General features: G+C 40.6%; 1 protein-coding gene and 2 pseudogenes across 1 annotated transcript; all 3 read right to left on the bottom strand.

Annotated features, from left to right (window-relative positions):
* Positions 1–11,727: 11,727 nt before the first annotated feature.
* Positions 11,728–12,669, bottom strand: LOC114219399 (olfactory receptor 56A4-like). The gene is given in 3 exon segments (XM_028116969.1): positions 11,728–12,003; positions 12,005–12,579; positions 12,582–12,669. Coding segments are annotated over 3 exon segments (939 nt in total).
* Positions 12,670–32,437: 19,768 nt separating this feature from the next.
* Positions 32,438–33,414, bottom strand: LOC114219294 (olfactory receptor 56A1-like; annotated as a pseudogene).
* Positions 33,415–43,794: 10,380 nt separating this feature from the next.
* On the bottom strand, positions 43,795–44,742 carry LOC114203861 (olfactory receptor 56A1-like; annotated as a pseudogene).
* Between the last annotated feature and the right edge of the window lie 27,347 nt (positions 44,743–72,089).

Raw genomic sequence — 72,089 nt, 5'->3', positions numbered from 1 at the left:
GCTCAGCGGGAAGACTGCTTCTCCCTCTCCCACTCCCCCACTTGTGTTCCTGCTCTCGCTGTCCCTCTCTGTCAAATAAATAAATAAAATCTTAAAAAAAAAAACTAAAATCTAACCAAGTAGAAATCAAAAAGGCTATTAATGAGGTGCAATAAAAAAAATGGGGGCTCTAACTGCTAGGATAAATGAGGCAGAAGAGAGAATTAGGAATATAGAAGACCAAATGATGGGAAATAAAGAAACTGAAAAAAAGGACATAAACAAATACTGGATCACAAGGGCAGAATTCGAGAGACAAGCGATACCATAAGATGAAACACAATTAGAGTAATTGGGATCCCAGAAGAGAAGAAAGAGAGGGGCAAAAGGTATATTGGAGCAAATTATAGCAGAGAACTTCTCTAATGTAGGGAAGGAAACAGACATCAAAATCCATGAGGCACAGAGAACCACTCTCAAAATCAATAAATATAGGTCAACACCCAACATCTAATAGTAAAACTTACGAGTCTCAGAGACAAAGAGAAAATCCTGAAAGCAGCTCAGGAGAAGAGATATGTAATGTACAATGGTAGAAACATTAGAATGGCAACAGACCTATCCACAGAGACCTGGCAGGCCAGAAAGGACAGGCATGATATATTCAGAGCACTAAATGAGAAAAATATGCAGCCAAGAATACTATATCCATCTAGGCTGTCATTGAAACTAGAAGGGGAGATAAAAAGCTTCCAGGACAAACAAAAACTAAAGGAATTTGCAAACACGAAACCAGCCCTACAAGAATATTGAAAGGGGTCCTCTAAGCGAAGAGAGAGCATAAAAGCAACATAGACCAGAAAGGAACACAGACAATACATAGTAACATTCACTTCACAAGCAATACAATGTCACTAAATTCATATCTTTCAATAGTTACCGTGAATGTAAATGGGCTAAATGCCCCAATCAAAAGACACAGGCTATCAGATTGGATAAAAAAACAAGACCCATCGATATGCTGTCTGCAAGAGACTCAGTTTAGACCCAAAGACACCCCCAGATTGAAAGTGAGGGTGTGGAAAACCATTTACCATGCTAATGGACACGAAAAGAAACCTGGGGTGACAATCCTTATATCAGACAAATTAGATTTTAAACCAAAGACTATAATAAGAGATGAGAAAGGACCCTATATCATACTTAAAGGGTCTATCAAATAAGAAGTTCTAACAATTGTAAATATCTATGCCCCTAACATGGGAGAGGCCAATTATATAAGGCAATTAATAACAAAAGCAAAGAAACACATCGAGGGGTGGAGCAAGATGGCGGAGGAGTAGGAGACCTAGATTTCGTCTGGTCTCAGGAATTCAGCTGAATAGGGATCAAACCATTCTGAACACCTACGAACTCAACAGGAGATCGAACAGGAGAGTAGCAACAACTCTCTGAACAGAGAAGCGACCACTTACTGGAGGGTAGGGCGTGCGGAGAAGTGAATCCGAGGCGATATTCGGGAGGATAGACGGCGGGGGAGGGGCCTCCGCCGGCCGCTTCTGGCAAGTGCTAGAGCCACGGAGCACAAAATCGGACCTTTTAAAAGTTGGCTCGGCAGAGGGACGTCGCTGCAGTGGCTAAGCGGGGGGTGGAATCCTCCCGGGACAGTGTGGTCTCAGGACCCTTGGGGTCACAGAGAGACCGGGGGTGCCTGAGTGCGCCAGAGCCCCCAGGTATCAGAGCGGGGAAGCCGGCTGCAGAGACGGAGCAGACTCGCGGGCTCTCAGCTCGGGGTTGCCATAAACTGTGATCTGCGGCCCAGTTGGGGCACGGCTCCCCCAGCAGGGACCCAACAAGCAGCAGATCCGGGGAGACTCCCCTTCCTTCCCGGGGAGGAGCGGTGCGGGAACACACTGCAGGGATCTGCTGGGTTTGGAGACTCCACACGGGGTCGGGTGCCAGAGATACAAACGCTCGGTCACAGGCCGGGTGAGCACGGAGTGCGGCCGGAGACCGGGGACACGGAAGTGACTGCTTTTCTCTGGGGGCACACTGAGGAGCGGGGCCCTGAGTTCTCAGCTTCTCCGAGTGGAGATTGGGAGGCCACCGTTTCTGCCCTGGTCCTCCAAAGCTGTAGCGAGAGCTTGCAGGGAACAAAAGCTCCTGAGAGCAAACTGGAGCAGCTTCCTTAGCCCGGACCGACAAGGGCGGGGCAATTCCGCCTCCGGCAAAGACATTTGGAAACCACAGCAACAGGCCCCTCCCCCAGAAGATCAGCACAAACAGCCAGCAAGCCAAGACCAAGTTGATCGATCACGGAGAATAGGAGAACTCCAGCGCTAGGGGATTACTGCACATAGATTCATGGCTTTTTTTTTTCTTTTACCATGATTCATTATTTCATCAAAGTTAATTTTTGTTGACTGTTTTTTTTTATTTTTCTTTTTCCCTTTTTCAACCAACATCTTATAAATCCCTTTTTTTTAAAAAAAAATTTTATTTTTCATTTTTAGAGTCATATTTTATCCCTTCATAGTAGTTACCCTTGTTTTTGGCATATATATATAAGTTGTTCTCTCTTTAAAATTTTGAGGTACAGTTTCTTCTAACAGATCAAAACATACCCTAAATCACTAGTGTATGGCTTTGTTCTAGTCTCCTGCCTGATCACATTCTCTCCCTTTTTCCTTTTTTTTTTCTTAAATCTTCTTTCTTTTTTCAAACAACTTATCTTACCAAGTCCTTTTATAAAATCTTTTATAATTTTCATCTTTACAGTCATCTTCCATCCCTTCATTGTATCAACCCTTATTTTGTATATATATGTCTTTCTTCCTTTAAAATTTTAGGAGGCACTTTTTTCTAACAGACCAAAATACGCCCAAAATCTAGTGTGTGGCACTAATCTATGCACTAGCCTGATCATATTTGATCATATTCTGCCTTTTTTGAATTGTTTTGTTTTTGTTTTTATCTTTGTTTTCTTTTTTTTTTCTTTTTCTCTTTCTTTTTTCTTTCTTTCCCTTTCTTTTCCCCTGGTTTCAGGTCTTTTCTGATTTGTATACAGTATATTTGCTGGGGATGTTGTAAACCTGTTAGCATTTTGTTCTCTCATTCATCTATTCTCCTCTGGACAAAATGACAAGACGAAAGAAATCACCTCAGCAAAAAGAACAAGAGGTAGTACCGTCAGCCAGGGACCTACTCAATATGGACATTAGTACGATGTCGGACCTAGAGTTCAGAATCATGACTTTAAAGATACTAGCTGGGCTTGAAAAAAGCGTGGAAGTTATTAGAGAAACCCTTTCTGGAGAAATAAAAGAACTAAAATCTAACCAAATCGAAATCAAAAAGGCTATTGATGAGGTGCAATCAAAAATGGGGGCACTAAATCCTAGGATAAATGAGGCAGAAGAGAGAATCAGCGATATAGAAGACCAAATGATGGAAAATAAAGAGGCTGAGAAAAAGAGAGAGAAACAACTACAGGATCACGAGGGCAGAATTCGAGAGATAAGTGATATGATAAGACGAAACAACATTAGAATAATTGGGATCCCAGAAGAAGAAGAGAGAGAGAGAGGGGCAGAAGGTATATTGGAGCAAATTATAGCAGAGAACTTCCCTAATGTGAGGAAGGAAACAGGCATTAAAATCCACGAGGCACAGAGAACCCCTCTCAAAATCAATAATAATAGGTCAACACCCCGACATCTAATAGTAAAACTTACGAGTCTCAGAGACAAAGAGAAAATCCTGAAGGCAGCTCGGGAGAAGAGATATGTAACCTACAATGGTAGAAACATTAGATTGGCAACAGACCTATCCACAGAGACCTGGCAGGCCAGAAAGGACTGGCAAGATATCTTCAGAGCACTAAACGAGAAAAATATGCAGCCAAGAATACTATATCCAGCTAGGCTATCATTGAAAATAGAAGGAGAGATAAAAAGCTTCCAGAACAAACAAAAACTAAAGGAATTTGCAAACATAAAACCAGCCCTCCAAGAAATATTGAGAGGGGTCCTCTAAGCAAAGAGAGAACCTAAAAGCAGCAAAGAGCAGAAACGAACACAGACAACAGACAGTTAACAGTCACCTTACAGGTAATACAATGGCACTAAATTCATACCTTTCAATAGTTACCCTGAATGTAAATGGGCTAAATGCCCCAATCAAAAGACACAGGCTATCAGATTGGATAAAAAAACAAGACCCATCGATATGCTGTCTGCAAGAGACTCATTTTACACCCAAAGACACCACCAGATTGAAAGTGAGGGTGTGGAAAACCATTTACCATGCTAATGGACACCAAAAGAAAGCTGGGGTGGCAATCCTTATATCAGACAAACTAGATTTTAAAACAAAGACTGTAATAAGAGATGAGGAAGGACACTATATCCTACTTAAAGGGTCTATCCAACAAGAAGATCTAACCATTGTAAATATCTATGCCCCGAACATGGGAGCAGCCAATTATATAAGGCAATTAATAACAAAAGCAAAGAAACACATTGACAACAATACCATAATAGTGGGGGACTTTAACACCCCCCTGACTGAAATGGACAGATCATCTAAGCAAAAGATCAACAAGGAAATAAAGACTTTAAATGACACACTGGACCAAATGGCCTTCACAGACATATTCAGAACATTCCATCCCAAAGCAACGGAATGCACATTCTTCTCTAGTGCCCATGGAACATTCTCCAGAAGTGATCACATCCTAGGTCACAAATCAGGTCTCAATCGGTACCAAAATATTGGGATCATTCCCTGCATATTTTCAGACCACAATGCTTTGAAACTAGAACTCAACCACAAGAGGAAAGTCGGAAGGAACTCAAATACATGGAGGCTAAAGAGCATCCTACTAAAGAATGAATGGGTCAACCAGGAAATTAAAGAAGAATTTAAAAAATTCATGGAAACCAATGAAAATGAAAACACAACTGTTCAAAATCTTTGGGACACAGCAAAGGCAGTCCTGAGAGGAAAGTATATAGCAATACAAGCCTTTCTCAAGAAACAAGAAAGGTCTCAAATACACAACCTAACCCTACACCTAAAGGAGCTAGAGAAAGAACAGCAAATAAAGCCTAAACCCAGCAGGAGAAGAGAAATAATAAAGATCAGAGCAGAAATCAATGAACTAGAAACCAAAAGAACAGTAGAACAGATCAACGAAACTAGGAGCTGGTTCTTTGAAAGAATTAACAAGATTGATAAACCCCTGACCAGACGTATCAAAAAGAAAAGAGAAATGACCCAAATCAACAAAATCATGAATGAAAGAGGAGAGATCACAACCAACACCAAAGAAATACAAACAATTATAAGAACATATTATGAGCAACTCTATGCCAGCAAATTAGATAACCTGGAAGAAATGGGTGCATTCCTAGAGATGTATCAACTACCAAAATTGAACCAGGAAGAAATAGAAAACCTGAACAGACCTATAACCACTAAGGAAATTGAAACAGTCATCAAAAATCTCCCAAGAAACAAAAGCCCAGGGCCAGATGGCTTCCCAGGGGAATTCTATCAGACATTTAAAGAAGAATTAATACCTATTCTCCTGAAACTGTTCCAAAAAATAGAAATGGAAGGGAAACTTCCAAACTCATTTTACGAGGCCAGCATTACCTTGATCCCAAAACCAGACAAAGATCCCATCAAAACAGAGAATTACAGACCAATATCCTTGACGAACATGGATGCAAAAATTCTCACCAAAATACTAGCCAATAGGATCCAACAGTACATTAAAAGGATTATTCACCAGGACCAAGTGGGATTTATTCCTGGGCTGCAAGGCTGGTTCAACATCCGCAAATCAATCAACGTGATACAATACATTAACAAAAGAAAAAGCAAGAATCATGTGATCCTCTCAATAGATGCAGAAAAAGCATTTGACAAAGTACAACATCCTTTCTTGATCAAAACTCTTCAGAGTATAGGGATAGAGGGTACATACCTCAATATCATAAAAGCCATCTATGAAAAACCTACAGCGAATATCATTCTCAATGGGGAAAGGCTGAGAGCTTTTCCCCTAAGGTCAGGAACGTGGCAGGGATGTCCACTCTCACCACTGCTATTCAACATAGTATTAGAAGTCCTAGCCACAGCAATCAGACAACAAAAAGAAATCAAAGGCATCCAAATCGTCAAAGAAGAAGTCAAACTCTCACTCTTTGCAGATGATATGATACTGTATGTGGAAAACCCAAAAGACTCCACCCCAAAACTGCTAGAACTCATCCAGGAATTCAATAAAGTAGCAGGATATAAAATCAATGCACAGAAATCAGTGGCATTCCTATACACCAACAGCAAGACAGAAGAGAAACAAATCAAGGAGTCGATCCCATTTACAATTGCACCCAAAACCATTAGATACCTAGGAATAAATTTAACCAAAGAGGCAAAGGATCTGTACTCAGAAAACTATAAAATACTCATGAAAGAAATTGAAGAAGACACAAAGAAATGGAAAAACGTTCCATGCTCATGGATTGGGAGAACCAACATTGTGAAGATGTCAATGCTACCTAGAGCAATCTACACATTCAATGCAATCCCCATCAAAATACCATCCACTTTTTTCAAAGAAATGGAACAAATAATCCTAAAATTTGTATGGAACCAGGAGAGACCCCGAATAGCCAGAGGAACATTGAAAAAGAAAAGCAAAGCTGGTGGCATCACAATTCCGGACTTCCAGCTCTATTACAAAGCTGTCATCATCAAGACAGTATGGTACTGGCACAAAAACAGACACATAGATCAATGGAACAGATTCGAGAGCCCAGAAATGGACCCTCAACTCTATGGTCAACTTATATTTGACAAAGCGGGAAAGAATGTCCAATGGAAAAAAGACAGTCTCTTCAACAAATGGTGTTGGGAAAATTGGACAGCCACATGGAGAAGAATGAAACTGGACCATTTCCTTACACCACACACAAAAATAGACTCCAAATGGTTGAAAGACCTAAACGTGAGACAGGAGTCCATCAAAATCCTAAAGGAGAACACAGGTAGCAACCTCTTCGACCTCAGCCACAGCAACATCTTCTTAGAAACATCGCCAAAGGCACGGGAAGCCAGGGCAAAAATGAACTATTGGGATTTCAACAAGATAAAAAGCTTTTGCACAGTAAAAGAAACAGTCCACAAAACCGACAGAATGGGAGAAAATATTTGCAAATGACATATCAGATAAAGGGCTAGTATCCAAAATCTATAAAGAACTTATCAAACTCAACACCCAAAGAACAAATAATCCAATCAAGAAATGGGCAGAAGACATGAGCAGACATTTTTCCAAAGAAGACATCCAAATGGCCAGCAGGCACATGAAAAAGTGCTCAACATCGCTCGGCATCAGGGAAATCCAAATCAAAACCTCAATGAGATACCACCTCACACCCGTCAGAATGGCTAAAATGAACAAGTCAGGGAACGACAGATGTTGGCGGGGATGTGGAGAAAGGGGAACCCTCCTACACTGTTGGTGGGAATGCAAGCTGGTGCAACCCCTCTGGAAAACAGTATGGAGGTTCCTCAAACAGATGAAATTAGAGCTACCATTCGATCCAGCAATTGCACTTCTGGGTATTTACCACAAAGATACAAATGTAGGGACCCGAAGGGGTACGTGCATCCTAATGTTTATAGCAGCAATGTCCACAATAGCCAAACTGTGGAAAGAGCCAAGATGTCCATCGACAGATGAATGGATAAAGAAGAAGTGGTATATATACACAATGGAATATTATGCAGCCATCAAAAGGAATGAGATCTTGCCATTTGCAACGACGTGGATGGAACTGGAGGGTGTTATGCTTAGTGAAATAAGTCAATCAGAGAAAGACATGTATCATATGACCTCACTGATATGAGGAATTCTTAATCTCAGGAAACAAACTGAGTGTTACTGGAGTGGTTGGGGGTGGGAGGGATGGGGTGGCTGGGTGATAGACACTGGGGAGGGTATGTGCTACGGTGAGCGCTGTGAATTGTGCAATACTGTTGAATCACAGATCTGTACTTCTGAAACAAATAACACAACATATTTTAAGAAAAAAGAAAAAGAAGAAGATAACAGGAGAGGAAGAATGAAGGGGAGTAAGTCAGAGGGGGAGACAAACCATGAGAGATGATGGACTCTGAAAAACAAACTGAGGGTTCTAGAGGGGAGGAGGGTAGGGGGATGGGTTAACCTGGTGATGGGTATTAAAGAGGGCACATTCTGCATGGAGCACTGGGTGTTATGAACAAACAATGAATCATGGAACACTACATCAAAAAATAATGATGTAATATAAAAATGTAAAAAAATGTAAAATTGTAATGTAAAAAAAAACCTCCTAAAACTCCCAAAAAACAAGAGTCCAGGGCCTGATGGATTCCCTGGAGAATTCTACCAAACATTCAAAGAAGAAATAACACCTATTCTCCTGAAGCTGTTTCAAAAATAGAAACAGAAAGAAAGCTTCCAGACTCATTCTGTGAGGCCAGCATTACCTTGATCCCCAAACCAGGCAAAGACCCAATCAAAAAAGAATTTCAGACCAATATCACTGACGAATATGAATTCCAAAATCCTCAACAAAATCTTAGCTAATAGGATCCAACAATACATTAAAAGGATCCTCCACCACGACCAAGTGGGATTTATGCCCGGGATGCAAGGGTAGTTCAACATTCGCAAATCAATCAATGTGACAGAACACATTAATAAGAGGAGAGAGAAGAACCATATGGTCCTCTCAATGGATGCAGAAAAAGCATTTGACAAAATACAGCATCCTTTCCTGATTAAAACTCTTCAGGGTATAGGGATAGAGGGAACATTCCTTAAGTTCATAAAATCCATCTATGAAAAACCCACAGTGAATATCATCCTCAATGGGGAAAAGCTGAGAGCCTTTCCCTTAAGATCAGGAACACGTCAAGGATGCCCACTCTCGCCACTATTGTTCAACATAGTACTAGAAGTCCTAGCAACAGCAATCAGACAACAAAAAGAAATAAAAGGTATTCACGTTGGCAAAAAAGAAGTCAAACTCTCTCTTTTCACAGATGACATGATACTTTATGTGGAAAATCCAAAAGACTCCACCCCCAAATTACTAGAACTCATATAGCAATTCAGTAACGTGGCAGGATACAAAATCAATGCACAGAAATCAGTTGCTTTCTTATACACTAACAATGCAACTGTAGAAAGAGAAATTAGAGAAACGATTCCATTTACAATAGCACCAAAAACCAAAAGATATCTCAGAATAAACCTAACCAAAGAGGCAAAGGATCTATACACTAGGAACTACAGAACACTCATGAAAGAAATTGAAAAAGACACAAAAATATGGAAAACCATTCCATGCTCATGGATCAGAAGAATAAACATTGTTAAAATGTCTATGCTACCCAGAGCAATCTATACCTTCAATGCCATCCCAATCAAAATTCCAATGACATTTTTCTAAGTGCTGGAACAAATAATCCTAAAATTTGTTTGGAATCAGAAAAGACCCCAAAACGCCAAGGAAATGTTGAAAAAGAAAAACAAAGCTGGGGGCATCACGTTGCCCGATTTCAAGCTATATTACAAAGCAGTGATCAACAAGAGAGCATGATACTGGCACAAAAACAGACATATAGAGCAATGGACCAGAATAGAGAGCCCAGATATGGACCCTCAACTCTATGGTCAAATAATCTTCGACAAAGCAGGGAAAAATATGCAATGGAAAAAAGTCTCTTCAATAAATGGTCCTGGGAAAATTGGACAGCCACATGCAGAAGAATGAAACTCGACCATTCTCTAACACCGTACACAAAGATAAACTCAAAATGGATGAAAGACCTCAATGTGAGACAGGAATCCATCAAAATCCTAGAGGAGAACATAGGCAGTAACCTCTTTGACATTGGCCACAGCAACTTCTTTCAATATACATCTCCAAAGGCTAGTGAAATAAAAGCAAAAATGAACTTTTGGGACTTCATCAAGATAAAAAGCTTCTGCACAGCAAAGGAAACAGTCAACAAAACAAAGAGGCAACCCACGGAATGGGAGAAGATATTTGCAAATGACACTACAGATAAAGGGCTGATATCCAAGATCTATAAAGAACTTCTCAAACTCAACACCCAAAAAACAAATAATCAAGTCAAAAAATGGGCAGAAGACATGAACAAACACTTCTCAAAGAAGACATACAGATAGCTAACAGACACATAAAAAAATGTTCATCATCATTAGCCATCAGGGAAATTCAAATCAAACCCACACTGAGATAGCACCTTACACCAGTTAGAATGGCAAAAATTGACAAGGCAAGAAACAACAAATGTTGGAGAGGTTGTGGAGAAAGGGGAACCCTCTCACACTGTTGGTGGGAATGCAAGTTGGTACAGCCACTTTGGAAAACAGTGTGGAGGTGCCTCAAAAAATTAAAAATAGAGCTACCCTATGACCCAGCAATTGCACTCCTGAGTATTTACCCCAAAGACACAGATGTAGTGAAAAGAAGGGCCATATGCACCCCAATGTTCATAGCAGCAACGTCCGCAATAACCAAACTGTGGAAAGAGCCGAGATGCCCTTCCGCAGATGAATGGATAAAGAAGATGTGGTCCGTATATACAGTGGAATATTACTCAGCCATCAGAAAGGATGAATACCCAACTTTTACATCAACATGGATGGGACTGGAGGAGATTATGCTAAGTGAGATAAGTCAGGCAGAGAAATTCAATTATCATATGGTTTCACTTATTTGTGGAACATAAGGAATAGCATGGAGGACATGAGGGGAAGGAAGGGAATAACCCTGTAATATGGATGCCTGGATCCCATAGAATGCTATGCAGGCGCCAGCACAGACTATGAGGATTGACACAACAGAGCTGAAAGTAGAATCAATAAGTCAATTTAACTGGGTATCTAAGATAAGCAGGAAAAAGTGGGAATGTAGATAGTGCCGGAAATCTGATGGAAAAGTGAGATAGGAGAGGATGAAGACACAAGTTAGTAAATCACATCTGAAAACAGGACACACACTTTCACTTAAAGTGTGCACACGCACACAAATGAGTCATTTTAATATTTTTTAATTCATTAAAAATAAGTAAAGAACTCCAGGAAATTCATACTCCAGAGAAGTGGCATTAGATAAATATATTAACAATATCTGGCAGGGCTTAGAGGAGGCAGTGGGTGACACGTGTCATTTCCTCACTGTAAGAATCAAAGTTCTAGAGCCGACTTCTGTATCTCCACAGGAGATCCATTCATGACACAAAACCAGTTTGAACTGTGTCAGGTAGAACCAAGTGGTCTAATAGGTATCTAAGTATTAAGCAATTGAGGAAACTGTGAGGCACCGAAAGTGACTAGAATACCATTTTTTCTTTATTTTGAAAACAGTTTCACTCTAATTAAGTTCCTGTAATTATGACTTGACAAGTCTCTTTCACACAGATGGGGTCAAAGTAAACTTCCAGATAACTCCAGAATGCAAAAAACTAAGGTTCCAGTCAGTGCAGGGAGAACAGGAGTCGGGATATGAATATCCCCATAATCAACTGAAAATTTAGAGAACGCAAAATCCAAACTTATCCCTGCAGTAACTATTTAAACTTCCTATGTATCATGAAAACTCTTCCCCATTATCAATTTAAATTCCCCAGCTTAGTTCTCACCCATTTTACCTCTTACAACGTTCTCAGCAGCTTCTGGATCCCCTGCTTGATCTCCTTGGTTCTCACACCATAAACAATGGGGTTCAGGGCTGGGGGGATGAGGTGGTGCAGGATGTTGAGCAGGATGGGGACATCTGGGGGAATCTTCTTCCTGGCCAGGTTAGTGATGACCAGAACCAGCAGGACGGTGCTAAAAAAGAGGATGAGGATGAAGTGGGAACCACAAGTGCCCAAGGCCTTGGCCATAGCACCCTCAGCCTTGATCCTTAGCACAGCTTTCAGGATGAAGGATGAAGGAGAGAACAATTAGGATGAGGTCAGAGCCCAGTAGGGTCCAGCCTGCCACAAACTGGTAGAGCCGGTTGAAGGTGATGTCATCACAGGAGAGTTTGGACACAGACAGATTAGTGCAGATACAGTTCTTGATGATGTTCTCTGCACAGTATCTGAGTCGGGAAGAAAGAATTGGAACAGGAAGAGAAAGGAGGCCATTCCGGGCCACAAGAAATATGGCAGCTTTAACCACAAACTGGTCAGTGATGATGGATGGGTACCTCAGTGGGTGGCAGATGGCCACATAGCGGTCATAGGCCATGACCATGAATGTACAGGACTCCATGGTCAAGAAACTGTTCATGATGAACATCTGGAGGAAGCAGGCTGAGAAGCTGATGAACCTGAGATCAAACCAGAAGATGGCAAGGACCTTGGGGTTGATGGTCAGGCAGAGCACCATGTCCAGCTGGGAGAGGAGGCTGAGCAGGTAGTACATGGGCTCATGAAGAGAGGCCTCCAGCCTGATGGTGATCAGCAGGGTGGCATTGGCCCCCATGGCCAGGAGGAAGAGGAGGCTGAGGGGCAGGACAGCCAGTGCTGCCAACTCTGGTAGTTAGGGAAGCAGATGAGGAGGAATTCAGAAACTGGAGCAGTAGAGTAGTTGTTGGGTGAGGCCATATAAAGTATCTAACGAGCTAAAACTCCACAGTCCCTTAAAAAGTAGGACAAAATACATCAACATAGAAAGTATGTGGGTTTTTTTCCTTTTTTTTCCTTATGTTCATTTAGCCAACATATAGTACATCATTAGTTTTTGATGTAGTGTTCAACGATTCATTAGTTGCATATAACACCCAGTGCTCATCACATATGTGTTCTATATGTAGTAAAACTCAGGTTTTCATTGGGGCTTTTAACCTGTCTCAAGTTTTCAAATCATCATCATCATCCCATCTCAATCATTGCTGACCTTTAACTGAGCAGTTATCGTGTGCTACAGATTATGCTGAATGTTTATATTCATCATCATATTGCCTTTTGAAAAACACTTAAGAGTAAATAATATTATCCTAATTTTCCAGATAATTAAAAGGAACAGGCAAAGAGGAGCAAAGTAGTTTGGTCAAAATTAGACAGCCAGTAAGTGTGAAGCCAGGACTATGACAAAAGAGTCTGACTAAAGTCTCTGCTTTCAACCACTTTATATTATTTAGCCTCAACCAGCACAATTGCTTAACTAAGACCTACCTTCCTTTGGAGTTTAGAAGGAATAGCTTATGGAGAGTTCTGTTTAGCAGAATACATGAAGGTCCCAGAAAAGCCCACACCCCTACTCCATTGACTCAGAAAGGGCCTGAATTAGGGTTTCTAATTTTCATTCTTTAAGAATATTGGATTAAAGGTAGAGCATCCCTTGACCCCACAAGAGCAGTAATATCTTCTAATCCCAAACAGGATTTCACTCTTAAAAGCAAAGGGTTTATCACTCCTACTGGGTTATTTGCTGTGTTTCCTCTGAGTATTTCTTTGGTTTGGATTCTTTAGAAAAGCCTATAAATTTCATATTCTGGTGACAGAGATAGTCAGTACTGAAGGGTACACCAGTAGGTTCACCAAAGGTAGATTAGGAGCTAGCTAATGTTTCAGGTGTATAAACCTACACAGGATCCATTTCTCTGGTAAGCAACATTATCTGTGATTCCTTGTGGCCAAAATCCAATTATTCTATCCATATGGAAACTATGCTCTATAAACTCATCTGCTTTATTTAGTTATTTCTTTTGTTGCGTACCATCTTATTTCCCTCACTACTAAACAAAGAACAGAGTGGCCAAGTACAAAGAAGAATGACAGTAAGGGCTGTCCCAGCAAAGAACCAGAAAAGAGCCAGGGAGTCAGGGCAGACAGAGAGGGAGCCCCAGCAGCAACTAATCAGTATAGGTGGGATTACTGATCCTGCTCACCTGTCCGATCTGACAAATCTCTTCAAAAAGAATAAATTGTGTAAAAGAAGGTATCAGACTATCTGTCACAGAAGATAAGATCCGATCGATTGGATAAGATTTTCATTTGGATATTTGAATATTCCAGACTTCCCAAGTATAGATTATAGAACACACACACACACACACACACTTCACACACTTTCTACTCATTATAGGGCTTTAAAACAAACCAAAGATTCAAGGGCTAAAATAAAGTAGGGAAAATTATGTATCAGCTCTGTCTTGTATTTTCACATGTGATTAGGAAATGACCCTCAGTGTGAATCAGAAACATAAAAAGGTTAGAAAACATAACCACCTTTTCAGAAAAGTCTTGTCCTTTCCATAAACCTCAAGTTCTGTATCCTCAGCATGACCTGCTCTACTTGAATAAGCAAGAAAATAGTCAGTGCCTTCCTTATACCTGGTCTAAATGTTAGTCATACAAACGTAGAGCATGCATTAAGCAAAAACTGGTATCCTCATAATAGAGGAAAATTGACTTACAAACACTTATAAGACAGTATAGTTGTGGTGATAAAGATGATCTTACAAACAGTGGGAAAGAGACAAATACACAGATGAATGAAGCAATGTGATATGGTTGAAAAGTTGGCTTCAGACAGAAATGAAGCCTGACTCTTATACCCATTAAAGGACCCTGAGAGCCATTTAAACTCTATGATACATACGTTCCTCATTTGTGAAATCAATAAATGATATTTAACTTCAGATGTTGCTGTGGGGAGAAAAAAGGGCTATGATTTCCTGAGGTCCTGTTAGGCCAAGAGACACTATGAGCTGAGAGCATCAGAGAAGGGTACATAAATGAGGCCACATTCACCTGGGAGAGGACGACCCTCTTTGTAGGCAATGGCAAGAGAAGAAACATCTATGTGGATGTTCAGCACGATTGGTAAAAAGGTGCTAGGGGCTGGTAGATCCTAAGTTCTTTGGAAGAAGCAGGCAGGAGAGCAGAGTGTCAGGAGACATGGATAAGGTGTGAAGGCATGGCCATGTGAGGTCTACCCGAGAGTAGGCATGACCATGTACACTGTAAGGAAGCACAGAGGATTTGAGACAGGGAATTGATGTGCTGTAGATGGGACACAGAGAATCACACAGAAGGGAGGGAGGCTTCCGGAGAGTCCTGAGGAGTCCAAAGGAAAAGTGATGAAGATCTGAAGGAAGGCCACACAGGCAGAGAGAAGGATGTATCAGAGGCGTGGGGAGACCTACAAGATTTAGTGTAAGAGGATGAGCAGGCAGAGAGACCAGAGTCCAAAATGTCACCAAGGACCTTTTAACTGACACAGACCTCCTATAACATTGATATTTTCTCCCAGGTGGTAATATACTTTCATCTCTCTTTTAGTAAATTCCTTAAGAGCTGGGACCATTCCTCCTCTCTTTCTGTATCCTCCTCAGTGAAGCTGAGGCTTCCTAATCTGAGAAATGAGGACTTGTTGGCCATCAGGGGTATTGCTCCGATATTCAATATCCAGTTCCATTCATTTGTACTGGCGGACTGACATTTACAAAGGGGTGACCCTTGTTCTAAGTGCTATTGAACAAACATGGTCTCTGGCAATGATATATTGACAGTCTGGAAAGATCGGACAAGCCTTGAATAAACAAAATTACAACAGAAGACCCAAGCCCAGATGAGAAAACGGACGGATCACCTTGGCTCAGAGAGGAATTTAGACTAGCGCAGAAAGGAAGATTCTGACCCAGCCAGGCACAGGGTCTTGGTCTCCCAGCCTTGATATGAGTGGGGTCTTTGAGTCTATGGAAGTTTGGATACCCTGGATGGACACAAAATGACTCAGCCTCATCTCTGATGAAATAACAGCATTAGGTCAGTTCTTGCCACTCAGCCTTATGCCAGATCTAAGCATTTTGGCAGGGTCAGCATGGACACCAGGCCCTATTGAAAGAGTTCCTTTTGCTTTACAGACTAAGCTCCTGGACTCCCCTCCTCTCCTTCCTCACAATCATCCTGCTTAGTCCAGCTTGAGACTCACCAGCTTCAGAAGCCTGCACTGCTACTGTTTCTGGCTGCTGGAGAAAACACTAAACTGGCCGCTGCAAGGGCTTTGGAGGCTGATTTTATGAACTCTGCCTCCACAACGGCCCCTCTCCCCATTGCTCACAGGAGCTGGTGCCCTTGTTAAGCACTAGGTCCCTGAGGCCCAATGGTCTATTTCCAAGAGAATATACTGTAAAAGGCTTGACTGTCAATAAAAGAAGGGCAGGAGAGGTCAAAGGCTCTTGGGAAGTCTAAATAAAGAAACCCTGGGAAAAGAAGGGTAAGGAAACTGTGTGATGAGAATCTTCTCCTGGAAAATTTATGCAGATGCACCTGTGGGGAAAAACTGACTTTGTTGAGAGCCCTATAACTCTGTGGAGGAGGTGACAGAGGAACGTAGGAGCATAGACCTCAGCCATCAAAGGAGCAGCTCAGGGAAGCATGGACCATGGGCAACTGGGGGCCAGGGAGCACTTTTCCTGTGAACCCCTCTCCTGCAGTGGGAGCATCAGTGGTCTGGACCCAAGCAAATCCCTGGGAGGGACACTGTTTACACACATGTGGTCTCATGTCCGAGATTTTACCTTCATGGCTGTTCTTGGTCTAAACTGTCACCTAAGTGTGGTTGCAGAAAGTTCAACTGCTAACAATCTTCACCTTCCACACAGCAACACCTGGCATTGTTTCCTTGGAAACAAGTTCAGCCACCACTCTGTATTGATGCACAGAAGGACTTCGAAAATCACCGCTCCTGTGGACCTTCCCAGATGTGTCTTATGATAGGGATTCTCAAGCTAAATGTAGGATCTTTTGGGCTTTGGACACCGGAATTTTGGAGAGAGGAGAGCAAGTGTGAGTCTGGTTCTAGGTCTTACACTTTCTTACCCACAACTGCTGGAGGAGACATCAGGGCAGGAATGTAGATAGAATATAATCTTGTTCCCTGCATGCACTAACTACTCTCCTGCCCCCACCTCTGCCTTGCTACCTGGAGGTCCTGGCTGAAGTGCCAAGGACCTTGTCAGCATCAAATAGAGTTGATAGATATGCTAAATGAAGAAAACTATTTCATGAGTGAACCATCATTCTGTGAAAGAATGTTGCTAGCGCACACAGTTTACTCTGGGCAAAAGACCCTGATCCCTGTGTTTCTTCTAAATGAATAATCCCTCTTCACTGTCAGATCATAGGAATATTGGGAAGAGATAATTGGAGGTTTATGTTTGAACCCTTGTTCTAGTACTCTCTCATTGCTTTTCCTTGAGGAAAGTTCATCAGCTCTCAGAACCACAATTCCCTCATCTGAAATATAGGTATAACAAACTTTCCAACACAGATTTGTTGCAAGGATAAAATTACTTTTACTTTTTCATTGAACAAATGTTTTTACCCTACTTTGACAAATCACTACATATTTGAGATATGCACATTAAAAAATGGTTTCTGCCACCTTACAGAGGGAGACCAAAACTTTATATAAAGTCACACCAAGGATAACACAAGTAATAATAATAATAAATCTTTTTTTTTTAAGATTTTATTTATTTATTTATTTGACAGAAAGAGACACAGCGAGAGAGGAAACACAAGCAGGGGGAGTGGGAGAGGGAAAAGCAGGCTCTCCGCGGAGCAGGAAGCCCGATGGAGGGCTCGATCCCAGGACTCCGGGATCATGACCTGAGCTGAAGGCAGACACTTAACAACTGAGCCACCCAGGCGCTGGGTGAGTTGAGGAAAATGCTCTCACCCAGCTCTGAGGAAGCACAGCACACGGACCCATAAACAGACCTCTTTTGGCTCCATTTATAGACAAATCAATATTTAGTTTTTCAGGAGCAAGCGTAGGTCGAAGGAAACTCACAGCCTCTTTCTCAAACAGGACACAGTTCTTAATTCTATTATAAACATCGAAGTGAAGGCAATAAATTCAGTGACTTTGTGGAGGAAATCCAACAAGGTCTGTCCTTCCCTGGAATATTAACTCATCAGGTCCCCCACCCGCTGTGTCCTAAGAGCAACGTCTCTTGACAGACCACAAGAACTCTGCACAAACGCAAGGACTGAGCAAAGAATGCACTGCTCATTTAAATCCCATGTCAGACTCCTGATGTCATCCTAGCAAATCTTAAGGCAGCTTTTAGGAATGTGTTTGGACAGTCCTGGGCTACAGACTGGGTCTGGAGGGGAGGGCATTCAGATCCCTGTACCCATCCACTAAGATGCAGCGTACCAATGTCCCTCTCTTCATCCTTACCGCTGATGGGGGGATGACTGGAAAACATGGAAGGGACTCAGAAAGTCTCCTTTGCTTCTCTCTTATGAGTCTAAAATAAAACCTGATGATCTACTTAATAAGGTTTCCGAAAGAGGCAAACAAGCAGCAGGTCAGGCTGTAGGGCTCACTGTCTCAGAGAGACCAGGGGAGCCACAAAATCTCCAGAGGTCTCCTACAACTTCTCACCCCTCCCACTGCACAGCTTGGAGTTCAGCTGACAATCAATGTGTATAAATGACAGAGACAAGGCTAAGTTTACTAAACTGAGTTCTCCCTCCTCTTAGACACACAGATAAATTTATATTTTCCAGAGGGCGGAGCAAGATGGCGGAGGAGTAGGAGACCTAGATTTCGTCTGGTCTCAGGAATTCAGCTGAATAGGGATCAAACCATTCTGAACACCTACGAACTCAACAGGAGATCGAACAGGAGAGTAGCAACAACTCTCTGAACAGAGAAGCGACCACTTACTGGAAGGTAGGGCGTGCGGAGAAGTGAATCCGAGGCGATATTCGGGAGGATAGACGGCGGGGGAGGGGCCTCCGCCGGCCGCTTCTGGCAAGTGCTAGAGCCGCGGAGCACAAAATCGGACCTTTTAAAAGTTGGCTCGGCGGAGGGACGTCGCTGCAGTGGCTAAGCGGGGGGTGGAATCCTCCCGGGACAGTATGGTCTCAGGACCCTTGGGGTCACAGAGAGACCGGGGGTGCCTGAGTGCAGCAGAGCTCCCAGGTATCAGAGCAGGGAAGCCGGCTGCAGATACGGAGCAGAGTCGCGGGCTCTCAGCTCGGGGTGGCCACAAACTGTGATCTGCGGCCCAGTCGGGGCACGGCTCCCCCAGCAGGGACCCAACAAGCAGCAGATCCGGGGAGACTCCCCTTCCTTCCCGGGGAGGAGCGGTGCAGGAACACACTGCAGGGATCTGCTGGGTTTGGAGACTCCGAGCGGGGTCGGGTGCCAGAGATAGCAACGCTCGATCACAGGCCGGGTGAGCACGGAGTGCGGCCAGAGACCGGGGACACGGGAGTGACTGCTTTTCTCTGGGGGCGCACTGAGGAGTGGGGCCCCGAGTTCTCTGCTCCTCCGGGCGGAGACTGGGAGGCCGCCATTTTCGCCCTGGTCCTCCAAAGCTGTACCGAGAGCTTGCAGGGAACAAAAGCTCCTGAGAGCAAACTGGAGCAGCTTCCTTAGCCCGGACCGACAAGGGCGGGGCAATTCCGCCTCCGGCAAAGACATTTGGAAACCACAGCAACAGGCCCCTCCCCCAGAAGATCAGCACAAACAGCCAGCAAGCCAAGACCAAGTTGATCGATCAAGGAGAATAGGAGAACTCCAGCGCTAGGGGAATACTGCACATAGATTCATGGCTTCTTTTTTTTTTTTTTTACCATGATTCATTATTTCATCAAAGTTAATTTTTGCTGACTTTTTTTATTTTTTTTTTTCCTTTTTTCAACCAACTTCTTATAAATCCCTTTTTTAAAAAAAAAAAACATTTTTTATTTTTTTTCCATTTTTAGAGTCATATTTTATCCCTTCATAGTAGTTATCCTTGTTTTTGGCATATATATATATAAGTTGTTCTCTCTTTAAAATTTTGAGGTACAGTTTCTTCTAACAGATCAAAATATACCCTAAACCACTAGTGTATGGCTTTGTTCTAGTCTCCTGCCTGATCACATTCTCTCCCTTTTTCCTTTTTTTTTTTTCCTTAAATCTTCTTTCTTTTTTCAAACAACTTATCTTACCAAGTCCTTTTATAAAATCTTTTATAATTTTCATCTTTACAGTCATCTTCCATCCCTTCATTGTATCAACCCTTATTTTGTACATATATGTCTTTCTTCCTTTAAAATTTTAGGAGGCACTTTTTCTAACAGACCAAAATACGCCCAAAATCTAGTGTGTGGCACTGATCTATGCACTAGCCTGATCATATTTGATCATATTCTGCCTTTTTTGAATTGTTTTGTTTTTGTTTTTATCTTTGTTTTCTTTTTTTTTTTCTTTTTCTCTTTCTTTTTTCTTTCTTTCCCTTTCTTTTCCCCTGGTTTCAGGTCTTTTCTGATTTGTATACAGTATATTTGCTGGGGACGTTGTAAACCTGTTAGCCTTTTGTTCTCTCATTCATCTATTCTCTGGACAAAATGACAAGACGAAAGAAATCACCTCAGCAAAAAGAACAAGAGGTAGTACCGTCAGCCAGGGACCTACTCAATACGGACATTAGTACGATGTCGGACCTAGAGTTCAGAATCATGACTTTAAAGATACTAGCTGGGCTTGAAAAAAGCGTGGAAGTTATTAGAGAAACCCTTTCTGGAGAAATAAAAGAACTAAAATCTAACCAAATCGAAATCAAAAAGGCTATTGATGAGGTGCAATCAAAAATGGGGGCACTAAATGCTAGGATAAATGAGGCAGAAGAGAGAATCAGCGATATAGAAGACCAAATGATGGAAAATAAAGAGGCTGAGAAAAAGAGAGAGAAACAACTACAGGATCATGAGGGCAGAATTCGAGAGATAAGTGATACGATAAGACGAAACAACATTAGAATAATTGGGATCCCAGAAGAAGAAGAGAGAGAGGGGGGGGCAGAAGGTATATTGGAGCAAATTATAGCAGAGAACTTCCCTAATGTGAGGAAGGAAACAGGCATTAAAATCCAGGAGGCACAGAGAACCCCTCTCAAAATCAATAAAAATAGGTCAACACCCCGACATCTAATAGTAAAACTTACGAGTCTCAGAGACAAAGAGAAAATCCTGAAAGCAGCTCGGGAGAAGAGATATGTAACCTACAATGGTAGAAACATTAGATTGGCAACAGACCTATCCACAGAGACCTGGCAGGCCAGAAAGGACTGGCAAGATATCTTCAGAGCACTAAACGAGAAAAATATGCAGCCAAGAATACTATATCCAGCTAGGCTATCATTGAAAATAGAAGGAGAGATAAAAAGCTTCCAGAACAAACAAAAACTAAAGGAATTTGCAAACACGAAACCAGCCCTCCAAGAAATATTGAGAGGGGTCCTCTAAGCAAAGAGAGAACCTAAAAGCAGCAAAGAGCAGAAACGAACACAGACAACAGACAGTTAACAGTCACCTTACAGGTAATACAATGGCACTAAATTCATACCTTTCAATAGTTACCCTGAATGTAAATGGGCTAAATGCCCCAATCAAAAGACACAGGCTATCAGATTGGATTAAAAAACAAGACCCATCAATATGCTGTCTGCAAGAGACTCATTTTACACCCAAAGACACCCCCAGATTGAAGGTGAGGGGGTGGAAGACCATTTACCATGCTAATGGACACCAAAAGAAAGCTGGGGTGGCAATCCTTATATCAGACAAACTAGATTTTAAAACAAAGACTGTAATAAGAGATGAGGAAGGACACTATATCCTACTGAAAGGGTCTATCCAACAAGAAGATCTAACCATTGTAAATATCTATGCCCCGAACATGGGAGCAGCCAATTATATAAGGCAATTAATAACAAAAGCAAAGAAACACATTGACAACAATACAATAATAGTGGGGGATTTTAACACCCCCCTGACTGAAATGGACAGATCATCTAAGCAAAAGATCAACAAGGAAATAAAGACTTTAAATGACACACTGGACCAAATGGACTTCACAGACATATTCAGAACATTCCATCCCAAAGCAACGGAATACACATTCTTCTCTAGTGCCCATGGAACATTCTCCAGAATTGATCACATCCTAGGTCACAAATCAGGTCTCAATCGGTACCAAAAGATTGGGATCATTCCCTGCATATTTTCAGACCACAATGCTTTGAAACTAGAACTCAACCACAAGAGGAAAGTCGGAAGGAACTCAAATACATGGAGGCTAAAGAGCATCCTACTAAAGAATGAATGGGTCAACCAAGAAATTAAAGAAGAATTAAAAAAATTCATGGAAACCAATGAAAATGAAAACACAACTGTTCAAAATCTTTGGGATACAGCAAAGGCAGTCCTGAGAGGAAAGTATATAGCAATACAAGCCTTTCTCAAGAAACAAGAAAGGTCTCAAATACACAACCTAACCCTACACCTAAAGGAGCTGGAGAAAGAACAACAAAGAAAGCCTAAACCCAGCAGGAGAAGAGAAATCATAAAGATCAGAGCAGAAATCAATGAACTAGAAACCAAAAGAACAGTAGAACAGATCAACGAAACTAGGAGCTGGTTCTTTGAAAGAATTAACAAGATTGATAAACCCCTGGCCAGACTGATCAAAAAGAAAAGAGAAATGACCCAAATCAACAAAATCATGAATGAAAGAGGAGAGATCACAAGCAACACCAAAGAAATACAAACAATTATAAGAACATATTATGAGCAACTCTATGCCAGCAAATTAGATAACCTGGAAGAAATGGGTGCATTCCTAGAGATGTATCCACTACCAAAATTGAACCAGGAAGAAATAGAAAACCTGAACAGACCTATAACCACTAAGGAAATTGAAACAGTCATCAAAAATCTCCCAAGAAACAAAAGCCCAGGGCCAGATGGCTTCCCAGGGGAATTCTATCAGACATTTCAAGAAGAATTAATACCTATTCTCCTGAAACTGTTCCAAAAAATAGAAATGGAAGGGAAACTTCCAAACTCATTTTACGAGGCCAGCATTACCTTGATCCCAAAACCAGACAAAGACCCCATCAAAAAAGACAATTACAGACCAATATCCTTGATGAACATGGATGCAAAAATTCTCACCAAAATACTAGCCAATAGGATCCAACAGTACATTAAAAGGATTATTCACCACGACCAAGTGGGATTTATTCCTGGGCTGCAAGGCTGGTTCAACATCCGCAAATCAATCAACGTGATACAATACATTAACAAAAGAAAGAACAAGAATCATATGATCCTCTCAATAGATGCAGAAAAAGCATTTGACAAAGTACAACATCCTTTCTTGATCAAAACTCTTGAGAGTATAGAGATAGAGTGTACATACCTCAATATCATAAAAGCCATCTATGAAAAACCTACAGCGAATATCATTCTCAATGGGGAAAGGCTGAGGGCTTTTCCCCTAAGGTCAGGAACGCGGCAGGGATGTCCACTCTCACCAGTGCTATTCAACATAGTATTAGAAGTCCTAGCCACAGCAATCAGACAACAAAAAGAAATCAAAGGCATCCAAATCGGCAAAGAGGAAGTCAAACTCTCACTCTTTGCAGATGATATGATACTGTATGTGGAAAACCCAAAAGACTCCACCCCAAAACTGCTAGAACTCATCCAGGAATTCAGTAAAGTAGCAGGATATAAAATCAATGCACAGAAATCAGTGGCATTCCTATACACCAACAACAAGACAGAAGAGAGACAAATCAAGGAGTCGATCCCATTTACAATTGCACCCAAAACCATTAGATACCTAGGAATAAATCTAACCAAAGAGGCAAAGGATCTGTACTCAGAAAACTATAAAATACTCATGAAAGAAATTGAAGAAGACACAAAGAAATGGAAAAACGTTCCATGCTCATGGATTGGGAGAATCAACATTGTGAAGATGTCAATGCTACCTAGAGCAATCTACACATTCAATGCAATCCCCATCAAAATACCATCCACTTTTTTCAAAGAAATGGAACAAATAATCCTAAAATTTGTATGGAACCAGAAGAGACCCAGAATAGCCAGAGGAATACTGAAAAAGAAAAGCAAAGCTGGCGGCATCACAATTCCGGACTTCCAGCTCTATTACAAAGTTGTCATCATCAAGACAGTATGGTACTGGCACAAAAACAGACACATAGATCAATGGAACAGAATCGAGAGCCCAGAAATGGACCCTCAACTCTATGGTCAACTTATTTTTGACAAAGCAGGAAAGAATGTCCAATGGCAAAAAGACAGTCTCTTCAACAAATGGTGTTGGGAAAATTGGACAGCCACATGCAGAAGAATGAAACTGGACCATTTCCTTACACCACACACAAAAATAGACTCCAAATGGTTGAAAGACCTAAACGTGAGACAGGAGTCCATCCAAATCCTAAAGGAGAACACAGGTAGCAACCTTTTCGACCTTAGCCGCAGCAACTTCTTCCTAGAAACATCGCCAAAGGCACGGGAAGCCAGGGCAAAAATGAACTATTGGGATTTCATCAAGATAAAAAGCTTTTGCACAGCAAAAGAAACAGTCCACAAAACCAAAAGACAACCGACAGAATGGGAGAAAATATTTGCAAATGACATATCAGATAAAGGGCTAATATCCAAAATCTATAAAGAACTTATCAAACTCAACACCCAAAGAACAAATAATCCAATCAAGAAATGGGCAGAAGACATGAACAGACATTTCTCCCAAGAAGACATCCAAATGGCCAACAGGCACATGAAAAAGTGCTCAACATCGCTTGGCATCAGGGAAATCCAAATCAAAACCTCAATGAGATACCACCTCACACCCGTCAGAATGGCTAAAATTAACAAGTCAGGGAACGACAGATGTTGGCGGGGATGTGGAGAAAGGGGAACCCTCCTACACTGTTGGTGGGAATGCAAGCTGGTGCAACCCCTCTGGAAAACAGTATGGAGGTTCCTCAAACAGTTGAAATTAGAGCTACCGTTCGATCCAGCAATTGCACTACTGGGTATTTACCACAAAGATACAAATGTAGGGACCCGAAGGGGTACGTGTACCCCAATGTTTATAGCAGCAATGTCCACCATAGCCAAACTGTGGAAAGAGCCAAGATGCCCATCGACAGATGAATGGATAAAGAAGAGGTGGTATATATACACAATGGAATATTATGCAGCCATCAAAAGGAATGAGATCTTGCCATTTGCAACAACGTGGATGGAACTGGAGGGTGTTATGCTGAGTGAAATAAGTCAATCAGAGAAAGACATGTATCACATGACCTCACTGATATGAGGAATTCTCAATCTCAGGAAAGAAACTGAGTGTTACTGGAGTGGTTGGGGGTGGGAGGGATGGGGTGGCTGGGTGATAGCCATTGGGGAGGGTATGTGCTACGGTGAGCACTGTGAATTGTGCAAGACTGTTGAATCACAGATCTGTACTTCTGAAACAAATAACGCAACATATTTTAAGAAAAAAGAAAAAGAAGATAACAGGAGAGGAAGAAAAGGGGAGTACGTCAGAGGGGGAGACGAACCATGAGAGATGATGGACTCTGAAAAACAAACTGAGGGTTCTAGAGGGGAGAGGGGTGAGGGGATGGGTTAGCCTGGTGATGGGTATTGACGAGGGCACGTTCTGCATGGAGCACTGGGTGTTATGAACAAACAATGAATCATGGAACACTGCACCAAAAACTAATGATGTAATATATGGTGATTAACATAACAATAAAAAAATTAAAAAAATAAAATAAAATAAAATTTATATTTTCCAGTCTCACCTATAGTTAGATGGGGCTATAAGACTGAGTCTGGCCAAGGAGATGGCAGATACCTCTTCTAGGCAAATCTTCACAGCCTACTTGATGTTCTCTACTCTCTCTACCCACCACTCTGGCCAGTTGCACTTAATCCACTGAAGACATGCGGCCCTACAAATGATGGAAATACACAATGGAAGAAGTTAGGTTTTTTAAAAGACAGCGTGAAGGAGCACCTCCTCTTCTACATGTATTGGATGGATATCCTCAAAAAATAAAGTTGTATGTGTTAAACCCCTAACACATTGGAATTGTTCGTTTCAACAGCCAGCAACTTATCCTGACTAACGCTGCAGACACTGAGAAAATTGACAACAAATCTTAGAAGGATCACACAACAAGGAAAGCTGACATGTCTACTAAATAATAAATCTAGGGGAAATGGTTGGTTACAGTTGAAAATAATTGTGTGTGTTTGTGATTGTTGATTCCATTGACAAGTTATTATGATAAGTAGATGAGCTTAGCAGAAAGTTGGCTGGCCTTCAAGCAGAAATAGAGAAAGTCCGTAAATGTGGGGTCTTGAAAACCTGTCCTACTGTTTGGGAGGTCAAAGGTTAAGAGAAAGTTTTAGATTGTCTTTGAAAAACACAGACTCACAGAAACCAGCCCCGAGAAGAGTAGATTATGTGTATAGTTGTCTTACTCAAGTCCAGTGGCCTTTGACACCATTACCTAGAAAGGAGTGGCATGGTGAACTGGAAAAGACAATAAAGAAACGAAAGAAAAATTTTAAAATTATGCTTAAGAACATATGTGCATATGATTACTAGTGCATGGAACTGCCCTGATACAAATAGCTCAGAAACCTGTTTGGTTTTTGACGGTGTTTATTGACAAAGACACCTGAGCTTGGCTTTTAAAGGAAGTTTTTGATTAAGGATTAAAGCAATTTTTGATCTTAATATTTTACGAGCTGGAAATAGGCTCCAAATGCAGTAATGCAAAAGAAGTCACGTGTTCCAGTGCCTGCATGACATAATGCCATGGGGGACAATGAAGAAGACACACACCCCCAAAGGCCGAACAAGGGGTCATAGAAACAATGGCAAGTTCCTCCCAGAGAACATAACCAGTGTCAGTTCAGGGAACTTCCACCACTTCAGTGGGTAAAAATGTGGCAGTGCCTGTCCCCCAAAGTATTCCAGCATTACCATGGAAAAGCTCCTGCTGAACAAATTCCATGCCTCACCTCCAAATGGGAATCTTAATGACGGGTACCAGTGTCTGCTCCACCATTACCTATGTGGTGAGAGGAGAAAAATGGTCCACGAGGAATCACATCAGGACCTGATGGAGAAGACACTCACTGCTCAAGATCTTGGACTTTGTGAGAGCCTGGGTGGTCTCCCTTGGGAAGAGGGTAAGCATTTTTACATGCAAGAGTCTCTCTTGTATCATTTCTCTTAAGAAATAAATATTCAGTGACCCAGCCTCACCTGTAGGCAACTGGATCTATGTGAGCACTGTGGCAAATGGAACGATAGAAAAAGTGATGTAAATCTCTCTCAGATTGAGCCACTAAAGTCTCCTACAAGATCCAGAACAATGGGTGCCTGGGTGGCTCAGACAGTTAAGGCTTTGGCTCAGGTCATGATCCCAGGGTCTTGGGACTGAGTCCCACATCAGGCTCCTTGCTCAGCGAGGAGCCTGCTTCTCCCTCTGCCTGCCATTCCCCTTGCTTGTGCTTTCTCCCTCTCTCTCTCTCTCTCTCTCTCTGACAAATAAATAAAATCTTTAAATGAAAAAAAAATGCTTGTACATCAGCCAGATTCAGAAATATCTGTGGGGATCCCTAAGGGCTTAATACATGGAGGATCCACATATGGAAGAAGCTTGGTTCCCCAAGAGTTGACATGAAGCAAAGCCCCCATACACTGGAATGGGTTTGGATGAGAAGTAAACTAGTATCGTGTAGTTACTGCGATATCTTTGTTGTAGTAACTAACTTTACTCTTGCATTGACTAATTCAATATATGATGGGTTTTGATGTGCATTGCCTCTGCTATCTATAATCTGGAGTGCAAAAACTTCAGAGAACTACAAAGCTGTCCAGGTGAAGTCTAAAAATGTACCTCAATCCCTAGACAACATGATAGGAAAAATGGATTTAGTTAGCAAACACGTCTGATTTCTCTATTGATTCTGGTCTGTTAGCTGAATGACTATTAGTATTTTACCTTTTTTTCAATTGCCTAATCTGCAAAATTGGGAATAATGATAGTTCATGGGCTATTTTGAGCATAATTTCTCTAAAAGTAGTTTATGTCTTGGTAAATGTCTATACTAATCACTAATGTGTTAACCACACATAAAGCACTCAACTAATTTTTGGTTGAGGAGATGAAGAAATGAATAAACGTTATTACTATGTATAGTCCTTAGTCAATACTGCTAATGTAACATCTTATTAAATACCAAGATACATTCTACCCTTGTGAATTCCAGACTCAGGTCATTAATTTGATATTGATTTTGGGTGTCACTGAAGAAAAGAAAATCAGAGTATAATTGTTATATCCTTTTCTTTTTTTAATCAATCATTAAATTCCCACATGCCTTACGAGCAGGAAGTACAGTATCTTCTTGAAGCCACTCACCACCTCTTGCCTAAGTGTTGGAGATCCCAGGAGTTTCCGTAACACAGAGTTGTCAGTCAGCTTTCAAACACCAAGCAGAGGTTGAGAACTGAATTCACCCCAATATTGCTATTCCTGATAGCAGCCACAAGAGAGCAGTGTTGACTTGCAGGCTATGAAGCATTCATTTACTCTTGGCAATAACTCCAGGCTTTATAGACTCCCCGGCTGCACAGTTTGATGTCCCACACGGGGCCTCTGAGGTCACAGCTCTCATGCTAACACCCATTGGCTTAGAATATATCTGAAGAACAAGAGCATATCTGGACGACTATGTACTACAAGGCTCCCAAACTCCACTTTATTATATGTGGAAAATATAGTTTTGTTCCTTCAACAATATTTAGGTCTTTGTTTTGAGCCTTGGTCACCAGCATAAACGCCCTTTTTCCTCCAGATGATTTAATTCCAGGAGATTTGGTGATCTTTCTTGCTACTGGCTCTTCATTTAAATCTGTGCTTGTCCTGAATAGCAGTGTTCAATGATATTCTTCAAAGATACTCTTTTCCAAAAGGCTCTGTTTTCCTCTTGCAAATGTAACGTGCAAACCAGGGAGTGAGGTGAGTAGCTGGTATTGACTGTAGGCCAGTATTGACTGGCCTCTCCCTTCCCCCTTGTCATATTTTTAATACACCCCCTTCCAGTACAATTGGACCACAGTCATTCTGTGTTAGCAAAGTGACTCCACAGGTTTCACTTAAACTGACAAAATATCTTATTTTTTTTCCAGCTTACTGAGATATAATTGACATACAGCAGGATAGAAGTCTAGGGTGTACGGCATAATGGCTTGACTTACAAATATATTGTGAAATGATTACCACAAGTTTAGTTAATATCTAGTATCTCGTATATATACATAAAAGAAGAATTTTTTTTCCATGTGATAAGAACTTTTAGGATCTAGTCTCTTAGCAACTTTCAGATATACCATATAGCAGTATTAACTACAGTCGTCACGTGGTACATTACATCCCCAGTACTCATCTCTTAAAACTGGAGGTTTGTACTTTTCAAATGTCAATTTAAAATGCCTTTAGGTACTGCTACTTCATTCTATCCATTCAAGACATGTTCAAAGATTGTACTAAGAGGACATTTTTTTTGCAGTGGGAACTTCATGGCAAAGGTGTGCTTGCCCTTCAGGCTCTGGCCCTTTGGCTAATGCTGTCCCTCCAACCTCCCATACACCGCATGGGGTGTATGAGGACTCACCCCAAATCTGTCTTAGAACCACTGTGTCCAGCTCCTTGAGCCACCTGCACTGTGCTTGACAATTCTGTGAGAAACTGTCATCCTCCTAACTTGTCTCCCAAGGACCAAAGTGGAGAGCCAACCTCAAGTACATGTCATGTCTGTTCTGATACTTAGGGCTCTACTACTTGGAACAAAAGATGCATTGTAGACATGACTGGTTAACTCTTAGTCACTTCAATATCATAAGCAAGGGGATGTTTGCTGAGCCCCCTGATATGCCAGAAGCTGTGCTCGTCACTCTGAGGGATGACAACAGGTGTGCTGGCCCCTACATCCCTTACAAATCCCTAACACAAGCTGTAGTTTCTACAACCATGTACTCAGCATCCCTGGGCGAGTTTGAGTCAAACTTCTCATAATTATGGTGGCTGTTCGCACTGATCTAGAGAAGCCTAATGCAGGAACTAAGATCTGAATATGACCAACAAACAGGGATTCCTCTCTGAGTCCCTTCTGGTTTTGCACCTGGGAGAAGCATAGCAGAAGTGGAGAAAACACTCCTGGAGAGACCAACGGAGTGGACTCAGTGCTGGGCAATATCACCTAACAGTATGTATCCTGTTCCTATGGACTGCATCCTTTCTGTTAGATGTTTTTAAAACTAATTTTTGTAATCATCCACACAAGGGTTTTATGAAAATTAATGTTACCGTGCACAGATACTTGTATATTGCAAGTGCTCAAAACATTTGAGCTTTTGTTTTCATTGTCATTACATTACCATCATTGTTATCAGTATGTAAGGACGTTGAGATTATTTGTATCATTTTAGGTCCTCAGTGTTGAAGTTGGGCCTTCTGTCCTCTGACGGACAGGAGGAAGGTGGTGGTGGATAAACTCTTCCAGCAGCCATGAGATGGAGGGGAGCCCTGTGAGAGAATTATCTTGTGGAAAATGACAAATGCTGAGTCACAACTGTGGCTCTGGCTGGAGGAAATGAGAGCCAAGCCTGAGGGTAGTAAGAGCCCCCTCTTGTAGGCAAATGGATGTCATTTTCCTTTCCTGCTGTTACTGAGTGTGGCTTTGGAAGAGTCTGCCCTGGAGCCCACACAGTCCTGAGCTGCACTGACTGTGGGGAATCCCTGCAGTGTGATGTGGTCATTCTGTATTCCCGCTCAGAGCTAACTGCAGACCCTTCCATAGCTATAAAAGCTGCCCTGTGACATTATGTTATGATGCCATGTCTCTTTGCATACCCGCACAGGAGGACTCGAGTCTGTGTCCAGTCCCTGGGAGCCAGTGTGCACTGCAGGGTGCTGCCTCAGTTGTCCCTCATGCGGTCACAAGCCCTCAGACTTAAAACTGACAGGAGCTGCACAGTCATTAACTCTTGCCTCTCAGCCCCAGACCTACCATCCAGATCGGCTTGGGATGCTGGGACTTGGACTCTGGGACTCTTCTTTGTCAGCTGGCTCCCTTTTAGTTTCCACCCACAGAGAACAGCTGGAAAAGACTGGAAGGCTAAAGCAGGGCAGGGGATACTTGCTTCTTCCTGTCCCTGTCTTGTCAGTATCCCCGAGCAATGACTCTTCACCTGACAGTGGAGTTGATTCTAGTCTCCAGGATTTGTTGGTTGATCGGTTGGGTGTTGGGTTTGAGTTGGATTTGGGTCTGGGTGTGGAACTCCCAGGATCCAATCAGCCTCACTGAACTTCCTCTGAGGTACCAGCAGCAGCAGGAGAGAGTCCCACCCTCAGAGATCTTAGTCCCAGCTCTGAAGGCACCTCCTCTGAGCTCCAGGGACAGCAGTACCAGTTGAAGGCAGCACCCTCTTCAGAACTGTGAGACCCAGTCCCATGGGCCCATCTCCAACCTTCTGAAGTCCAATGACCAAATTCTTCCCAAGTGTGATTCTTCCCACAGGTGCTACCTCTGCAATTACTTCAGCATCCCCTGTTTTAGTTTCAAGTTTCCGTCATCCATTAAACCATTTGTTTTACATTAAATCTCTGAAAATAACCAGTACAATTTCTTTTCTCTTCTCCTGACTAGACTATTATCCAGAAACCTGACCCTTTGCTAGGTCTTCTCACCTCCAACTGGAGCTCTTAAGCAGAGTAAATAGATCAAATAAGACCTGATTTTCAGTTCACTGGATGTGTAGCTTAAACATTTAGGAGAAGTGGCCAAACCACTGCCCCAGTTTCCCCATTTTCTGAGAAATGGCTTCTTTTCTCCCCACCTCTCTCTCAACCTATCCTCATTTCTAAGACTCTTCTCCTGAACACTCTTCTCCTGTAGGCCTGCAGATGCTTTGTCAGGCAGGACTCTGCCTTCTCTGAGAACCTGCTGGTTCTCAAGGAAGTAGGTATAGGCGGGAAATAGATATCCAGAAGGACAAAACACAAGCAAAATAGATAGAGGCCTGGTATCAAGCTCCAATTGCACTTGAAGGAGCATTTCTGTAGAAGGAGCCCAGGCTCTGGAGTCTGAATTTCCTTCTCTGCCACTTCCCAGAGAATGTGGTCTTTGGCATTTTCCACTGTTGAAAAGCATCTTTTTTTCTACTATGTAAAATGGAAGTAATAACACCTACAGAAATGTTGCGAAAGATTAAGTTTACTTAAATAAAGTTGCCTAGACTCAAAGCAGTTACTCAAGAAATATGAATTTTTTCCTCTACCTTCACCAAAACCAGGTGAGGAGAATAAAGGAAGAAATCTGGGTCAATTATGAAGTGAGCTTCAGAGTGTAAAATAAATACTCATGAAGATTTTGTCCAATTCACTGCCTAGACAAAATTGCTGAGGAGAAGGAAGAAAAGGAATTAGAAATCTATTTTACATATTCACATCCCTCTCCACAGCAATTTCTTAATTCTTGTTTTATCTCTTTGGTCTGAACCCCATATGCAATAGGGTTCAAGGCAGGAGGTATGAGGTGATGAAGGACATTGAGCAAGATGAGGATGTCCATGGGGACCCTGTTTCCGGCCACATTTGTCAACACAACAACCAGCAGGATGGTGAGGATGGTGCTGAAGAACAGGATACGAAGTGGGAGCCGCACGTGCTCAGGGCTTTGACGGCAGCCCCCTCAGCCTTGAACCGAAGCACAGCTCTTAGGATGAAGGTGGAAGAGAGGAAGATGAGGATGAAATCTGACCCCAGTAAAGTCCAACCAGCCACAAATTGGTAGATTCTGTTGAGGGTGAAATTGTCATAGGAGAGCCTGGACACGGACAAGTTGGCACAGATGCAGTTCTCAATGACATTTTTCCCACAATAATGGAGTCGAGCAGTGAGAATAGGAATAGGTGCAGTGAGAATGGCATTTTGGGTGACAATGAAGACGCTAGCCTTGGCCACAAATTGGTCAGTGATGATGGATGGGTATCGCAGTGGGTGGCAGATGGCCACATAGCGGTCACAGGCCATGACCACGAATGTGCAGGACTCCATGGCGAGGAAGCAATTCATGACGAACATCTGGAGGAAGCAGGCTGAGAAGCTGATGGACCTGAGATCAAACCAGAAGATGGCCAGGACCTTGAGGATGATAGGCAGGCAGAGCACAAAGTCCAACAGGGAGAGTGGGCTGAGCAGGTGGCACATGGGCTTGTGCAGAGAGACCTCCAGCCAGATGGTGATCAAGAGGGTGGCTGGTCCCCATGGCCAGGAGGAAGAGGAGGCTGAGGGGCAGGGACAGCCAGTGCTGCCAACTCTGGTAGTTAGGGAAGCAGATGAGGAGGAATTCAGAGACAGGAGCCATGGAGTAGTTGCTGGGCAAGGCCATGGAATGAATCTTGAGGCTTCTCTTGACTATTTGTATGGGCAGATATAAGAGGCAATTTTTTTTTTTTTAGTTCACTTCAAAAGTGTACTTCTCACTCTTTAGGAAGCTAATGATATATAGGAGACTTGTCCCGAAAGGCAAATCCCAGTCAATATCATAAAGACAGACTGGTGAGATTTGACAAATAATGCTATGGTCTATAAAGGAAAAATGAATCAGTGAAAAAACTAAGATTTTAAAGGTGAATAATGCTAGGGAATAACCTCCCAACATTAAAAATGTGCAACAAATTATGTCAGCATGATACTAGTAAGGAAAATAAAGTGTTAATAGTATAAAAAGATAGGCCAAAAACACACCTAGTTTTGGGGGGTTTTTGGGGGGGGTTCCTTTTTTTTAATTTTAAGTTCAATTAATTAACAATATAGTGTATTATTAGTTTTAGAGTTCAGTGATTCGTCAGTTGCATACAACACCCAGTGCTCATTCCATCACGTGCCATCCTTCATGCCCACCACCCAGTCATCCCATCCGCCCCCCCCACCTCCCCTCCAGCAAGCCTGTTTCTTTCCTATGCTTAAGAAGTCTCTTATGGTTTGTCTCCCTCTCTGGTTTCATCTTGTTTTATTCCTCAGGTGTTTGTTTTTTTTTTAACTAACCAGAATCATGCTGTATGTATTGTTCGTGTGCTTTCTGGAGGTGTTCTCAGCCTAGCGCACTCCTTTTATCCACTCTATATTCCACAGAAATAGATGTTTGGGTTGCTTCATTCTGCTGTTATAATTATTCCCACTCTTGTGCACAAACTTGGTTTTTATAATCATCCAGTACTAATATGAAGGAGGCATGAGAAGAAGGATCTTTAATAGGTGTTTTTGAGATAATTATTGACATTGATGTGGGTTGGAAAACCTTTAATTAGGTACTTACCTACTACCATATCCAATATAATTTTAGATGAATAATTTTGTTATATCCCTTCCCCAAACTCATGGTATACTAGAAGAAAATGGAATACAAAATTGATTAAATCAGTCCTTTGCTAAAACTCCAGTCTTATTTGAATATAACCATTCATTTTCCAGGGCCTGCACCTGGTCATACCAAGTCTTCTTAGATTAAGTCTAAAACTACAGAAATGGCTGCTTTTACTATAAGTTTATAGTTAACAACTTTAAATGAGTCCTTGATGCTGCCTGTCCATCCTACAAAGCTTGCCTGATCAACTTCCCCTTCTTCCAAAGCCTTTTTCAAGCCTTCTTCATTCTTTTCAAACCTTGAACTCCACTTCTATTCTTGGAAGATGGCATCAAACACTACCTTGCAGAGGAAAGACGTGTCCAGTGATATTTTCTTCAACTTCCCAAGATAAAACTTACCAACCTGCTTGTACATTCTCCCATCCTTTCCTGGTTCCTATGCACTGAAACAGAAGCTGCCCATCCTAAAAATGTCAGACCTTCCACCTCCTACACTGAATCATAGCCCTCCTAGCCTTGCAGTTCCACTGTCAATTATTTGTTCTAGTTCCCTAACTTGGAGTCATATTTCCTTCTTCACTGGATCTGCCTTGTCTTTCAAACATTGAAACCTCGGAAAATAGCAACACCAAAATGGTGAAAAAGAAAAAAAGAGACATAAATGGAGGGTCTGTAAGAGTATGAAAAAAATCAGAAGACTATGGTGACCTAGGAAAAATCGGGGGGAAAACTTCAAGGAGTATATGGCCAACTTGTCAGTTAAGCAAAAGTTCAATAACATGAGAATATGAATAGCCATTAAATTTTATAGTGACCTGGACAAGAGTAATTCACTGGACTGGTGCCAACAGAAACCAGAACAAGGGTGATGAAGTTAGTAAGGGAGGACATGTAAACAGGGAGTGTTGACTACATAGCTAAAGAGCCTCATTTCAAGTTCATAAGTGAAGAAAAAAGCAAGACAGGAATGAAACATACTGCAGCATGCTTATTTGTTTATGGAAAGGTTAAAATTCAGAAGGAATGTAAGATAACTGAAGTAGTTAGTTCATTGAGAAAGTAATTATTATTATTATTATTTATTGTTTTCTCTGTAACATTTAACACAGATTTTGTACTTCTTTGTCTCCCTCTACCCTCCTGTGAAATATTTGAAGACAAAGTACACTTTTCCATTTATACATACCAACATTATCTAACACCCCACAGATTCTTAATAAAAATCTGCTGAAAAGATTTTTTAATCATTGGGCCTTGATGTTCTACATTGATGGAAAATTCCAAGGAGGGAAAGTGAGAGGAGAGTTAGCCAGAGTTTCAGTGTGCTGAAGGGGACACTGAGGAAGGGAGAGAAGTCCTGATCCATACTACAGACGGTGGTCACTGAGGGGGCAGGGTGGGACACAAAATGCATGTTGGAACTTGGGGGCTTCTTCATGCCACTGTTTACAGGTGCTCCTCAAGAGCCTGCTCCTGTTAGTGGTAAAACCCTGGGCTAGGTCTCTAACTTAAGAAATCTTTTGCCCTTGCCCTAATTAATACAAACACAAAACAACCCTATTGCTCCTAACATGTTGGTTAGAATTTTCTTGAATTTCCTCCAGTCTGGTCATTATCAACTTATCCATACAAAATCTATCTCCCTGTACCTGTCTTTCCTCTCCTCCTTGACCCTTATCCTCTCTATATCTATTTTCTCATCCCTGTTGAATGACCTTCCTAGGACTTTGTCCTCTTCTAGCATTGTTTGATACTACCACTGAATGCCCCACAAACTGTATTAGGCACTGTATACAATGGTGAATAAGGCAAACATGGTTCCTATCTCACCAAGAGCTCATTCTAATTATGCGGTTGTTGAAAGAAAATAGGCATCTCTAAATGTACTTATTTGAATAATTTCTAAGATATATTATTTAGCAAAGAAGCAAGAGGCAAAAACAGTGCATAGAATGCTACACAACATTATTTTAATGCTATACAAAGAATACATATAAATAAGTGTATATATAAATACATATGTTATCATATATATTCTTATATATAATCAAATTACCTCTGGAAGGATATACAAAAAACTTATAAGAGTAGTTGCTTCTGGGAAAGAAAATTCTGTGCTTGGCAGATAGAATAGAATGATATCTTAGAGATTGGTGGTTGTGTACCCAATGCCCCATTCTTCCTTATTAACAAAAACCATAATTTTATTTGGGTACCCATCTATACTGCCAAAATACTATTCCTCTCGGATTCTGAATGTCATTTGGTGGGGTTTGCAAGAAGACTCTAATGTGAACTAACTCAGTTGAGAAATGAAGGTCATTAGCCCTCACTCCTTTCTCGTGGAACAGGCACAGGATTGACACCTGAATTTCTAGCTAAAAGCATCAGCAACTTTGAGGACAGAAGTCAGTTTTTAAGTATGATAAAGAATATAGAAACTGGTGAAGCTCTGGTTGCAGCCCTGGATGTCCACCTCTGAAACTCTTCTACATGAAAGGAAAAGAATTCTCTAATTTGTGGGTCACCATATTTGGAGTTTCTATTATATGCAATCAGATATACACTAACTGAAACAAAAAATGAATTACTTTTACTGAATACCTTTTTTAATTTTCAAAATTTTGAACCATGTATATATGTTACTTTTTTTTTAATTTAAATTCAATTAGCAAAGGTATAGTACATCATTGGTCTTTGATATAATGTTCAATGATTCATCAGTACTTTTTAAGTAAATATTTTTAAAGGGTATTCTTTTGGTAATACAGATAAAAATATAAAACAAATAAGTGTTAAAAGTTTTGGTAATTATACAAAAGAAAATATACAAAATCCTCTCATGTACCATCATGGAGCATTACTATGGGAGCATTAGGTTAGGTAAGGCAGATCAAAAAGGTCTTAACAAAGAGAGGTATGAACAGGAAGGAAAACAAGGGTAGAAGCAGAAAAGGCAGGAAAAGACTATTATCTGGTCCAGGCAAGTGATGGTGGTGGCATGGACCAGATTGGTGGCAGAGGAAATGACTCTGAATAAACAAATTTTGGAAAAATAGTCAAGTCAATATAATGATGAATTACAAATGAGAAATGAAGTATTCAATGTAGAAATCAAATATGAATCTTAGGATTCTTTCTCAGACAATTTGGTGGATATGGGTTCATTTACTGTAATGACATCACATATTAAGATTTCTGGGTATTTTTGAGTGTACAGCTGAAGTTTGTAATAATAAATTTAATGTGGGTTCCTGGATGGCTCAGTCAGTTAAGAGTTTGCCTTCAGCTCAGCTCATGATCCCAGAGTCCTGAGTTGGAGCCCTGAATAAGGTTCCCTGCTCAGTGGGGAGTCTGCTTTTTCCTCTCCCTCTGCCCCTCCCTCCTGCTCATGCTCTCTCTCTCTCTGTGTGTCTCTCTTTCCAAATAAATAAATAAAATCTTTAATTAATTAATTTAATGTGAAATCAGTACAATTATTTATGGGATTTTTTCCTAGCAAATTTCAATCTTTCACAGAGGAGACAGATATTTAGATTTAAACAGTTTGGGGTTTTTCAAGCAACAAAATGGAGGTAGAGAACAAAAGGCGTTGGATTATTTCCAAAAATGTAATTAAATGATGGGCTATAGAATCTAAGTCTACACAAAAAGTAAAATCAGACAAGAAAGAAATGAATGACAGTATAAAGAGGATTCCACCAATGGTCTGTGACACTAGATATTCAACAATTGTGACTATACTAAGGATAGTTGAAAATCTGAGCCTGACAGTCAAAGGTGATAGTCAGAAAGTAGATGTTTCAAGTCTATATGTTAGAGGTAGGTCAGCCACAAAAATGAAATAAGTCAAAATTGGAGGTGTAAACAAAAAAGTTTAAGTTTTGAGTACAGGCTGATCTAAGTACTCAAATATTTCACTTTCCCAGCAATAAGACTCCACTGAAAAATAAATGCATATACATAAAGTAATTAACAATTATAGGAGAAGATACATACAGTATAGTTACTTAAATTAAGGATACATCTGAGGAGCTTAGGAAAGGCTTAGACTTCAAGCAAAGAATATGTTTGAGAGAAATAATTTGAGATATGAATTTTTAGCCCATAGTATCTCCCACTGATTTTAGACAAGTTAGGTAATAAATCATTTATTTAATTTTCTTGTTGTCTCATCTGATCCACCTGTAAACATAATTCACCTGGCAGGTACCTTGCATTCGAAAATGGGCAGAAACTCTTCTCCTGGTGCCCTTTATAAATTTGTTTGGGATCGGTGTAATTGTAGCAGTCTGGAGCTTCCTGCTGCTTTATATTGCACAGGAGGATTGAGCCCATCCGAAATAGATACAATGAGGAGAAGAAACAGATAATCACTCAGCTGGCAAGCAGGGCATCAACTGTTTCTACTGGGAATCCACTAACACAGCTCTATTCACTTGCGCTGGGAAGTACGCACCTGGAACACAACAGGGCCGTGAAAAGATAGCACCAGAACAGACTGATGGCCAAAACTGAAATTCAAAAGAGATGCTACAATCAAGCCAATAAAAAGTGAAAGAGCTGCTTTGTAGTTCCCACTTCTCCCACACTTATTTTTTACTGTTTCTCCACAAGTTCCTAACTAGTGACCTTTAAATGCGTCCCCCTTAGTTCACTGACTTCTTACTTTTGTTTTCTACTTACGTAAACTGATAGTTTTTCTCCCCAATCCGATACTCATCCTTTGAATTCTCACTCTGAAGAATACAGCCCACCAATGGCAGTTTTTAATCTGCTCTGATAATACACTAACATTCTAACATTCAAATTATATAATATTGTGTAGCATTTAAAGTCCAGCGAAATGTCACCCACCAGAAATAACTATATAAGCAATCTGTTGTGTATTTTTCACCTATGTTTTTCTACGTGTATATTAAAGTTATATACATGTAAATGATATTATACCATACCAATTTAACTTAAATACATGAGCCTGTTATAAACTCCTTATTATATCCCATGGTGTCGCACTAGGCACAACCATTAGATATACAATGAGTTTGTAGTATGCTTTATTATCTGGTAAGGTAATAAATCTTTTTAAAAACAAATTTTAAATTTTAGAAACAAAACAAATCTTTTTAAAAACTCTCTTCCATTTGGTGAAACTTTTACCTTCCATATACAGTTTACATTTTAGAATAACTGGACCAAACGTCCTCTGAAAATCTTTGCTGGAATGTTCCTTGAAATCGCATTGACTTTATGAATTAATTTGAGGAGAACAGACATCTTTAAAATGCTCATGTGTCCTTTCCATGTACATGGTTTATCTCTACATTTAATCAGATCTTCATTTAAATACTTTTAAGCATATTTTTAAAATAGAATCCTTAAAAGTCTTGTGTATTTATTATGATGCCAATTTCTACATAGTAATTAGTTTTCTATTACTGTAAATGGTATGTTAATTTCTATTATTTTTAGATGATTTTTGTTGGTATAAAGAAAACTATTGATTTTTTAAAGTTTATTATATCTGAACAGCTAACTGAACATTAACACCAAGCTAATTATGTTTGGCTCTAGGGAACCCAGTCGCTGTCTTTACTCTTAAGAAGAGAACCTTATGCCAATATTCCTTGAATCACCAAAGACAAAATCCACAAAAGTATCAGCATGAAAACACAGTCATCTTTCTCTCCCTCCCACACAACCAACTTGATGAGGGAGCAGAAGGCTAATAATAAACCCTGTTTATTATGTTTACTGATTATATCACATAAAAATAATGATAGTTTAACCATTTCTACTCTGATCCTTAAAACTCTCCTTTCTTCCTTGACTTACTGTGTTGGCCAGGACTTCCTTTTTCACACTGAACAGTAACAATGATGAGGGCAGGACATTCAGCTGTGTTCTTCTAGGGGCATTGCCTTTGGCAAAAAGGAGCTATCTCCTCCAAGGTTTTGCTCTCTCCCTGGGGCAATCCTATCCAAAGACTAGTTGATAAGAGGAGAAAAGGGTCTGTGTGGCACACACATCTCTCAACTTAGACAATTCTGAAAAGCCATCCAGAGATCCCTATGTAATTAAGTGAGTCTTGTTTTTGTTTTTGTTTCCTCAAATATTTTTGGATTGTTTCCACACATGCATGTACCCATCTGCTGAATACTTTAGGGGGCCCTCTGTAGATCTTTGGAATTCTCTTTCTATGCGGTTCTCTCTCCTCTCATATTCTACCCTGTGAACTCTGGCTACCTTGGCCTTCCCTGATTCCCATGTCCTTCTCAACACAGGAAGACTGCCAGGCTACACCTAAGTTCACCCTTCCTTCAACATGGCTTGGAATCTCTCTCCAATAAGTTGTAACAATCTTTCTCCAGTAAACAGGACTCACCTCTTTTGTTTCCTATCTCTTAGGGATCATTGTCCTCTATTATCTCAGGTCTAGTGTCCTCAGAACCATTATTTTGTATATTTTGTCCAATGTTTTGTTGTTGTTTTATTGAGGGGATGAATCTAATCCTTGTTGCTCATCTTGACAAGCTAAAGCTCCTCTCCAGTGGGTAAAATCATGCTGGACAAGCAGAGGAAAGCACCATCTAACATCTGACTCTTCCCTGGGCTCAGGGTAAGATATGTGACTACATAAGCCCCCTACCCTCCCCACAAATCAGGAGAGATCTGTTTTACAGCTGAAGCCTTAGTATCTTAGGACTAAAAGGAAATGCACCTCTAGGGGAACCTGAGGTCAGGGTGATTTGGGGACTTCAAAATTTGCCTAAGGAATTTGGAGAAAATGGATTTTAGGACTGCAAGAAGGACAGTGGTGTACAGAAATGGAAAATCACATGAGATGTGACTAATTCAGGACCTTAAAGATTAAGCATGGCACTTAGATTTGTTTTTAAGGGAAGAGTCGATCAAAATGTTCTTCCTTGTGTGTGGAGACAATAGGATGTGTACTCAGAATTAATATGAGCATCTCAGGAAAGACCATGTAACTAAGAATCTTTTTTTCACCCTTTAAGCAAGGACAGCTGCATGACCAGGCCACCAAGTTAATTATGTTTTGCTCTAGGGAACCAGTCGCTGTCTTTACTCTTAAGAAGAGAATCTTATGCCAATATTCCTTGAATCACCAAAGACAAAATCCACAAAAGTATCAGCTTGAAAATACAGTCATCTTTCTCTCCCTCCTACACAACCAACTTGATGACGGAGCAGAAGGCTAGCTGAAGATGAAGCATAAGCTGACACCCTGCTGCAACCTCCCCCTCTATGGCCACTCCTGGGTGGGATGTGTGACATTCTTCCAGGAATCTCCCAACTATCTTAATGTTAATACCTTGCTAGAGGGGAAAACAACCTTAACTTGACAATGGCAAGGCCTCTGATATCTTATAGGTCCTCTTTTGCATTATCTTATAGGTCCTCTTTAGCATATGAAAGTTCTTTTGAAACCTCCCTTTTCCTTACTTCCCCCAACACCTGAGTATATAATCAGCCACTCCTCAAAATCCTGGTGCTGCAGCTCTTTCTGCCCATGGGTCCTGTCCCCGAGATTTAATAAAACCACCATTTTGCACCAAAGACGTCTCAAGAATTCTTTCTTGGTTGTAGGCTCTGGACCTTACCCCACCGAACCTCACCTATATTCCAAAATAATCAAGTTCTTCTCATTCTTTAAAGACATTCCTCTAAGATACTTTTAACCACTCTTTCATACCCTTTACACTTAAAAGAATAAAGCAGCTCTCCAACTCTCCACCTTTCATCAAGTTTTTTTTTAAATACTCTAATGCCATATAGTATATACCTTTATATCCGATATTTGCAATTTACCAGTCAAGAAATACTACAAAAACAAAGAAGATCATATTTGTTGAAAACAAGAAATTAGTACTCTCCACATTTCAAATGCCTTTTATTTTTTTAAAAATTTTTCTTTTTTTTATTCATGAGAGACAAAGAGAGAGGCAGAGGGAGAAGCAGGCTTCCCAAGGAGCAGGGAGCCCCATGTGGGACTCGACCCTAGGACCCCAGAATCATGACCTGAGCCGAAGGCAGACGCTTAACCATCTGAACCACCCAGGCACCCTCAAATGCCTTTTAAAAATTTGGAATCTACTCACCAGAATCAGTGTTTAAGGATCTCTTAAGAGAGTGGCTCTTGCTTTCACCCTATAGAATTTTGCAAATAAAAATTATATCTGACCATTGAGTAATGTTATTTGATGAGCCTGAACCCTAAATTCCCTATACCCACATAAATAATGACATCACTCCCTACCAGCTACAATAATATATAGGTTTCCTCACCCATTGTTACCAGATTGTGACTTCCAGAATTTTAACAATATGCTATACTTATATTCCTCTCATTTAAGGTTTTTGAGTGCAGCTCCAGACCACATGGGACATAGTCTTCAGTAAGCAGGATGTCCCCTATACTACCACGCCAGTTTTACCATTTCTTGCCTTCTGGTCTTCTCATTCCCACTTCTACCTCCACTTGGGTCCTCAGTGTCCTGGCCTTTCCACAAAGAGTTTGAAGGTGTGTGAGGATTCTGCTGGACATAAACTGGTATTATTATGAAAATTATGCCTTTATAATAGAATCTTGAACAGTCATGATCAAAAAAACATGGTAACTTTTCTGAGCTATGTGCCTCTGCTTACTTCTTCCTGAATCTGAAGGGGAATGGTCTAGAAAGATGCCTATTGGCAGCAGCAGGTTCAGAAAAATGACACAGGGGAGTACCTGGGTGCTCCTGTCAGTTAAGCGTCTGACTCTTGATTTCAGCTCAGGTCATGATCTCAGGGTTGTGAGATCAAGGCCCACATCAGGCTCCATGCTGGGCATGGAACCTGCTTAAGATTCTCTCTCTCCCTCTCCCTCTGCCCCTCCCTGGCCTCTCCCTCTCTACAAAAAAAGGAAAAGAAAAGAAAAAGAAAAAGAAAAAACAAAAATGACACAGAGATCATGGCCTGAACGGCAGAGCTAGAGCTTCAACTGTACCTGAGAAAAGGAGTGCTGTGTCATGAAAAGTCTCTGGAGTCGGATAACCTGTACTTGAATTGATGCCCCACCACTCACCAAATGTGACCTTTGTCAATATTTCTCCACAAATTTTTATTTTCTAATGTATAACATGAGACAGTAATCCCTGTCCTGTAGAACTATTATGAAGATTAGATGATTTAAAAATATAAATGTCTACATACAAAATTAGGTACCTAAGTTTAGGTACCTGAATAGGCAAATGAACTTTGGTCAGGTACTAAGAGATCCATAGTAATTCCTGATACTAGAGGGACAGAAAGTGGGTAGGAAATATTTGCTATCCAAGCATTATTTTACTGTCTGGAATAACAAATCCCAGACTAGAAACAAAGGAAATAGTAATAGACATTTCTATAGAGGTGCCCTTCTATGTATTCAAAGCCCCTTCCACAATAACTTCTGACACCCCTGCTTTAACTCTTTGGTTCGAAATCCATATACAATAGGTTTCAAAGCAGGAGGTATGAGGTGATGAAGGACATTGAGCAAGATGAGGATGTCCATGGGGATCCTGTTTCCGGCCACATTTGTCAACACAACAACCAGCAGGATGGTGAGGATGGTGCTGAAGAACAGGATACGAAGTGGGAGCCGCACGTGCTCAGGGCTTTGACGGCAGCCCCCTCAGCCTTGAACCGAAGCACAGCTCTTAGGATGAAGGTGGAAGAGAGGAAGATGAGGATGAAATCTGACCCCAGTAAAGTCCAACCAGCCACAAATTGGTAGATTCTGTTGAGGGTGAAATTGTCATAGGAGAGCCTGGACACGGACAAGTTGGCACAGATGCAGTTCTCAATGACATTTTTCCCACAATAATGGAGTCGAGCAGTGAGAATAGGAATAGGTGCAGTGAGAATGGCATTTTGGGTGACAATGAAGACGCTAGCCTTGGCCACAAATTGGTCAGTGATGATGGATGGGTATCGCAGTGGGTGGCAGATGGCCACATAGCGGTCACAGGCCATGACCATGAATGTGCAGGACTCCATGGCGAGGAAGCAATTCATGATAAACATCTGGAGGAAGCAGGCTGAGAAGCTGATGGACCTGAGATCAAACCAGAAGATGGCCAGGACCTTGAGGATGACAGGCAGGCAGAGCACAATGTCCAACAGGGAGAGTGGGCTGAGCAGGTGGCACATGGGCTTGTGCAGACAGACCTCCAGCCAGATGGTGATCAAGAGGGTGACTGGTCCCCATGGCCAGGAGGAAGAGGAGGCTGAGGGGCAGGGACAGCCAGTGCTGCCAACTCTGGTAGTTAGGGAAGCAGATGAGAAGGAATTCAGAGACTAGAGCAGTGGAGTAGTTGCTGGGTGATATCATGAGATAAATCCTAAACAGTTTCACCTGGGTTTATGTACAGTAAGACACAGGAATTAGGTTAATAGAAAACAAAACTGTCAAAATATTAACACTTACTCATCCAGAAAACTGTTGAATATAGAAGAACAATCCCAAATGAAAGCAAAGTTCAGTGAAGATATATATGAGTAGGGAGGGAACTTAGCAAATTATTTCTAAAGTTAATTCAGAAAAACAAATAAGACAGACTACCCACAAGGTTTGGAAGGAAAAGAATTACCTCATTATACTGTAAAGCTGCACAAATTTTTCAAGGGAGACTGACATGTGATACTGATAGAGCAAATTTACTAATTATAGATCGCACAGGTCAGAAATGTTCACTAGTTACAGAGTAATCTAGAATAGTAAAGATGGCATAAAGTCCCATTTAACTTGGGTCTTTTCAATATGTATTGCTGACATGATTTATTAGTGGTAAATTAGTTTTTCCTCAGTTTTTATCACACATCAAAGTCAATTTGAGATGAAAAAATTTATGATATACTTCCAACCCTATAATAAAGCAGAAAAAATAAACCTCGATTAAATATAAAGAAAGTCCCATAAAATCCTCTATCATTCTGACTTACTGTACTACAAGCACAACTCATCCTTAATTCAAGCCTGCACAAATACAGTTCAATGTTCCTATAGAAAGTTATGCTCAAAGGCAGGCTGTTTTCATTAACATTTATGACCACTAACCTCAAATGAGCGCTTAATGAGAAAGTCCATTATAATAACCTCTGATTAATTTGCTCCTTCACTCATTGCAAGCAATTTTTTGCATTTTCTAAATATTTTCTAAATGGTAAATTCATCCTCTCCTCTCTTAGAAGATCCTCCCCAACAGCACCACAAAGACAGGAGAGGCTATCAGATGCAAGTTCCTCAGTATCTATGATAGACTCACAAACTCATCAATACCTATACCTTGCTCTTCTCTTTGCATCTAGCCAACTCAAAGATCTATCCATCCTCCTAGTTACAATCCTCCCACCTCTGATATAGTGTCTATCCATCTCTGATCTTCTTAGAAACTTTGACTTTTTAATTATCCATTCCATTTCCTGTGTAGTCAATCTCTCCATAGATCCTTCCTATGGATATTCAAAATGCTGAAGTCTCTCGTGTCTTAATAAATTTCTAGATCTATTCCACATGCCCATTTGTTGTAAAGACCATGATTTCAGTTTTGAACAAAGATACCAAATCTCTCTTGTTCCTCTTTCTTTTACACCCAAACTTAAGGAACCAGAAGAGACAAAAGAAGCGACTGTCAGCTTCAGTAGTTCAGTTGAGAAGTGATCACTGTGTAAATAAATGCCTCTAGAATGGCTCTAAAGATGTAGAAAAGGAGCATCTTTTAGAGGTATAAATATAATGGCATAAGCAAAGATTAGACTGAGTAGTTCTATAGAAGAAGAGAGGTTAGGAATTCTTAAGTTCTCCCATCTCTTCTGGATTAAATGACTGAATTTCATAAGACAGTCTGTGAAAATATTTGATGTATGTTGTAGAGGTAGAGATGATGGATCCAATTTTGATATGTTGAATTTATAGAGTCTGTAAGCTATCAAAATGTACACGAGTCTGACTTCTACAGAAATGAGTTTGAATTCACTTGAAAGCTTAGAGTTAAAGGAAGAGAATACAGAATATAGTTCAAACCACTGTTACTTTTATTTCTCACCCTGTACTCATTATCTTTTCCTGCCTATTCTGCCACCTCTGAAAGACCCCTTCCTTGGCTCTTTGTTCTTTTTCCTGCCCCTTATGTGTAGCCCCTATGCATGAACATGCTTCACAAATCCCAGTCTTTTATCCACCCAGCTCCCTGTCCTCATTCTTTCCTCATACTGTAAAGAATGGATCTAAATTAAGTTCATCCTTCTGCTACCTGGATTTCACTAAGAGTGTACTTAATATAAAGGATAAAAAAGGAGAAGATACAGAGGAATAGGAACAGAGAAAAAGGGTCAGATGCCTGGATATATTGCCAGGTAGAAGTTTGGGCATAAATATGAGTCAAAGTTTTGACATATTCGGTCAATAAAAATTATTAGAAACTGACTCTCTACTAAAGGAAGTAACAGTGATCAGAGGGAAGGTGATGGTTCTTCTATTTTTCTTTGCTTTGGTTCAACCATGCTTAGAATAGTGTCCAGTTCAGTGCACCTTGATTTCAGGAATATTTTTTGTAACTTGACCACCTAGAATAAGATGTCCAGGATAAAAAAGATCCTTAAGAACTCATGATGAGGAACAATTTAGGAAAGTGAAGATATTTTACCTAAGCAATGCCTCCCAAATATATGACTGACTTTCAAAAAGAAGAGATAAAAACTAGGACCACTGGGAGAAAATCACAGAGATCCGTTTCTGTTGAATATGGATCCAAATAATAACCAGAGGAGACTTGCTCTCTTGTTAATACTACTCTGCTCAAACATGCTGGGGGAAGGCAATAACCAAATTTCTTCACCAGTTTTTTCCCTGACCCTAACGGACCTGGGTGCTCAGTGTCATACTAGAACTCAAAGCACTGTCCCTGTCCCAGAACCATAATTCCACTCTCTGGAACCCCTACACTGCTTTTCTGGGCAGGCCAGAAGTATTTCAATCATGTACTTGCATGAAATTTCCAGCCATATAAAATATGGGATCTGTTGTATTCAATGACATGGAATTGCTGAGACTCTAGATCTTTCTCTTCTGAATGTTCATGCAACTGGTACCACCCCCATGCAACCTCTAGTATCATGAGAGCCAATATAAGAATGCAGAGAAAGCCTCATGTTCTGAATATTCTGGCAACTCAGCTGTTGTGGGCCCAGCACAGCATGGTTTTCTTCCCTTAGCCCTGAAACTCACCAATGATGCAACATATTGAGTCCTGCTTAAGGAGTCAGCTGCCTGCATCCACTAACCAGAACAAGAGCTGCTTCCTTGACTCTGATGAAAAAATCTAGAGGGTTTATGATCTACAGTCAATTCCTCACACTGTCCCACCCCCTTCTCCACACCATCTAGGAACAGTCCTAGTTTCGGTTACTAAAACCCTGGGGCTGATGAGCTGATCTTTTGGGAACCTTCATCTCACTTTATGTTATGGTGTTACTGGGTGCCAGTAGTTGCAATGTGAAGGACAGGATTTGAAACTGACTTGAAATTCAAATCTGTATCTATCAGATTGACTCCACAGACCATCCTTCTAAACATTACACCACTTTCAACATCCTGAAATGTTATATTGAACCTTTCCAGAATTTCTTAATGAAACTATCCTATTACCTGTTTTTTTATATTATCCTTAATTCAACTCTGCTATTTGATATCTGCGTGGATATGGACAACTAATTTACCCTATGTAAATCTCAGGCATTCAATAAATATTTACTTATTATTATCAACCATATAGCCAGCACGAGAATAGTCACAGGCATAAAACAGTGAATAAAGTAGTTAAGGTCATTGCCCTTATCGAGATTCCTTTACGATTTTCACATTACATTATAGTATCAGTAGCTTCCTATTGTTCATTAAAAAAAACTAGCTTTCTTAAAAAAGGGCTACTCAACATTACACATGAACTGGGTGGACAGATCCCTGTCAGTTTTGGTCCCCATTATTGTGGTGTCTCACGCAGTGTTTAGAATATAGTAGAATCAAGACATTTTTACCTAATTAAAGAAATCCAGGTCATGCATAATCTGACACCTTACTACCTCTCCAGTGTATTTAGAACAACTTTTCTTGAAAGAAGTCACTGTGGCCAATGACAAAGAGGCAACTGTTTATGTTCTCTAGGATTTTGATGAATTCCTGTCTCACATTAAGGTCTTTCATCCATTTTGAGTTTATCTGTGTGTATGGTGTAAGAGAATGGTCCAGTTTCATTCTTCTGCATGTGGCTGTGTAATTTTCCCAACATCATTTGTTGAAGAGACTCTTTTTTCCACTGGATATTCTTTTTTTTTAATTTTTTTATTGTTATGTTAATCATCATACATTACATCATTCGTTTTTAATATAGTGTTCCATGATTCCTTCTTCGTGCATAATACCCAGTGCTCCACGCAGAATGTGCCCCCTTTAATACCCATCACCACAATAACACGTCAGTCTACCACCCTCCCCTCCAGAACCCTCAGTTTGTTTCTCAGAGTCCATTGTCTCTCATGGTTCGTCTCCCCCTCCGACTTAATCCCCTTCATTCTTCCCCTCTTGCTATCTTCTCTTTTTTTTCTTAAAATATATTGCATTATTTGTTTCAGAAGTACAGATCTGTAATTCAACAGTCTTGCACAATTCACAGCACTCACCATACCACATACCCTCCCCAATGTCTATCACCCAGCCACCCGATCCCTCCCACCCCCCACCACTCCAGCAACTCTCAGATTGTTTCCAGAGATTAAGAATTCCTCATATCAGTGAGGTCATATGATACATGTCTTCCTCTGATTGACTTATTTCACTCAGCATAACACCCTCCAGTTCCATCCACGTCTTTGCAAATGGCAAGATCTCATTCCTTTTGATGGCTGCATAATATTCCATTGTGTATATATACCACTTCTTCTTTAGCCATTCATCTGTCGATGGGCATCTCGGCTCTTTCCACAGTTTGGCTATTGTGGACATTGCTGCTATAAACATTGGGGTGCACATACCCCTTCAGATCCCTACATTTGTATCTTTGGGGTAAATACCCAGTAGTGCAATTGCTGGATCTATGGTAGCTCTATTTTCAACTGTTTGAGGAACCTCAATACTGTTTTCCAGAGTGGTTGCACCAGCTGTCATACCCACCAACAGTGTAGGAGGGTTCCCCTTTCTCCTCATCCCCGCCACCATCTGTCATTTCCTGACTTGTTAATTTTAGCCATTCTGACTGGTGTGAGGTGGTATCTCATTGAGGTTTTGATTTGGATTTCCCTGATGCCAAGCGATCTTGAGCACTTTTTCATGTGTCTGTCGGCCATTTGGATGTCCTCTTTGGAAAAATGTCTGTACATGTCTTCTGCCCATTTCTTGATTGGATTATTTGTTCTTTGGGTGTTGAGTTTGATAAGTTCTTTATAGATTTTGGATACTAGCCCTTTAACTGATATGTCATTTGCAAATATTTTCTCCCATTCTGTCAGTTGTCTTTTGGTTTTGTGGACTGTTTCTTTTGCTGTGCAAAAGTTTTTTATCTTGATGAAATCCCAATAGTTCATTTTTGCCCTTGCTTCCCGTGCCTTTGGCGATGCTTCTAGGAAGAAGTTGCTGTGGCTGAGGTCGAAGAGGTTGCTACCTCTGTTCTCCTTTAGGATTTTGATGGACTCCTGTCTCAGGTTTAGGTCTTTCAACCATTTGGAGTCTATTTTTGTGTGTGGTCCAGTTTCATTCTTCTACATGTGGCTGTCCAATATTCCCAACACCATTTGTTGAAGACACTGTCTTTTTTCCATTGGACATTCTTCCTGCTTTGTCAAAGATGAATTGACCATAGAGTTGAAGGTCCATTTCTGGGCTCTCTATTCTGTTCCATTAATCTATGTGTCTGTTTTTGTGTCAGTACCATACTGTCTTGATGATGACAGCTTTGTAATAGAGCTGGAAGTCCGGAATTGTGATGCCACCAGCTTTGCTTTTCTTTTTCAATATTCCTCTGGCTATTCGGGGTCTCTTCTGGTTCCATACAAATTTTAGGATTATTTGTTCCCTCTCTTTGAAAAAAGTGGATGGTATTTTGATGGGGATTGCATTGAATGTGTAGATCGCTCTAGGTAGCATTGACATCTTCACAATGTTTGTTCCTCTATTTCATGAGCATGGAACGTTTTTCCATTTCTTTCTGTCTTCTTCAATTTCTTTCATGAGTTATAGTTTTCTGAGTACAGATCCTTTGCCTCTTTGGTTAAATTTATTCCTAGATATCTTATGGTTTTGGGTGCAGTTGTAAATGGGATCAACTCCTTAATTTGTCTCTCCTCTGTCTTGTTGTTGGTGCATAGGAATGCCACTGATTTCTGTGCATTGATTTTTATATTCTGCCACTTGACTGAATTCCTGTATGAGTTCTAGCAGTTTTGGGGTGGAGTCTTTTGGGTTTTCCACATACAGTATCATATCATCTGCAAAGAGTGAGAGTTTGACTTCCTCCTTGCCGATTTGGATGCCTTTGATTTCTTTTTGTTGTCTGATTGCTGTGGCTAGGACTTCTAATACTATGTTGAATAGCAGTGGGGATAGTGGACATCCCTGCTCCATTCCTGACCTTAGGGGAAAAGCTCTGAGCTTTTCCCCATTGAGAATGATATTCGCTGTAGGTTTTTCAGAGATGGCTTTTATGATATTGAGGTTTGTACCCTCTATCCCTATACTCTGAAGAGTTCTGATCAAGAAAGGATGCTGTACTTTGTCAAATGCTTTTTCTGCATCTATTGAGAGGATCATATGATTCTTCTTCTTTCTTTTGTTAAAGTATTGTATCACGTTGATTGATTTGCAGATATTGAACCAACCTTGCAGCCCAGGGATAAATCCCACTTGGTCATGGTGAATAATCCTTTTAATGTACTGTTGGATCCTACTGGCTTGTATTTTGGTGAGAATTTTTGCATCCATGATCATCAAGGATAATGGTCTGTAATTCTTTTTGATGGGGTCTTTGTCTGGTTTGGGGATGAAGGTAATGCTGGCCTCATAAAACGAGTTTGGAAGTTTTCCTTCCATTTCTATTTTTTGGAACAGTTTCAGGAGAATAGGTATTAATTCTTCTTTAAATGTTTGGTAGAATTTCCCCTGGGAAGCCATCTGGCCCTGGGCTCTTGTTTTATGGGAGATTTTAGATGACTGCATCAATTTCCTTAGTGGTTATAGGTCTGTTCAGGTTTTCTAATTCTTCCTGGTTCAGTTTTCGTAGTTGATACATCTCTAGGAATGCACCCATTTCTTCCAGGTTATCTAATCTGCTGGCATAGAGTTGCTCATAATATGTTCTTATAATTGTTTGTATTTCTTTGGTGTTGGTTGTGATCTCTCCTCTTTCATTCATGATTTTGTTGATTTTGGTCATTTCTCTTTTCTTTTTGATAAGTCTGGCCAGGGGTTTATCAACCTTGTTAATTCTTTCAAAGAACCAGCTCCTAGTTTCGTTGATCTGTTCTACTGTTCTTTTGGTTTCTATTTCATTGATTTCTGCTCCGATCTTTTTATTTATCTTCTCCTGCTGAGTTTAGGCTTTATTTGGTGTTTTTTCTCTACCTGCTTTAGATGTAGGGTTAGGTTGTGTATTTGAGACCTTTCTTGTTTCTTCAGAAAGGCTTATATTGCTATATACTTTCCTCTTAGGACTGCCTTTGCTGTATCCCAAAGATTTTGAACAGTTGTGTTTTCATTTTCATTGGTTTCCATGAATTTTTTAAATTCTTCTTTAATTTCCTGGTTGACCCATTCATTCTTTAGTAGGATGCTCTTTGGCCTCCATGTATTTGAGTTCTTTCCGACTTTCCTCTTGTGATTGAGTTCTAGTTTCAAAGCATTGTGGTCTGAAAATATGCAGGGAATGATCCCAATCTTTTGGTACTGGTTGAGACCTGATTTGTGACCTAGGATGTGATCAATTCTGGAGAATATTCCATGGGCACTATTTTAGTATATGTGCTGCCGAAGCGAGCACTATTCCATGGGCACTAGAGAAGAATGTGTATTCCTTCCTTTGGGATGGAATGTTATGAATACGTCTGTGAAGTCCATTTGGTCCAGTGTTTCATTTAAAGTCTTTATTTCCTTGTTGATCTTTTGCTTAGATGATCTGTCCATTTCAGTCAGGGGGGTATTAAAATCCCCCATTATTATTGTATTGTTCTCAATGTGTTTCTTTGCTTTTGTTATTAATTGCCTTATATAATTGGCTGCTCCCATGTTCGGGGCATAGATATTTACAATGGTTAGATCTTCTTGTTGGATAGACCCTTTAAGTAGGATATAGTGTCCTTCTTCATCTCTTATTACACTCTTTGTTTTAAAATCTAATTTGTCTGATATAAGAATTGCCACCCCAGCTTTCTTTTCGTGTTTATTGGCATGGTAAATGGTTTTCTACCCCCTCACTTTAAATCTGGAGGTGTCTTTGGGTCTAAAATGAGTCTCTTGGAGACAGCATATTGATGGGTCTTGTTTTTTAATCCAATCCGATAGCCTGTGTCTTTTGATTGGGGCATTTAGCCCATTTACATTCAGGGTAACTATTGAAAGATAGGAATTTAGTGCCATTGTCTTGCCTGTTAGGTAACTGTTACTGTATATTGTCTGTGTTCCTTTCTGATCTATGCTGCTTTTAGGCTCTCTCTTTGCTTAGAGAACCCCCTTCAATATTTCCTGGAGGGCTGGTTTCGTGTTTGCACATTCCTTTAGTTTTTTTTGTCCTGGAAGCTTTTTATCTCTCCTTCAATTTTCAATGAGAGCCTAGCTGGATATAGTATTCTTGGCTGCATATTTTTCTCGTTTAGTGCTCTGAAGATATCATGTCAGTCCTTTCTGGCCTGCCAGGTCTCTGTGGATAGGTCTGTTGCCAATCTAATGTTTCTACCATTGTAGGTTACATATCTCTTTTCCCGAGCTGCTTTCAGGATTTTCTCTCTGTCTCTGAGACTCGTAAGTTTTACACTTAGATGTCGGGGTGTTGACCTATTTTTATTGATTTTGAGAGGGGTTCTCTGTGCCTCCTGGATTTTGATGCCTGTTTCCTTCCCCACCTTAGGGAACGTCTCTGCTATAATTTGCTCCAATATGCCTTCTGCCCCTCTCTCTCTTTCTTCTTCTTCTTCTGGGATCCCAATTATTCTAATGTTGTTTTGTCTTATCGAATCACTTATCTCTCGAATTCTGCCCTTGTGATCCTGTAGTTGTTTCTCTCTCTTTTTCTCAGCCTCTTTATTTTCCATCATTTGGTCTTCTCTATTGCTGATTCTCTCTTCTGCCTCATTTATCCTAGCAGTTAGTGCCCCCATTTTTTATTGCACCTCATTAATAGTCTTTTTGATTTCGACTTGGTTAGATTTTAGTTCTTTTATTTCTCCAGAAAGGGTGTCTCTAATAACTTCCATGCTTTTTTCAAGCCCAGCTAGTATCTTTAAAGTCAAAATTCTGAACTCTAGGTCTGACATCGTATTAATGTCCGTATTGAATAGGTCCCTGGCAGATGGTACTACCTCTTGTTCTTTTTGCTGAGCTGATTTTTTTCGTCTTGTCATTTTGTCCAGAGGAGAACAGATGAATGAAAGAACAAAATGCTAACAGGTTATCAACGTCCCCAGCAAATATACTCTATACAAATCAGAAAAGACCTGAAACCAGGGGAAAACAAAGGGAAGGAAAGAAAAAGGAAAGAGAAAAAAAGAATGAAAGAAAAAAAAAGATAAAAACAAACAAAAACAGAACAAAACAAAAAAAAACAGAATATGATCAAATATGATCAGGCTAGTGCATAGATCAGTGCCACACACTAGATTTTGGGCGTAGTTTGGTCTGTTAGAAGAAAGTGCCTCCTAAAATTTTAAAGGAAGAAAAACTTATATCTGTACAAAATAAGGGTTGATACAATGAAGGGATGGAAGATGACTGTAAAGATGAGAATTATAAAAGATTTTATAAAAGGAATTGATATGATAAGAAGTTGGTTGAAAAAAGAAAGAAGAAGATTTAAAGAAAAAAGAAAAGGAAGAGAATGTGATCAGGCAGGAGACTAGAACAAAGCCATACACTATTGATTTAGGGTATATTTTGATCTGTTAGAAGAAACTGTATCTCAAAATTTTAAAGAGAGAACAACTTATATATATATATTGCAAAAATAAGGGTAACTACTATGAAGGGATAAAATATGACTCTAAAAATGAAAAATAAAAAATGTTTTTTTAGAAAAGGGATTGATAAGATGTTGGTTGAAAAAGGGAAAAGGAAAAATTCAAAAAATAAGTTAAAAAAATTAACATTGAAAAACTAATGAATCATGGTAAAAACGCCATGAATTCTATGTGGAGTATTCCCCTAGCCCTGGAGTTCTCCCGTTCTCCTTGATCGGTAAACTTGGTCTTAGCTTGCTGGCTGTTTGTGCTGATCTTCTGGGGGAGGGGCCTGTTTCCGTGGTTCCCAAATGTCTTTGCCGGAGGCGGAATTGCCCCGCCCTTGTTGTCCGGGCTAAGCAATCTGCTCGGGTTTGCTCTCGGGAGCTTTTGTTCCCTGCAAGCTCTCGGTGCAGCTTTGGAGGACCAGAGTGAAAATGGTGGCCTCCCAATCTCCACCCCGGAGGAGCCGAGACCTCGGGGCCCCGCTCCTCAGTGCACCCCCAGAGAAAAGCAGTCAGTCACTCCCATCTCCCCAGTCTCTGGACGCACTTCGTGCTCAGCCGACCTGTGACCGAGTGTTTCTATCTCTGGCACCCTAACCCGTGTGGAGTCTCCAAACCCAGCAGATCCCTGCGGTGCGCTCCTGCGCCGCTCCTGCCGGGGGAGGGAGGGGAGTCTCCCCAGCTCTGCTGCTTGTTGGGTCCCTGCTGGAGGAGCAGTGGCCCGACTGGGCTGCGGATCACAGTTTATGGCAACCCCGAGCTAAGAGCCCGCGTCTCGGCTCCGTCTCTGCGGCCGGCTTCCCCACTCCGATACTCGGAAGCTCTGCTGCACTCAGGCACCCCGGTCTTTCTGTGACCCCGAGAGTCCTGAGACCCCACTGTCCCGCGAGGGTTCCACCCCCTGCTTAGCCACTGGAGCGACCAGCAGAGCCGACTTCTTAAAAGTTCCGATTTTGTGCTCCACAGCTCTATCACATACCAGAAGCGGCCGACGGAGGCCCCCTCCCCCGCCGTCTATCCTCCCGAATATCACCTCGGATTCACTTCTCCGCGCATCCTACCTTCCAGTAAGTGGTCACTTTTCTGTTCAGAGAGTTGTTGGTATTCTTTTCTTTGATCTCCTGTTGAGTTCGTAGGTGTTCAGAATGGTTTGATCCCTATTCAGCTGAATTCCTGAGACCAAACGAAATCCAGGTCTCCTACTCCTCCGCCATCTTGCTCCAACCCCTGGATATTCTTTCTTGCTTTGTCGAAGATTAGTTGACCATAGGGTTGAGGGTCCATTTCAGGGATTTCTATTCTGTTCCATTGGTCAATGTGTCTGTTTTTTGCCAGTACCATGCTTTCTTGATGATCACAGCTTTGTAATATAGCTTGAAGTCAGGCATTCTTTTTCAACATTCCCCTGGTGATTCAGGGTCTTTTCTGGTTCCATACAAATTTTAGGATTGTTTGTTCCAGCTCTGTGAAAAATGTCAATGGTATTTTGATAGGGATTGCATTGAAAGTGTAGATTGCTCTGGGCAGCATGGACATTTTAACAATTTTTTTCTTCCAATCCATGAGCATGGAATATATTTCCATCTCTTCATGTCTTCCTCAATTTATTTCATTATTGTTCTGTACTTTCTAGAGTATAGATCCTTTACCTCTTTGGTTAGGTTGATTCCTAGGTATCTTATGGGTTTGGGGCTATTGTGAATGGAATCAATTCCTTAATTTCTCTTTTGTCAGTTACATTGCTAGTGTACAGAAATGCAACTGATTTTGTATCCTGCCATGTTGCTGAATTGCTGTACGAGTTCTAGCAATTTTGGAGTGAGTCTTTTGGGTTTTCCACATAAAGGATCATGTTACCTGTGAAGAGAGAGAGTTTGACTTCTTTGCCAATCTGAATGCCTTTTATTTCTTTATGTTGTCTGATTGTTGAGGTTAGGACATCCAGTATTATGTTGAACAAAAATGATAAGAGTGGGGATCCCTGTCATGTTCCTGACCTTAAGGGAAAAGCTCTCAGGTTTTCCCCATTGAGAATGATATTTGCAATTGGCTTTTCATAGATGGCTTTTATGATATTGAGGTATGTTCCCTCTATCCCTACACTTTGAAGAGTTTTAATCAGGAAAGGATGCTGTATTTTGTCAAATGCCTTTTCTGCATCAATTGAGAGGATCATATGGTTCTTGTCTCTTCTTTTGTTAATGTGATCTATCACATTGATTGATTTGCAAATGCTGAACCACCCTTACATCCCAGGAATAAATCCCACCTGGTCGTGGTGAATAATCCTTTAATGTACTGTTGGATCCTATTGACTAGGATCTTATTGAGTATTTTGGCATCCATGTTCACCAGGGATATTCGTCTATAATTCTCCTTCTTGATGGGGTCTTTGGTTTGGGGATCAGGGTAATGCTGGCCTCATAGAATGAGTTTGGAAGTTTTCCTTCCATTTCTGTTTTTTTGGAAGAGCTTCAGTAGAATAGGTATGATTCCTTCTTTAAATGTTTGGTAGAACTCCCCTGGGAAGCCATCTGGCCCTGGACTCTTGTTTTTTGGGACATTTTTGATTACTGTTTCAATTTCCTTGCTGATTATTGGTCTGTTCAGATTGTCTATTTCTTCCTGTTTCAGTCTTGGTAGTTTATAAGTATCCAGGAATGCATCCATTTCTTCCAGGTTGCCTAGTTTGTTGGCAGATAGCTGCTGGTAATAAGTTCTAGTAATTGTCTCTATTTCCTTGGTATTAGTCATGATTTCTCCTCTTTCATTCATGATTTTTTAAATTTGGGTCCTTTCTCTTTTCTTTTTTTTTTTAATATTTACTTATTTGACAGAGACAGAGAGAGAGACAGCAGAGGGGAGGAGCAGAGGGAGAAGTAGGCTCCCCACCAAGCAGAGATCCTGATGTGGGGCTAGACCCCAGGACTCCAGGATCATGACCTGAGCTGAAGGCAGATGCTTGACTGACTGACCCACCCAGGCACCCCTCTTTTTTTTTTTTTGATAAGTCTGGACAGTGGTTTATCGATCTTATTCATTCTTTCAAAGAACCAGCTTCTAGTTTCATTGATCTGTTCTACTGTTCCTCTAGTTTCTGTTTCAAGACATGTCTCTAAAGGCAAGGGAAGCAAAAACAAAAATGAACTTTTGGGACTTCATCAAGATAAAAAGCTTCTGCTCAGCAAAGGAAACAGTCAACAAAACTAAGAGGCAACCCACAGAATGGGAGAAGATATTTGCAAATGACATTACAGATAAAGGTCTGATATCCAAAATCTATAAAGAACTTCTCAAACTCAACACCCAAAGAACAAATAATCCAGTCAAGAAATGGGCAAAACATGTGAACAGACATTTCTCCAAGGAAGACATACAAATGGCTAACAGACACATGAAAGAATGTTCAACATCACTAACCATCAAGGAAATACAAATCAAAACCACAATGAGATACCACCTTACACCAGTTAGAAAGGCAAAAATTAACAAGACAAGGAACAAATTTTGGTGAGGATGTGGAGAAAGGGGAAACCTCTTACACTGTTGGTAGGAATGCAAGCTGGTACAGCCACTCTGGAAAACAGTATGGAGGTTCCTCAAGACATTAAAAATAGAGCTACCCAGGGTGCCTGGGTGGCTCAGTTGTTAAGCATCTCCTTTCAGCTCAGGTCATGATTCCAGGGTCCTGGAATCGAGCCCCACGTCACGCTCCCTGCTGTTCAGGAAGCCTGCTTCTCCCTCTCCCACTCCCCCTGCTTGTGTTCCTGTTCTCACTATCTCTCTGTCAAATAAATAAATAAAATCTTAAAAAAAAAAATAGAGCTACCCTATGACCCAGCAATTGCACTACTAAGTATTCAAACCAAGGATACAGCTGTAGGGAAAAGAAGGGGCACATGCACCCCAATGTTCATAGCAGCAATGTCCACAATAGCCAAACTGTGGAAAGAGCTGAGATACCCTTCAACAGATGAATGGATAAAGATGTGGTTCATATATACAATGAAATATTACTCAGCCATCAGAAAGGATGAGTACTTACCATTTGCATTGACATGGATGTAACTGGAGGGTATTATGCTAAGTGAAATAAGTCAAACAGAAAAAGACAATTATCATATGGTTGCACTCATATGTGGAATATAAGGAATAGTGTCAGAGGATCATAGGGGAAGGGAGGGAACACTGAATGGGAAGAAATCAGACAGGGACATGAGAGACTCTGGATTCCAGGAAAAAATTGAGGGTTACAAAAGGGAGGGGGGTGGGGGGATGGGGTAACCGGGTGATAGGTATTAAGGAGGGCATGCGTTGTGATGAGCACTGGGTGTTCCATGAAACTAATGAATCATTGAACGCTACATCAAAAACTAATTACTATATGTTGGCTAATTGAACATAATAATAAAAAAAAGTGAAAGGCAAAAAAAAAAGAAAGGAAGAACAACTTTTTTGAGTGAGTGATTATTCAGTCACAGACATTATTGAATATCTCTTGGGGGTTTGTGATGAGAAATTAAGGTAAAACCAGTCAGATTCATTTTGTGATTTTTTTTCTCCTTTACCAAACACGAAGAAAAAGAAAAGTGAAGAAAAGACTCTGTTTAGGGTTTTTTTAAATAATTTCTTTGCTAATATTTCTTTGCTAATATTCTCATTTTGTTCATGAATTGTTAACCTATTTTATTTGTTTGTATGTCTATGTGTTCTTGTAGTTCACCGAACTTCTTTAAAAGGATTATTCTAAATTCCTTGTCAGACAATTCCTACATCACCATTTTCTTATTGTAGTTTTATTAGATTCCTTTGGTGGTGTTGTGTTTACCTGAATCTTTGGGACCCTCATATCGTTGCATTGCTATCTGTGCATTGGAGTAAGCAGTCTCCTTTCCATACTCTACAGGTTTGCTATTCAGCTCAGCTTGGGGTATTGAACAGGACAGCTGGTAGCAACAGTGGCACAAGGCTTGATATTGTGGTCAGGTGGAGCCACTGTCCAGGCTTCCTGCTTGAGTAGGTCCACAGGCTATATGCTCTTTGATTGGGCAGGGTTACTGGCTGGGCTCTCTGCATAGGCAAGGCCATGGGCTGTGTTCAACAATCAGGCCAGAACTTAGACTGAGTGAGATGTAGGCTAGGCTCCAAGGTTATATTAGATCCAGGGTCACTGTTAGGTTATGCAGGCTAGAAGTTGCACAGGGTTGCTGGTTTTCAGTTTGTTTAGGGTGGAGTGTTTCTTATCATTTTTTTTCCTCACTTTATTATTTTATTATTCTTTGAAAATCATTTTTTATCGTTTGACCAGGACAAGGCTTCCTGGTCAAGCACAACCAGAGACTATGCTCAACAGTGAGTGGGGCTGTGAATTTGTCTCCCTGCCTGGATGGCATCATAGAATAGACTCCAAGGCTAGTAATGCCTATTGGCTGGGGACTCAAATCAGGCAGAACTGCCAACTGAGCTCACTGGCCAGATAGATCCATGAGCTCTGCTCCACAGACGGGGTGAACCACTGGCTGAGAACTCAGGTTCTACTACAGCAGGAAGGCTGTTCTCCAGCATTTGAGCACTGGTTGTGGTAATAAAGCCCTAGCCCTGTTTTCCATCCCTATATCATGTCCAGTGCTCAAGCCATGCAGATTAACTCATGATCCCTATGAGGCAAGACCTTAGTGGGTCTCCCAGAAAGCATCCTGCAATGTTGGTGGGGCTGGATGTCCATACGAGGCTCTCCTTTCTCACTAGAGAAACTGGATAGGACCTTTCAGTGCAGTGCTATGCTGTCCTGGGAGAGGGGCAAAGCAGGCAAAGTGAAACCTCTCCTCTTACTCTTCTAATGCAGTTTTTCTGGGTCTCTGTGGTCCAGGAGGATAGTACAGCCTCCCCCCGTGATTATGGGATTTTCACAATAGTGTCTTATCTCTGGATAGCTGCTAGTTGGTCTTCTTGTGAAGGGGACTAACGTCGGGCAACTTCTGTTACCATCTTGATGATATCACCCCATTTTCTGTTTGTCCTTGATAAGTGTTATTAGGTCTTTGTTGATTTTATTGATCTTTCCAAATAATCGACTTTAAGATTTTTTTATTTTCTTTCTTCTCTATTTTATTGATCCTACTTTTATCTTAATTAATTCCTTACTCTTATTTACCTTAGGCTTAATTTATTTTTCTTTTTCTGAATTCCTGTCAACTTAGAAAATTTATACTAAATATTTCTAATATAAGCATTTAAAAGTATAATTTTTCCTCTAATTTCTTACTTGCATTCCACCACTTTTACTGTTTGTCATTATCAATTAGTTTGAAATATTTTCTTACATTCTCTGTAATTTCTTATTTAAGCCATGAATTATTTAGATGTGTATTATTTAATTTCCAAGTGTTTGGAGCTTTTCATGACATCCTATTGTTATCAGTTTCCAGTATAATTATGTTGGTTAGAGAATATACTCTGTAAGTTTTTATTCTTTCAAAATTTATTAAGACATAATTTATGACCCAACACAAAAAGAGTGTCCTCCACCTCCCCACATTTTCCAACCCCCATGTAACATTATCAGTCTCACCCAAAGAATGTGAAAGGAGCCATCTGCGGCCCATTAGGGAAGAACTTTACTTCTTCTACTCCACTTCCATAGAGGAAGGCTTTTGCTCCTCTCACCACAAGAGGGAAATAATAGGAGTGAAACTTCTGCTCTACCTTTCCCCCCTCCTCTCCCTTGTTTGTTTTTCCATACAGGAAGAAGGATCACTAATACAATTGGGCAGAGATGGTTGGGAGCACTGGTGCGGTTAATGTATCTCAAACGTAGGAAATATGTTCTCTCTGTTTCACTGCCTGTCTGGAGGATCTGTAAGTATAGTAGTGGACTCTATTTTGCTTTGTATCTAAGTATCATAAACTCACCTGGATAAGAGCCTATGATCAATTTCACAGAAATAAATCTGAAAAACAACCATTCTTTTTGCATTTTTTTTCCAAATTTTTATCAAAATTCTAGTTAGTTAACATATAGTGTAATATTGGTTTCAGAAGTAGAATTTAGTGATTCATCACTTTTATATAACACCCAGTGCTCATGACAATAAGTGCCCTCCTTAATACCCATCACCCACCTAGCCCATCCCGCATCCACCTCCCCTCCATCAACCCTCAGTTTGTTCTCTCTAGTTAAGAGTCTCTTATGGTTTGCCTCACTCCCTTTGTCCCCCCTCCTCCATAGTCACCTGTTTTTTTCTTAAATTCCACATATGAGTGAAATCATATGGTATTTGTCATTCTCTGACTTATTTCACTTAGCATAATACACTCTAGTTCCATCCATGTCATTGCAAATGGCAAGATTTCATTTTTTTGATGACTGAGTAATATTTGATTATATATATATACCACATCTTCTTTATCCATTCATCAGTCAATGGGCATTTAGTCTCCTTCCATAATTTGGCTACTTTTGATAATGCTGCTATAAACATCAGGGTGCATATGCCCCTTCAAATCAGTATTTTTGTATCCTGTGTGTAAATACCTAGTAGTGCAATTGCTGGGTCATAGGGTCGTTCTATTTTTAACTTTTTGAGGAACCTCCATACTGTTTTACATTCTGCTATAGCTCCAAATTCTCCTTACAAATTACTGAGTATTTGTATTGCAACCAAATTTTCAAACAAAATCTCCCATATCTGGGCACAGAAAGGGAGTGGGTTGGGGTTTTAAGACCTAAAATTAAGGGAATTAAATCGATGGCCTCCTCTTTGTCTTCAGATCCCACCTTCATTTTCCAGTTATGACTTACCAGAGAGCCATGCATATGCAATTTACTAGGTTCTATTTTCACTCTAATTCCTCTTTTATTCCTTGTGGGCATTCTCTACTGCTAGGAATGCAGAGGGGATAAACAGTGAGAAATCTGCACTTTCAATCTCCAACAGCACTGCTGAGCTTCTACTCTCAGGGAGGCACTCTGTCTCTCTCAGGTGAGGAGCAGCTAATATTGGATGGAAAATCTGTTCCACTAGTCCTAAAGAGAAAATCACATTAAAATTTAATAAAAGGAAAAAGAGAGCACTCACTATATCAAGTTTGTGTATTAACTGAATCTAGTATCACAAATAATTATTGAGGATGTTTGTTGTGCTGAGGAGTAAGTCAGACACTTAGCATTGAGAAGTAAATGAAATATATGACTCCTGCCTTCTTGGATTCTAGTCTAGCATGGGACATATACAACAAAGTAAAATCACAAAATTTAGCTACAGTTATAATAGTTTTGATTCAAGATGCTGGACTGACAACAGGATTTACTTCTCTCTCTCAAAGTTACCTTTTTATATATATATATATATCTTCAAAAGTTATTTATCTTATAACTGGAAGTTTGTACCTTTCAGCACCTTCACCCATTTCCCCCATCCCACCCCCATACCCCGCCTGTGGAAACCACCAATTTGTTCTCTGTTTCCATGAGTTTGTTTTTTTTAAGATTTTACATACAGTACTTATCTTTCTCTGACTTACTTCCTTTAGCATAATGCTCTCAAGGTCCATCCATGTTGTTACAAATGACTGGATTTCCTTTTTTATGCCTGAATAATATTCTAGTGTGTGTGTGTGTGTGTGTGTGTGTGTGTGTGTGTGTGTGGTATATTGTGGAATATATGTATATATTCCATATATATATAAGATATATAACATATATACTACATATATATATACACACACACACAAAATATATATATATACCAGTTTGTTATTCATTCATCTATTGAGGAACACTTAGGCTATTTCCTTGTCTTGATATTGTAAATTAAGCTGCAATGAACCTAGGGATGCAGATATCTTTTTGAGATATGGATTTCATTTCCTTTGGATATATTCCTAGAAGTGGGATTGCTGAATCATATGGTAGTTCTACTTACAGTTTTGAGGAACCTCTATAGTGCTTTCCATATTAGCTGCACCAATTTACAATAGTCATTAACCAATTTACCAATTCCCATTAAGAGTCCACAAGAGTTTCCTTTTCTGGGCCACCTGGGTGGCTCAGTCGGTTAAGCATCTGTCTTCAGCTCAGGTCATGATCCCAGGGTCCTAGGATCAAGTCCTGCATCAGGCTCGTTGCTCAGCAGGGAGACTGCTTCTCCCTCTCCTTCTGCTGCTTCCCCTGCTTGTGCTCACTCTCTCTCTCTCTCTGACAAATAAATAAAATCTTTTTTTAAAAAAAAAGTTTCCTTTTCTCCATTCTCACCAACACTTGTTATCTCTTGTCTTCTTGATGATAGTCATTCTAACAGATAAGAAGTGATACCTCATTGTGGTTTTGATTTGCATTTCCCTGATGATCAGTGATGTTGAACACCTTTTCATGCACCTGTTGGCCATTTGTACATCTTTTATGGAAAAATGTCTGTTCAGTTCCTCTGCCCATTTTTAATTGGACTGTTTGGTTTTATGCTATTAACTTGTACAAGATCTTCATATAATTTGGATATTAATCACTTATCAGATATATGGTGTGCAAATATTTTCTCCAGTTCCATAGTTGCTCTTTCACTTTGTTGATGGTTCCCTTGTTATGCAGAAGCTTCATAGTTTGATGCTCTACCACTTGTTTATTTTGGCCTTTGATGTGTTTTCTTATGATATCAAATCCAAAAAATAATTAAGAAGACCAATGTCAGGGGGTGGAGCAAGATGGCGGAGGAGTAGGAGACCTGGATTTCGACCGGTCTCAGGAATTCAGATGAATAAGGATCAAACCATTCTGAACACCTACGAACTCAACAGGAGATCGAAGAGGAGAGTAGCAACAACTCTCTGAACACAGAAGCGACCACTTACTGGAAGGTAGGACGTGTGGAGAAGTGAATCCGAGGCGATATTCGGGAGGATAGACGGTGGGGGAGGGGGCCTCCGTCCGCCGCTTCTGGCAACTGATAGAGCCGCGGAGCACAAAATTGGACCTTTTAGAAGTCGGCTCCGCGGAGGGACGTCGCTCTAGTGGCTAAGTGGGGGGTGCAACCCTCGCGGGACAGTGTGGTCTCAGGACCCTCGGGATCACAGAAAAACCGTGGGTGCCTGAGTGCGGCAGAGCTCCCAGGTATCAGAGCGGGGAAGCCGGCCGCAGAGACAGAGCCGAGGTGCAGACTCTCAGCTCGGGGTTGCCATAAACTGTGATATGTGGCCCAGTCAGGCCACTGCTCCACCAGCAGGGACCCAACAAGTGGCAGATCCGGGGAGACTCCCCTTCTTCCCCCGGGAGGAGTGGCATGGGAGCGCACTGCAGGGATCTGCTGGGTTTGGAGACTCCACACGGGGTCGGGTGCCAGAGATAAAAAACGCTCGGTCACAGGTCGGCTGAGCACGGAGTGCGGCCGGAGACCGGGGAGACGGGAGTGATTGACTGCTTTTCTCTGGGGGCGCACTGAGGAGCGGGGCCCCAAGTTCTCAGCTCCTCCAGGCGGAGATTGGGAGGCCGCCATTTTCACTGTCATCCTCCAAAGCCGTACAGAAAGCTTTCAGGGAACAAAATCTCCTGAGAGCAAACCCAAGCAGCTTGCTTAGCTGGGACCGACATGGGTGGGGCAATTCTGCCTCCAGCAAAGACATTTGGGAACCACGGCAACAGGCCCCTCCCCCAGGAGATCAGCACGAACAGCCAGCAAGCCAAGACCAAGTTTACTGATCAAGGAGAACAGGAGAATTCCAGCGCTAAGGGAATGCTCCACATAGAACTCATGGCTTTTTTTTTACCATGATTCAATAGTTTTTCAAAGTTAATTTTTTTAACTGTTTTTTGAATTTTTATTTTCCCTTTTTCAACCAACATCTTATCACTCCCTTTTATTAAAAAAACATTTTTTATTTTTCATTTGTAGAGTCATATTTTATCCCTTCATAGTAGTTACCCTTATTTTTGGCATATATATAAGTTGTTCTCTCTTTAAATTTTGAGATACAGTTTCTTCTAACAGATCAAAATATACCCTAATCAATAGTGTATGGTTTTGTTCTAGTCTCCTGCCTGATCACATTCTCTCCCTTTTTGTTTTTTTAAATCTTCTTCTTTCTTTTTTCAAACAACTTCTTATCATATCAATTCCTTTTATAAAATCTTTTATACTTTTCATCTTTACAATCAACTTCTATCCCTTCATTGTATCAACTCTTATTTTGTACATATATAAGTCTTTCTTCCTTTAAAATTTCAGGAGGCACTTTTTTCTAACAGAACAAAATACGCCCAAAATCTACTGTGTGGCACTGATCTATGCACTAGCCTGATCATAGTTGATCATATTCGTTTTTTATTGTATTGTTCTGTTTTTGTTTTTAATGGTTTTCTTTTTTTTTTCTTTCTTTCTTTTCTCTTTCTTTTTTCTTTCTTTCCCTTTCTTTTCCCCTGGTTTCAGGTCTTTTCTGATTTGTATACAGTATATTTGCTGGGGACGTTGTTAACCGGTTAGCATTTTGTTCTCTCATTCATCTGTTCTCCTCTGGACAAAATGACAAGACGAAAAAAATCACCTCAGCAAAAAGAACAACAGATAGTACCGTCAGCCAGGGACCTACTCAATACGGACATTAGTACGATGTCGGACCTAGAGTTAAGAATCATTATTTTAAAGATACTAGCTGGGCTTGAAAAAAGCGTGGAAGTTATTAGAGAAACCCTTTCTGGAGAAATAAAAGAACTAAAATCTAACCAAGTCGAAATCAAAAAGGCTATTGATGAGGTGCAATCAAAAATGGGGGCACTAACTGCTAGGTTAAATGAGGCAGAAGAGAGAATCAGCGGTATAGAAGATCAAATGATGGAAAATAAAGAGGCTGAAAAAAGAGAGAGAAACAACTACAGGATCACAAGGGCAGAATTCGAGAGATAAGCGATACCATAAGATGAAACAACATTAGAATAATTGGGATCCCAGAAGAAGACGAAAGAGAGAGAGGGGCAGAAGGCATATTGGAGCAAATAATAGCAGAGAACTTCCCTAATGTGAGGAAGGAAACAGGCATCAAAATCCAGGAGGCACAGAGAACCCCTCTCAAAATCAATAATAATAGGTCAACACCCCGACATCTAATAGTAAAACTTACGAGTCTCAGAGACAGAGAGAAAATCCTGAGAGCAGCTCGGGAGAAGAGATATGTAACCTACAATGGTAGAAATATTAGATTGGCAACAGACCTATCCACAGAGACCTGGCAGGCCAGAAAGGACTGGCATGATATCTTCAGAGCACTAAATGAGAAAAATATGCAGCCAAGAATACTATACCCAGCTAGGCTCTCATTGAAAATTGAAGGAGAGATAAAAAGCTTCCAGGACAAAAAAAACTAAAGGAATGTGCAAACACGAAACCAGCCCTCCAGGAAATATTGAAAGGGGTCCTCTAAGCAAAGAGAGAGCCTAAAAGCAGCATAGACCAGAAAGGAACACAAACAATATACAGAAACAGTCACCTTACAGGCAATACAATGGCACTAAATTCATACATTTCAATAGTTACCATGAATGTAAATGGGCTAAATGCCCCAATCAAAAGACACAGGCTATCAGATTGGATTAAAAAACAATACCAATCAATATGCTGTCTGCAAGAGACTCATTTTAGACCCAAAGACACCTCCAGATTTAAAGTGAGGGGGTGGAAAACCACTTACCATGCTAATGGACACCAACAGAAAGCTGGGGTGGCAATCCTTATATCAGACAAATTAGATTTTAAAACAAAGACTGTAATAAGAGATGAGGAAGGACACTATATCCTACTTAAAGGGTCTATCCAACAAGAAGATCTAACCATTGTAAATATCTATGCCCCAAACATGGGAGCAGCCATTATATAAGACAATTAATAACAAAAGCGAAGAAACACATTGACAGCAATACAATAATAGTGGGGGACTTTAACATCCCCCTGACTGAAATGGACAGATCATCTAAGCAAAAGATCAACAAGGAACTAAAGACTTTAAATGACACACTGGACCAAATGGACTTCATAGACATATTCAGAACATTCCAACCAAAGCAACGGAATGCACATTCTTCTCTAGTGCCCATGGAATATTCTCCAGAATTGATCACATCCTAGGTCACAAATCAGGTCTCAACCAGTACCAAAAGACTGGGATCATTCCCTGCATATTTTCAGACCACAATGCTTTGAAACTAGAACTCATTCACAAGAGGAAAGTCAGAAAGAACTCAAATACATGGAGGCTAAAGAGCATCCTACTAAAGAATGAATGGGTCAACCAGGAAATTAAAGAAGAATTTAAAAAATTCATGGAAACCAATGAAAATGAAAACACAACTGTTCAAAATCTTTGGGATACAGCAAAGGCAGTCCTGAGAGGAAAGTATATAGCAATACAAGCCTTTCTCAAGAAACAAGAAAGGTCTCAAATACACAACCTAATCCTACACCTAAAGGAGCTGGAGAAAGAACAGCAAATAAAGCCTAAACCCAGCAGGAGAAGAGAAATAATAAAGATCAGAGCAGAAATCAATGAACTAGAAACCAAAAGAACAGTAGAACAGATCAACGAAACGAGGAGCTGGTTCTTTGAAAGAATTAACAATGATAAACCCCTGGCCAGACTTATCAGAAAGAAAAGAGAAATGACCCAAATCAACAAAATCATGAATGAAAGAGGAGAGATCACAACCAACACCAAAGAAATACAAACAATTATAAGAACATATTATGAACAACTCTATGCCAGCAAATTAGATAACCTGGAAGAAATGGGTGCATTCCTAGAGATGTATCAAGTACCAAAACTGAACCAGGAAGAATTAGAAAACCTGAACAGACCTATAACCACTAAGGAAATTGAAGCAGTCATCAAAAATCTCCCAAGAAACAAAAGCCCAGGGCCAGATGGCTTCCCAGGGGAATTCTATCAGACATTTCAAGAAGAATTAATACCTATTCTCCCGAAACTGTTCCAAAAAATAGAAATGGAAGGAGAACTTCCAAACTCATTTTATGAGGCCACCATTACCTTGATCCCCAAACCAGACAAAGACCCCATCAAAAAGGAGAACTACAGACCAATATCCTTGATGAACACGGATGCAAAAATTCTCGCCAAAATATTAGCCAATAGGGTCCAACAGTACATTAAAAGGATTATTCACCACGACCAAGTGGGATTTATCCCTGGGCTGCAAGGCTGGTTCAACATCCGCAAATCAATCAATGTGATACAATACATTAACAAAAGAAAGAAGAAGAATCATATGATCCTCTCAATAGATGCAGAAAAAGCATTTGACAAAGTACAGCATCTTTTCTTGATCAAAACTCTTCAGAGTTAGGGATAGAGGGTACATACCTCAATATCATAAAAGCCATCTATGAAAAACCCACAGCGAATATCATTCTCAATGGGGAAAAGCTGAGAGCTTTTCCCTCAGCTTTTCCCCTAAGGTCAGGAACACGGCAGGGATGTCCACTCTCACCACTGCTATTCAACATAGTATTAGAAGTCCTAGCCACAGCAATCAGACAACAAAAAGAAATCAAAGGCATCCAAATCGGCAAAGAAGAAGTCAAACTCTCACTCTTTGCAGATGATATGATACTGTATGTCAAAACCCAAAAGACTCCACCCCAAAACTGCTAGAACTCATACAGGAATTCAGTCAAGTAGCAGGATATAAAATCAATGCACAGATATCAGTGGCATTCCTATACACCAACAACAAGACAGAAGAGAAAGAAATTAAGGCGTCGATCCCCTTTACAATTGCACCCAAAACCATAAGATACCTAGGAATAAATCGAACCAAAGAGGCAAAGGATCTGTACTCAGAAAACTATAAAATACTCATGAAAGAAATTGAAGAAGACACAAGGAAATGGAAAAACATTCCACGCTCATGGATTGGAAGAACAAACATTGTGAAGATGTCAATGCTACCTAGAGCAATCTACACATTCAATGCAATCCCCATCAAAATACCATCCACTTTTTTCAAAGAAAGGGAACAAATAATCCTAAAATTTGTATGGTACCAGAAGAGACCCCGAATAGCCAGAGGAATATTGAAAAAGAAAAGCAAAGCTGGCGGCATCACAATTCTGGATTTCCAGCTCTATTACAAAGCTGTCATCATCAAGACAGTATGGTACTGGCACAAAAACAGACACATAGATCAATGGAACAGAATAGAGAGCCCAGAAATGGACCCTCAACTCTTTGGTCAACTCATCTTCGACAAAGCAAGAAAGAATTTCCAATGGAAAAAAGACAGTCTCTTCAACAAATGGTGTTGGGAAAATTGGACAGCCACGTGCAGAAGAATGAAACTGGACCATTTCCTTACACCACACACAAAAATAGACTCCAAATGGTTGAAAGACCTAAATGTGAGACAGGAGTCTATCAAAATCCTAAAGGAGAACACAGGTAGCAACCTCTTCGACCTCAGCCGCAGCAACTTCTTCCTAGAAACATCGCCAAAGGCAAGGGAAGCAAGGGCAAAAATGAACTATTGGGACCTTATCAAGATAAAAAGCTTTTGCACAGCAAAGAAACAGTCCACAAAACCAAAAGACAACCGACAGAATGGGAGAAAATATTTGCAAAAGACATATCAGATAAAGGGCTAGTATCCAAAATCTATAACGAAATTATCAAACTCAACACCCAAAGAACAAATAATCCAATCAAGAAATGGGCAGAAGACATGTACAGACATTTTTCCAAATAGGACATCCAAATGGCCAACAGACAGATGAAAAAGTGCTCAAGATCGCTTGGCATCAGGGAAATCCAAATCAAAACCTCAATGAGATATCCCCTCACACCAGTCAGAATGGCTAAAATTAACAAGTCAGGAAACGACAGATGTTGGTGGGGATGGGGAGAAAGGGGAACCCTCCTACACTCTTGGTGGGAATGCAAGCTGGTGCAACCACTCTGGAAAACAGTATGGAGGTTCCTCAAACAGTTGAAAATAGAGCTACCATATGATCCAGCAATGCACTACTGGGTATTTACCACAGAGATACAAATGTAGGGACCCGAAGGGGTACATGCACCCTGATGTTTATAGTAGCAATGTCTACAATAGCCCAACTGTGGAAGGAGCCAAGATGTCCTTCGAGAGATGAATGGATAAAGAAGATGTGGTAATTATACACAACGGAATATTATGCAGCCATCAAAAAGAATGAGATCTTGCCATTTGCAACGACGTGGATGGAGCTGGAGGGTGTTATGCTGAGTGAAATAAGTCAATCAGAGAAAGACATGTATCCTATGACCTCACTGATATGAGGAATTCTTAATCTCAGGAAACAAACTGAGGGTTGCTGGAGTGGTGGGGGGTGGGAGGGATGGGGTGGCTGGGTGATAGACATTGGGTAGGGTATGTGCTATGGTGAGCGCTGTGAATTGTGCGAGACTGTTGAATCACAGATCTGTACTTCTAAAACAAATAATGCAAGATATGTTAAAAAAAAAAAGAAAAAGAAGAAGATAGCAGGAGGGAAAGAATGAAGGGGAGTAAGTCGGAGGGGGAGAGGAACCATGTGAGACGATGGACTCTGAAAAACAAACTGAGGGTTCTAGAGGGGAGGGGGGTGGGGAGATGTGTTAGCCTGGTGATGGGTATTAAGGAGGGCACGTTCTGCGTGTAGCACTGGGTGTTATGCACAAACAATGAATCATGGAACACTATATCAACAACTAATGATGTATGGGATTAACATAACAATAAAAAATTAAAATAAAAAAAGAAGACAAATTTCAAAAAGTTTACTTCCTAAGTCTCCTTTGAAGAGTTTTATGGTTTCAGGTCTTACATTCATGTCTTTAATCCATTTTGAGTTGATTATTGTGTATGGTGTAAGATCAGGTCCAATTTCATTCTTCTGCATATGGATATCCAGTTTTCCCAACACTATATATTGAGGAGATAATCCTTCTCCCACCGCATATTTGTAGTTGCTTTGTCCTAATTAAATTGTCCATATATGCATGAGTTTATTTCTGAAGACTCTATTCGGGTCCACTGATCTGTGTGTCAGCTTTTATGCTAATACCATATTGTTTTGTTTACTCTGATAACTATTATTATCACTATTACAAAACTATTAGCTTTGTAATATAGTTTGAAATCTAATGACTAAAGAGATATAAAAATAATAATTCAGTAAAATTTCTAGAATATGGGGAAATGTTCTAGGATTGGGTTGTATACTTCCAATACTTCTGGAATTTATAAATCGACTGCATTGGCTTTATAGAAAAACCAGAATGAGGAAATCTATAAACTGATGTAGGTATGTATGTGTGGAGGGTAGAACTATAAGTTAGGGAAAGGGCTGGGGAAAGTTAAAGCTTGATGCAGATATAAGAAATGTTCTTATTAAGAGTTTCAGAAATAATCCAAGTTTAGAATCATAAGAACTGATGACAGAAATTGAAAGCAATCCTTTAGTGAATTGATGAG

This window comes from Eumetopias jubatus, unplaced genomic scaffold (assembly GCF_037043125.1).
Source record: "Eumetopias jubatus isolate StellerSeaLion01/CBP00866 unplaced genomic scaffold, mEumJub1_p1.0 scaffold_13, whole genome shotgun sequence".
NCBI classification, from domain to species: domain Eukaryota; kingdom Metazoa; phylum Chordata; class Mammalia; order Carnivora; family Otariidae; genus Eumetopias; species Eumetopias jubatus.
The sequence above is the reverse complement of the archived record's forward strand: the minus strand, read 5'-3'. Positions and strand labels throughout refer to the sequence as shown.